General features: G+C 42.2%; 1 protein-coding gene across 1 annotated transcript; it reads right to left on the bottom strand.

Moving 5' to 3' along the window:
• Positions 1 to 14639: 14639 nt before the first annotated feature.
• LOC130883565 (protein argonaute-4) lies at positions 14640 to 60511 on the bottom strand. The gene is made up of 18 exons (XM_057784138.1): positions 60263 to 60511; positions 50079 to 50244; positions 47229 to 47349; positions 43861 to 44042; positions 43557 to 43693; positions 43330 to 43464; positions 41990 to 42077; positions 38752 to 38899; positions 38046 to 38165; positions 37800 to 37928; positions 37453 to 37586; positions 36040 to 36224; positions 34638 to 34797; positions 30457 to 30772; positions 30224 to 30358; positions 20795 to 20896; positions 20382 to 20581; positions 14640 to 18445 (listed from the first exon to the last, which is right to left on the bottom strand). Exons 1-18 carry the CDS (start codon positions 60279 to 60281, stop codon positions 18337 to 18339), a joined length of 2586 nt encoding a protein of 861 aa, XP_057640121.1. The 5' UTR covers positions 60282 to 60511; the 3' UTR covers positions 14640 to 18336.
• Between the last annotated feature and the right edge of the window lie 10789 nt (positions 60512 to 71300).

Raw genomic sequence — 71300 nt, 5'->3', positions numbered from 1 at the left:
GCTCCCCCCTCTGCTTTTGATACTGAGGACTGAATCCAAAAGGCTTCCCACTTGCAAGTACCCTATATTACTATCCTATAACAAGCCAGCTCTCAACCCAAAGTCCACTTGAATGTTATACACACAGAGACACATAATGCCGCAGGTGAGTTCTGCTAGATGCTGGGGAAGATAAGAGATCCCCATACATATATATCTGCTATAAACGGTCAGTCAGAAAACAGTATAGCAGTTCCTAAGTCAGCATGATTACCTTACCAAAATCAGTGAGGACTGCACAGGAAAGAAACGTCACAAGCCGGTCTCGCTCATTCACTAAGGCTACAAAAATAACAGGAACCATGTCTGGCACTGGATTTTGATTTTGATTTTAAGTCAGGGTCCCCTAGTTAGCCCAGGTTGGCCTCAAACCTGCAGTCCTCCTGCCTCAGCCTCCCACAGCAGGATGACAGGTGTATACCACTACTCCTGTAATGAAAACAAAGCTCATAGCTGAAAGTAACAGCACTCAGCAGGCAGAGGCAGGAGGATCACAGCAAGTTCAGCAAGCCTGGCTCATGTAGCAAGTTCTAGGCCAGTCAGGTCTATAAAACAAGACTCTGATGAAAAATTTAAAAAAATTTTGTTTGTTTTTTGAGTCAGGGTTTCTCTGAGTAATTTTTGTTTGTTTGTTTTTTTGAATCAGGTTTTCTCTGAGTAGCGCTGGCTGTCCTAGAACTCTCTCACTCTGTAGACCAGGCTGGCCTAGAAGTCACAGGGATCTGCCTGCCTCTGACTCCTGAGTGCTGGAATTAAAGGCGTATACTACCATGCTTGCTTTTTCTCTCTCTCTTTTTATTTTGAAACATACATTTTTAAAAAAGTCTAAACAAATAAAACCTTATTAAATTTGATCTATTCCAAAAATAAAAGGTTGATCTATTATTAGGTAATCTATAAAAGTTGGACTAAATGGTAATTTGATCTACTCATATAGAAGGATAATCATTTAATAAAATTCAATGCCTACTCACAAACAAAATTTAAAAAATCTTTTTAGCAAACTAGACAAGTAGGAGTTTCTTAAACTGTATATTTGTCAAAGCCCTATAGCAAAGACTTCAAATTAATATCATAGATAATAAAAATGAAACAAATACAAATGAAATAAGATTAATATTGTATTGTGGAATTTGTCCAAGCATGTACAAAATTTGACTGACTGGTATAATGAACTCTCAAATGTTCATTTGTAGATAGAAGAGTAATAAAATAAAAATTCCTTTTTTCTTTTGTTTTGAGACAAGGCTGTTCTTGAACTTATTATAGCCTAGGCTGGCCTTTAGCAATCCTCCTGTTTTGGTTACTTGAGTGCTGAGATGTGAGCCACCATACCCAGATTTAAACTTCTTTTTTCATTTGGTGTGGTGTGTGTGTATGTACTCACGTCACAGAGTATTATGAAGGCCAAATAACAATCTTTGGAATCTTTCCTTCCACCATGTGAGCACTGGGGATCAGACTCAGGTCAACAGCCTTGGGAGCAAAACCTTAACCATAAGCCATTTTGCTGGCCCTAAACTTTCTTATTAATAATAAACATTAGAGCAGGGCAATGGTGGTGCACACCTTTAATCCCAGCACTTGGGAGGAAGAGGCAGGCAGATCTCTGAGTTTGAGACCATCCTGGTCTACAGAGTGAGTTCCAGGATAGCCAGGGCTACACAGGGAAACCCTATCTTGGAAAAAAAAAAAGAAAAGAAAAGTTTGAGACTTACCTGGGTTGCAAAATGGGACTGTCTCAAAAGACCAAAACTAACCAGACAAAGCATGGTGCACACCTTTAATCCCCGCACTAAGGAGGCAGAGGCAGGGGCAATCTCTCTAAACTGCAGGTCAGCCTGTGCTACATAATAAGACCATGTCTCGAATGAATGAACAAACAAACAAGCAAACCGGGCTGGGGCTGTAGCTTGGCTGATAAAGCTGTGCCTAGAATAACAAACCCAGTTAGTCACAGCACTGCAACCCAGCACTCGCGAAGTGAAGCTAGGAGGATCAGAGTTCAGGTCATATTCAAATACACACACACACACACACACACACACACACACACACACACACACACACACACACAGAGTTTGTGGCCAGTCTGGGATACAAAAGACCCTGATGCAAAACAAAAACCAACGAAACAAATGAACAAACAATAACATTAATGATAATTTACAATGGCAATATAGTTAAGAAGGCATAAGTATATGCAAAACTTAATTTGTTTTAAATGTCATGAGGGTCTGAGGACATATTGCTCACTTCATATACTATTTGCCCAACAAGCATGAAAACCTAATTATGACACCCATCAGTTTCTTAACCAGCAATCCCAGCGCTCAGGATGCAGAGGCAGAAGATCAGAGTTTCAAATCCATCATGAGCTATGTGAGACTCTATTTCCAAAGACAAAACTAAAAAACGGATATGAGCTAGTTCCAGCAGCTCAGTCCCATAGTTTTAAGTACTTGAGAAACTGAGGCAAGGGGATCAGAAGTTCAAGACTGGAGACATAGAATGATTTCAAGACTAGCCTGGGAGGGGGGGCAATTTAGTAAAACCTTGACTCAAAATTAAAAAAAAAACAAAAAAACTTCAGAAGGAAGGAAGATTGGAAATGAGTACTTGAGTGAGGGCATAGTCTCTACTGTTCATTAATTTCCCCATATTTTGAGGGTGAATACCATGGAAGCAGAAGAAGGGTTGTTTGGGAAGAGGAGGGCCAGCAGGAGTGTCTTTAAATAGGTCAAGTTTGCTGTGATAAACACAGGACCATATGCAACTTGGGAAGGAAAGGGCTTATTTCCTCTTAGAACTCTCTGGTCACACTCCATTCCAGAGGGAAGTCAGAGAGGGAACCCAGAGGCAGGAACCTGGTGGCAGAACTGAAGCAGAAGTCATGGAGGAACATTGCTTCTGGCTTGTTCCCTTCTCTTTTGTCCTTTTTACTTTCCTTCCTTCCTTCCTCCTTCCCTCCCTCCCTTCTTTCCTTCCTTCTTTTCTTTCTTCCTTGTTTTGTTTTATGACACTGTCCTGGAACTCCCTCTGTAGACCAGGCTGCCCTCGAACTCATAGAAATCTGCGTGCCTCTGCCTCCCAAGTGCTGGGATTAAAGACGTGTGTCAGCACCACCCAAACTAAATGGTCTGCCTTCTTACACCAGTCAGAACCACCTGCCCAGGGATGACACATTCTCACCCGTGAAATGGGCCTCTCCACAGCAATCATTAGTCAAGACAATATTGTATCAACTTGCTTACAAGCCAATCTTTCAGAGGCATTTTCTCAGTTAAAATCTCCTCTTCCCAGATATGTCTAGGTCTGTGTCAGTTTGACAAAAACCAACCAGCACCAGGCACCAAAAAGGACATGGGGTGAACATTACGAAAGAATGTAATATGCACGAATGACAATCTCATTATGGGGCCTGAGAGTTGAGTACACGGTTAAGAGCACTTATTGTTCTTGCAGAAGACCTAGCTCCATTCATAACACCCACATGGCAGCTCAGAAGCATCTTTCAGTCCAGTTCCAGGGAATCCAATACCCTCTTCTGATCTCCGCGGATGCCAAGAAAACTTGGTAGCTACACAGACACACATACAGACAAAACACTCATACACGTAAAATAAATAATTGAAAACCTCATTATGAAATGCATTATTCTACACAATTAATATATGCTAATAAAATGTCTTTAAACAGCAGGAGGGATAAATTTGACAAAAAGTTTGCAATAACTCTATAAGAAATAATTATAAAAATTTTATTGAGAAACATTAAGGTACTAAATAAATGTTGAGAAAGATTCTTCTCCTAGGTAGGACATCTCGTTACTGTATTCTGGAACTTGTTTAGAGAGTCAGTGAAATAATCATTAAAGCCCCATTGTGTTTCTGTATACACAATGTGACAAGCTTTTTATTTCTTATCTCTTTTGAGATGGAGCAGTTGTGATAACAGGCGTCTGTCACTGCCTCTGGCTGACAGTCTGAAGAGATGGTTCAGTAGCTAAGAACACTGCTGCTCTTCCAGGAGACCCAGGTTCACAGCTGCCTATAACTCCATTTCCAGGGAACCCATCTTCTAACTTCCACAGGTACATACACACAAATAGAAGTACAATTGAATCCTTTTTCAAATGTTTTGAAATGAGCCATCTATTGTTGTAATATTTTGTTTGTAATCTAAACAAATGAAAATTACCTGAAGGTCAGAGTGCAGAGCTAAACTACTAGTTAGCCATAGAGGCCGGGAACCGGTGGTACACTTCAGACAAATCTCTGTGAGTTCAAGGCCACCCTGGGCTACACTAGATTGATTCAGTCTCAAAGAGAAATAGTCAGGCAGTGATGGCTCACACCTGTAATTCCAGTACTTGGGAGTCACACACCTTTAATTCTAGCACTAGGGAGGTGGGGACAGGAGTGATATGGCTGGGCAGAGAGAAGAATATAAGACAGGAGGAGACAGGAGCCCGAAGATAGTCTGAACATGCATTCTGAGGTTTTATAGAGACAACCATCAGTCTGAGGATTCATGGAGACAGGCTCGCCCGTTCGGTCTGAGCATTGGTAGAGGTAAGAACTCTCTAGTGGCTGGCTGCTCTGCTTCTCTGATCTTTCAGCATTAACCCCTATATCTGACTCTGAGTTGTTATTAAAACAATTAGAATTCATTCTACAAGCTATAGTGGCTGATGACTGTGATTCCAGCAACTCAGAAAACTAAAACCACATAGTTATAAATTTAAGGACAGCATGAACTACTTAAGTGAGTTCCGGACCAGTCTGAGCTGCAGACCACGGTGGGACTCAGTCAGAAAACAAAACAAACCAACCCCCAAATAATGCATATAGATGAACTGAAAATAGTAGATACATAAGAAGAATAAGGCAGAGAAATTGGTCTACTAGGGATCAAGTCTTATTATGTAACTGTGGTATTAAGACAGTGAGAGCTTACATAAGATAGCTAGCACAATAAAATGCATGCGTCAATTATCTTGTTCATATGAAATGCATTCCATCCACAAATTCCTGAAACTGTTCATAGAATTGAATTTCACACATATCATACTTTCCTCCAACACATATACTGGTAAAAAAAAATGTATAGTCACAGTAAGAGTTGAACAAAAAAAGCTAATAACATAGAACAATCCTAACAGTCTGGTGTTATAAGTTACATAAATGTGTTCTCTCTTATTTATCCATCATTATCCTATCATACTTTAACTTTTCACATAAAGAAGCCCTTTATGGCTCCCCTATGGTAGATCTGAATTGCCAGCATCATGACCTCTCTGTATACACTGGCCACTGCTAAGTAAAATAAATACAAGCATTCCAACACCACAATAGTCAATCTAATAACAGAAAGTCATCAGGTGATTAGCTGGTAGGTAACTGATGTGGGTTTCTCCTCTGTATGCTGCGAATATGTTTCACTGGGCTGTGGCGGGGCAGAATATAGCAAGGTGGGAAATCCAAGTGGAGATGGGAAGGAAAGAAGGCTGAGTCAGGCAGATTCCAGGAAGCTGCCCAAGAAGCAAGAGGTAACAAACCACGAGTCTCATGGTAAAATGTAAAATAATAGAAATGAGTTAATTTAATATATAAGAGTTAGTTAATAAGAAGCCTGAGCTAATAGGCCAAAGAGTATGTAATTTAATAAACCTCAGAGTGTTTATTTCATAAGTGGCTTTGGGAACACATGGGCAGAGAAAACCCAGTCCAGGGCCAATAGGACATGTATAGTATACATACCTGGGCAGACAGGGCTAGACAAAGATGTCCACGACCCAGGAAGAACAGAGAAATTTCCTTGTGAATGGTGTACAACCTTCCTTCCTTCCTTCCTTCCTTCCTTCCTTCCTTCCTTCCTTCCTTCCTTCCTTCCTCCCTCCCTCCCTCCCTCCCTCCCTCCCTCCCTCCCTCCCTCCCTCCCTCCCTTCCTCCCTCCTTCCCTCCCACCCTTTTATGTTGTCTGCCATGTTTGTCTACCTGTCTGGATAGGAAGGCACATTTTTTTTCTGTTTTGGATCACCAGGCGCCTACACATAAGGACTGACTCCTCCAGGAGGCAGAACCAAGACTTGGCTCCTGAATGCTGTCCTTTGTCCAGAGACACCATGTGAGCATACGGTCGTGGCCTAAAAGGCCATGGAAGTCCCCCACTAAGCATAAAACATGAAAGTCCGACACAATTTTCCACTCCTGTTGACTGCCTGACTGCTGTTCACCTGCTATCTCCCTCTACAAAACGGGTAGCCTCTTCATCACCTCCACCCCTCCCATTCTGATCTCTCTATGGCATCCCATGAGGAGGAGGTAGACACTTCAAGCCCCGTGAAGCATGCTAAGGAGAGCACGGCCACAGTTGAGACTGCGCATGCTTCTTCCCCATCAGTTCCAGCCCTGGATTCCCACCCCCATAGCTGAACTCTCCCTTAATGGGTGGGTGACTAATGAATTGGGCCCGAATTCCCCTTACTTTGAACAGGCTCTCACTTAATGGGCAATGAAACTAAAGACTTGCTTTGATTGGTATGGTCTGCTCAAATCTGGCTGGATCAGGCTGCCTTTCTTGGTTAGAAATTGGCTTATGATGATCAGGCAGAAACTCAAGCATGAACAAACCTCTTTTTTTTTTTTTTTTTTTTTTTTTTTGGTTTTTTGAGACAGGGTTTCTCTGTGGTTTTGGAGCCTGTCCTGGAACTAGCTCTTGTAGACCAGGCTGGTCTCGAACTCACAGAGATCCGCCTGTCTCTGCCTCCCGAGTGCTGGGATTAAAGGCGTGCGCCACCACCGCCCGGCATGAACAAACCTCTTAATTAATGTTTCCAGTGACCCTTGACATGCTCACTGGACGAGGTAACTCTGTCCATCCCATCCATGAGGCACAGATTGGCCATCAAGCCTACCACCAACAGGTTTCTGACCTGGCCTTAAAGGGTCTTAAGGCAAGTATCCTGCGGGAACTTTCAGCGTACTTCTGTAATCTTATTCAATAGCCAGGGGATCTTTTTACTGATTTTCTCACATGTGCTAATGAGGCAGTGGGGCAGAGAGTAGACGCAGACCCCAGCCTTGAACTCATAGAGAGTGGCCTGTCTCTGTCTCCTAAATGCTGGGATTAAAGGCTTGTATCATCACTGACTGACTAGGCCAGCTCAGCTATTAAGAGCACTTCTTGATCTTGTAGAGGACCTGGGTTTAATTACTAGTGATGTGGACGCTGTGAATATGTTTTATTACCATTGGTTAATAAAGAAGCTATTTCGGTCAATGGCTTTAAGAGAGTAAAGCCAGATGGGAAATCTGAACAGAGATAAAGAGAAGTGGGTAGGCTGGGTTTAAGAGACTTCCTACAGGGCAGGGCACCCTGACTTCTCTTAGGACTGGAGAGGGAGGGGGAAGGGGGAGTGGGGGGAGGAGGGAAATAGGAGGAGGGGAGGAGATGGGCTTCTAGACCCACAAAACTGGGAGCTAAGCACAGCTTCTTGGTAGCCTCATTTCTTTTCAGATAGGCTCTGTTTACTGGCAACGAGGAGAGGCACGGCTCCTTTAAGAGGCTTCCTGACTCAGCATTAGTAAGCAAAAACTGCACAGCTTCTTTAAGAAGTGGCAGCTTCCTGATTCATGCTGGCAGCACAAACTTCGACTCTTTTGGGAGGTCCTGCACTTAAATGGGGTTTGTGAGCAGCGCGTTACAAATTGCTAGACCCACTGCGTCCCTGGAGCTGGGCAGTGAGCATGGCTCACAGAAACACTGAATATACCTCCGCCATGTTGGGTGGGTGGAGACAATAGGTAGGGCTGTGGGGTTGGCCACAGTCATGCTCACTTAGCATTTTTTTAAAAAAAGGCGTTCTTGGTTAGAAAATGATTACAAGCCGGGCGATGGTGGCACACGCCTTTAATCCCAGCACTTGGGAGGCAGAGGCAGGTGGATCTCTGTGAGTTTGAGACCAGCCTGGTCTACAGAGCTAGTTCCAGGACAGGCTCCAAAGCCACAGAGAAACTCTGTCTTGAAAAACCAAAAAAAAAAAAAAAAGAAAGAAAAAAAAGAAAATGATCACAGATATGCGATAAAGACAGGTCCAGACCCACTCTCCGTCCTTACCCTCAGCTCGGTGATGCTGTGTGAAAGTCAGTGTTCCTAACAGCAAATTCTTTTCAGGTTTAATGGCCAACTCAGCAGTCATGTATACTTGTATTTAATATGTACTATCTGTTTTAATTAATTCATTTAAATTTAATTAAAAAACGGACTAGGAAAACGACTCAGTGTTCACTGAATAGGCATGAGGACTCGAATTTGATCCCCAGGACCCACAAGGATGCTGTTTTCTTCTTAGTCACAGCTGATTCTCAATCTTGGCTAGACAACATCAATTGTCCCGATAAACACAACCTGGGGAGGGACCAGATCACAATCTCCCCTGAGAGAGGACAAGGCCAAGAAGTCAAGAGTGCAGGGCAGAACCTGAAGCAGGAGCTGGCAGAGACCATGGTGCTGCTTAGTGACTTGCCCTCACAGCTCGCTCAGTTTTGTTTTTTAAACAACCAGGACCACCTACCCAGAGGTGGCGCTGCCAGCAGTGGGCTGCCCCCCCCCATCAATCATTAATCAAGAACACAGCCTACAAGTAAGTTCAATGGGAAGGAGGCAATTTCTCAATTGAAGTTCTTTCTTTCTTCCAAGATGACTCCAGTTCATGTCTAATCAGCACAGCAACATTATTTACAATAACTATAAAATAGAAACACGTTACTAAAATCTTGTTAGCATGGTTTCATATATGGTATAGCGTACTGTAGTAAAAATGAGCACAGTTCATTATGTGCAAAAACATAGGCAAGCCTCATAAATAACACTGAGGGAAGGAAGGAATCAAAACCAATAGGCTCCATTTATATATACTTCAAAAGAAGCAAAATTCCTATGAGTGCTACCAAGTCAAGACAGCTTGACTACTGGGGGCTGGAGAGATGGCTCAGCAGTTAAGAGTGCTTACTGCTCTTCCAGAGAAATCAGGTTCAGTTCCAAGCACCCACATGGTGGATCACAATCACCCGTAACTCTAGGAGGATCTGATGCCCTCTTCCGACCTCAGAGAGGCACCTGTATGCACATAGCGCACACCAACTCAAGCAGGCTCACGCACGTACAAACTCTCTCATCCATTATTAATAAAGATAGTGGCTCTTTTGTTTACAGCTTAGGCTGGCCTTAAACTCTGCATGTGCACCATGACATGTGCAAGTACGAGTTTATATGGATGCATGCTCACATATAAACGAATATATTTAACAATGTTTCAAGATCTAGTAGTGAGTGTGGTTTGGTCATACAGCACTGGCCTATCGTGTAAAGTCAGCCATGGGTTCAAACGCCAGGACCATGAGAATTAAACACAAAATCTGAAAGATGTCCATTGGGATTTGCAGCAAGGAAGTCAGGATTAATTGTGATGGCTGGAGGGAGCAGATCACGACTGAAGAGATCTGAGGAGTCTCTAGGACAGATCTACTAGAAGATCAGACATAATGAATTCTGGTATTGGATGAAGTTGGAGTAGTTTGTATCTGCAGAATGGGAGAGGTTTGAGGACATGTGTACACTGGAGAAGAACTGAAGAGAGAACAACAATTGAAAATACTAGACAGAAATAAAGTGTGTGGTAGAGGGAGATCGTGAAGGAAGTAGAGAGAAAGATCCCACATGTAAGCAGAAAAACTGAGAACAAAACAGAAGAGACTCTACTTAGAGCATTTTCTAACTTAAACATATTTTACATCTGTGTGTGTGAGTCAGAGGACGATTTGCAAGTTGTAAGAATTGGTCCTCTCCTTTCACTATTTGGGTTCCTGGGCTGGAACTCATTACCTAGACCAGGCTGGTCTTAAACTTGTAGTGATCTTTCTTGTAGTGCTTCCTGAGTCCTGTGGTTTTAGGTGTGCAGGACCGTAGCTGACAAGGAGTCCTCTTTTTTTCAGTTTCTAGAAAGACTGATTCTCTGTCTCTCTCCTTTACCCTTCGTCTGCCTTTAAACATCTGCATTCCTCAGGACTCCACGCTTTTCCCATCTGCCTGACCCTCCTGTTACCACACTTAATGCTTCTAATCACCACTGACACACTGATGTGTCCAATCTCTTTCTTCAGTCCAAACACAATGGCCCTCCAGTTCGATTTGTCTGAAACTGAATTTACCATCTTCCTCCTTCCCATAAGCCTGCTGATTTCCTCTGTTCATCCTCTTAGTGGCACCATTGTTTACCCACCTACCCAGCTGAGAGGCTGGGATCCCTAACGGGTCTACCTCCCTCCCCTCACTCTCCATATCTGCTCAGCTACCAAGGTCTTTTCTATTTTCGTTCTCATGTCTATTCCCTCTGACTGCACCTCACTGCTCAAGTTCAAGTCTCGTCCATGTTTGCTCGCAAAAATTACAAAACCTTTGAGCTTCTCTTAGCAGAATTTCAGCTTCCAGCTGTCACAGTATTCTTGCCAGCAAAACTAGCACAAAGCCCAATCTGTGCCTGTAAGACGATTTCTAAACTTAAAATGCCATTCAGGTCCTGTCATGTGAATAATCGGTGCCTCACCCTTAACTAGCCTTACCACCTCTATTTCCTCCCCCCTCCAGTCCTTAAAAATCTAAGAATAATGGGCTGAGGTTAGAGCTAGGTGGTACAGTGGTTGCCTAGCATGAGGGAGGTCCTGAGTTCAACCGTCTGCATTGCGGTAAAAAGGTGATAGGGGGCGAAGTAGAGGTGGAGGGGTGGTTGACCTGGTTAGAGTCTACACTGCTCTTGCAGAGGACCTGACTTCCATTCCCAGAACCTACAGTAAGCATCTCACAACCCAACCTGTAACTCCAGCTCCAAGGGATTTTGGAGCCTCTTCTGGCTTCCAGAATTTTGTGGTAAGAATACTTAAAGGTTGGCTTTCTTAGTGATTTTCAAGAAATAAACCAACATTCACCAAGCTGTTCAATAGAGCTCCTGTGCTAATTCTACCCATCCGAAACTCTGTATCCTGTGGTGCTCACCTAACTTGCTCCTAGTAACCACATTCCACGCTACTTCTTTTTTCAAAACATTTATTTATTCATATACATTATTATGTATATGAGTGTTCTGTCTTCATGCACACCAGAAGAAAGATCTGATCCCATTACAGATGGTTGTGAGCCACCATATGGTTGCTGGGAACTAAACTCAGAACCTCAGGAAGAGCAGTCTAGTGCTCTTAACCACTGAGCCACCACTCTGGCCCATCCCTTCTACTTCTAATAGACCAACTATTTTACTTTCTGCACATAGGTGAGATTATGCAGGGCTTGCTGTTCTATGCCTGGCTTCTTTAACATATCAACCATCACATTCATCCACGTTACCAACAAGACAGGATTTTAGCCATTTAAAAAAATATTAAAATTTTTATGTGTATGGGTATTTTTGTCTGCATGTATGTCAGTGTACCAAGTGTATGTCTAGTTCCCACAGAGGACAGAAGAGAGCAAAGGATCCCTTAGAACTGGAGTTACAAATAACTGTGAGCTGCCTTAAGGGTGCTGGGAATTGAATCTGGATTTTTCTGAAAGAGCAGTCAATGCTCTTAATCACTGAGCCCTCAGCCATTTTTTTTTTCATGGCTGAGTAGTTCTCCGTCACCTTGTTTACCTGAAGGGTCTTGCTGTGATAGCTTAGGCTGGACTAGAACTTGTTGTACAGACCAGGTTGGGCTTTAAAATGACAGTGATCCTCCTGCCTCATAAAACTGTTCTTTATGGGCCGGGCGGTGGTGGCGCACGCCTTTAATCCCAGCACTCGGGAGGCAGAGGTAGGCGGATCTCTGTTAGTTCGAGACCAGCCTGGTCTACAAGAGCTAGTTCCAGGACAGGCTCCAAAACCACAGAGAAACCCTGTCTCGAAAAGCCAAAAAAAAAAAAAAAAAAAAAAAAATGTTCTTTATAAGACAGCTAACTCATCGGTTCCCACACAACAAAGGGATTCTGCCTCCCAGAAGAGGAATAAGAAACCGTTATAGCTCCTCTAACCTGCTATGAGGGAGCAGTGTGCCTAGAGTCTCCTCACCTCCTTCCTTAGCTTGCTTGTGCTTTATGATCTGTTCCAGCCGCTAAAACTGTGAAGCCTTTCTTGACTCCCATGGCAAATTCTTTCTGTTTGGAGCAGCATCTGTCATTTTATGCTCAAGAGTCGGTGAAATGAAGTTAAAGAAAGCATGCACTTAGATTATAGCTTTGCCACTCAGTAATTGTGTATTTAACCTCTCAGCTGATTGGCTGGTTTTATTTTTGCCATGCTAGTGACTGAACCCATGGCCATATGCATACATTGCATAAAGGAACTACACCCCCCAAGCTTTTTTTCTTGAAAAATGAGATTCCACTCTCAACCTCCAAGAGCTGTTGCTAATATTAAAGATTTCCCTGTTAAGTGCCTGGCGAGTAGACATTCATATGTTAGCTACGTTGCCTCTTCCTCCACCACATGCCCTGTTAGAATGAACTCTTTTAATCAATTAATCAATTATGCACGCATCTGTGTGTATGCATGTTCACAAATGTATGGGTGCACATGTGTGTAGGCATGTGCACTCATATGTTATGTGGAGGCCTGAGGCTAACATTGGGATTATCCATTACTCTCTGCTTTATTGAGGCAGGGTTTCAAAATGGCCACCAATGTGGATAGTATAGCTAACCAGCTTGCTCCTGGGACTTTGTCTTCATCTTCTTCTTTTTCTAAAAAATAATTTTTATTTTATATGCATTGTTGTTTTGCTTATATGTAAGTCTGTGTGAGGGTATCAGATCTTGGAATTACACTCAGTAGCTAACTGCCATTGTGGGTGCTAGGAGTTGAACCCGGATCCTCTGAACCACTGAGCCATCTCTCCAGCTCCTGTCTTCATCTTCCAATTGCTGAATTACAGGCAAGCTTCCATGTCCACCTGGCTTTCATGTGGGCTCTGGGGATCTGAACTCTGGTCCTCAGACTTGTGTAGTGGGCACTTTACTCACTGAGCCCTCTTCAAATTCAGAATGAACTGTTTGAGGAAGCTGTTAACTCTTCCATGTCCTGAGTATCGAGGTGGAGATTGTAGGCACTTCATTTGTGATGCATTCTGATAGCTGGCACAGGACAAACTGTGCTGGCGGAAAACCAGAAGCCACCTTCACAGGAATTGGTTGTATGCAGGACTTTCTCTTCTGATGAAAGTCCCCAAGAATAAAGTTCAGATTGGGCAAATTCTGCATTATTATCGTAACTCAGCAAAAGGTTTATTTTTAAGTTTTAGAGGTCATGAGCTGGGCATGTTAGCTCACGTTAGTAATCCTGGAGTTCTTAGACGGCAGGAGTAAGAGTTTAAGACCAGTCTGGCCCACACAGGGAGACTTTGCCCCCAAACCAAACAAGACAAGAGACTGGAAACCCTGTTTTGTGTGAATTTGGGAAGCTTTAGAGAACTTAAGTCATAAATATAAGCATCTGGCCATACTGTCTTCTTTTTTTTTTTAAAGGATTCTTTTTTTATATATATATTTGTTTATTTATTATGCATACAATATTCTGTCTGTGTGTATGTCTGCAGGCCAGAGGAGGGCACCAGACCTCATTACAGATGGTTGTGAGCCACCATGTGGTTGCCGGGAATTGAACTCAGGACCTTTGGAAGAGCAGGCAATACTCTTAACCACTGAGCCATCTCTCCAGCCCCCCCCCCATACTGTCTTCTTGGATCCTTTGTTTTTGTTTGCTTGTCTCTGAGACACAGTATAATGGTTTGACTGAAAAATGTCCCCAACAGGTTCAAGCATATGGATGCCTGGCTCCCAGTTGGTGGTGTTATTTAGGGAGGCTATGCAAGGGCAGGCTTGCTGGATGAAATTCATCCCTGGAAGCAGGTTTTGAGAGTTTACAGCCTTGCCTCATTTCCAGATCACTTTCTTCTTCAAGCTTGTGGTTGAAGACATGACTTCTCAGCTTCTTGCTGAGGTTGCCTGCTGCCACATTTGCATGCCATTGTGGACTCTCCCTCTAGAACCACAAGCAAAGGAAAAACCACTTCTTCCGTAGGCCATTTTTGGTCATGTTCTATCCATCAAGAGAAAAGTAGCTGATACACAGGGTCCCACTCTAAAGCCCAGGATGGACTCAGAATCGTAATAATGTTCCTGCCTCAGCCTCCCAACTTCTGGAGTTACTGGAGCGAGCCGCCACGCCTCACCAGTTCCCTTAATCAGAGCTGCTCTTCCCGCTGAGAACAGTACCCAGAACCCTGATGGATCTTGTTAAAGTTCCCATATATGACGTGCTGCTGGGAGCCCTTCAAAAACTCCCAAAGGGCATTTCCTAAACATAGGGAGACCCAGAATTAAACACAGTTGTTTCACTTCTCTTCTTTGTCCAATTTCTCAAATAGATGAAATTGTTTTTTAAAAGTAGCCATGTATGATGCCATTACAATATATTCCATATTTATTACACAATTGACAAGAAAAACAACTTTTAGCACAAGAATGCCAATTTATCTCTCCCACCCACCCCTCTACCCATCTTTTTGGACACATGAACACAAAATATCCCTGCAGGCCAAAAAAAAAATTTTAAACAACCATCACCTTATTTCACACAGGGATACAAACCCTTCCTTAATAGCTTAGAAAGTACCTCATATTGCTAGAGACAGACATCCAGTCCAAATTAGTAAAATACATTTTAAAACATTACAAGTCTAACCATAGAGAAACAAAAACCACACCATTAGTCAGATGAACAAACAAACATTTTCAGCCAGGAGACACAGAAAAAATATGAATCTGTCAATAGCAAGGGAAAAGAAAACGGTTGTCCAATAAAGATCTTTCCTTTAATTTTACAAGAAAAAATTCTTGGAGTTGAAGCAATATTAATACAATGCCCTTAACCTCCACTTTCTTAAAATGAAAGCTGAGCTGCCACCTTGCTAATGAGCAAGAGAATCGTATAATCTATCCACAGAGGGCTACTAGGGTAGACAGGTGAGCCTTGCTAAAACAGTGGGTTATCTTTTCCCAGGGGAAGGAATAGGCAGCTGAGTCAGGTGGGTGAGGGCATAGGATATAGATCGGGCACCAGATGCTAAAACACAGGCCATACAGAACATGCCTGCTTGTAAGTCATCACCTTTGGAAGCAGCATATAGAATTTACAGTAGGAGTGAATATGGTTTGCCTGCCCAGAACGCTAGCTGCATTAAGCCAGCTGGTTCACTTCATAAACGGCTCAGGACTCAACAACTAACAACAACAAAACATAATTATTTCAACATTTGGGTCTTCCCCACTCTTAATGTCCTGTGCTCCCTAGCCCCAAACTGTTATTCTTCAGCATTGCCACACTGCAATCTTTCACACTACATGACAGTGCCTAAACAGGCTGCGTTTAAGAAAACCAGGCAGCCTAAAACTATTTCTAGAGAATGCACGCCTCCCATTGATTGACACATGCATAACGATTTAGTCAGTTTCGAGGGGAGAACTATTTGAATTGTCAACCCTAATTAAATTAAAACTATGCATTCAGATTTGCTTGCGACAGTATTACTGCAGTTCTGATTCTGCAGGGATCACCTCTTAACTATTCACCCCTCGGCAAGCTTTTCCCCAACAATCCTAATTCTTCCATATTTCTTTCCATTTGTCCAAAACAACAGCATCACATCCTTAATGGTACTGTTTTCCTACAAAAACTGGCCTCCTGGCCTTTCTTCCAGCACCACACTAATAGGCCACAGCATACTAGGACAGATTGAGGTGTTTCAGGTATTTTGTTCAAGGTCAAGCATGGAATCCAACTGCAGGCAAATGGGTCAGGGCTTCTGGGCACCCAGCTTGCCTCCTGTTCCATCATGCAGGAAGATGGCAAGACTTTCTTCTGTGCATTGTTAACCAGTGAGCCTGCGGCACTCAAGTAAGTGCAGGTGTGGTGCCTGCTGGCCGGCCAGCCAGCTAGCCAGCCATCAAGAGTTCTTCATGCCTCAGGCTCCAGGTGAGTCCTCATTCTCCTAAAAAGCTCCCATTCTTTTTTTCCTCCTCTTGGATCCAGAGCGGCTGTGTTGAAGAGTATTTTCTGTGCTCTCCCTGAATGAGTGTGAATAAAAGGGGCAGCCAGGCACTGATCAACATGTCCAGATTTGTATTATCCAAGTGAGGTATTCGCAAAAAAAAAAAAAGTATCAGCCGTCTCTTCACTCCTGCCTTCGTTGTGCTTCAGCCACAGGACTTGCTTTTTCCCACTGTCTGCAGAGATTAAGGATGTCTGCATTCATCCTCACGAGCTAAAGTACTCGATGGACATTAAAAAACTCTCAGAGACCAGTTCAGCTAACGCTGGTGGCACTGCTGAGCAACAGCACACGGAAATGTAAACATTAATGTATTTACAAGCTTGTTGAAAAGACTGAAGGAGAACAGTGCTTTGTATTGCTGGGATTTTGAGAAGGCTAGTTTAACAGATTTGGATCTTGAATCAACTAATGAGTTCAAGCAAACACCCTTCACCATCTGATCCAGTGTTTCCCACCAATGGTTTCTAGATAGAGACAACAAAATTGTTTTCAGTATATTGTGTTTGTCTCTTCCCAGCTCCTTCCTCAGCTCAAGGAGTGTGGCTCTAAGAGAACATCTTACCTTTCACCCCTTGCCCTTTGGGGACAGAGTAAAATGTGGGCTGGGAACCCTGGGTGGAACTACCTAGACTATGTAACGCTTGTCCTTTACAAAGTATTATCTACATTAAATACAGAATCCATTTTCCCTAGTTTCTAATTGATGCTTGCTTTGTACCAACTCCCTTTTCTGGACAAGCAAAGGAGTCCTGTCTTCCTGTGAGGGAATCCAGACTCTACAGAAAAAGGGAGAAAATCAACTTCTTCCACATAGTTTTAGCTGAAAAAGAGGAAGGCAAAGCCACCAAGCACATTTCAGGCTGAGAGAAGAGCAAACAGAACTGTACTGTAAGCAGCTGTGTGCACAGCCTTAATTCCCAGGGAAAACGAGCTTTTTACATGCTGGTACTTTTTTTTTTTAAGTCCATCATCACTCAATGTGCCTTATACATTGGCAAAGCCTGGCTAATCAGGAAGCATCCTGGTTCGAGCTTATTTTGAAAGAAAAAAAGGTGACAGGTCACAGACTATGACTATAAAATAGGTTTAAAAACCAAACAATTATTTTAAAGGGCATGGAAATATATGTTTTTATCGACTGACTGGTTTTAGAATATCCAGGTTATGATATATTAAGAAATAGTTGATAAAATCATACCAAAATTTCATCTATAAAACTACCTTGTTGGGGGAGAAAGGGGAGGGGCCTTAAAAATGCTTATTGCCAAAGTTAACTTTCTATGAGAGAAGTTTAAAAATCATTTAGATCTAACAAACCACATAGCAGCATAAAATGGGCACTTTAAAAAACCTGGAAACATACTAAAAGCTAATTTTTTTCCAAATAGTGAGAACTTTTTACTTTTGACCATGGCAGTGCTATCTGTCCCTGTGACACACATCACACTTGATTATGTCACACATTCACAAAACCCAGACACGTAAGAGAACTGCCTGTTTGAATCTGCAGCCAAATATAGTGCAATTGCCAGGCAGCCTGCACTCCACAGCACAGGCCCGAAGAGATCAGTAAGATAAAGCAGTGAAAATAATAAAATTCTGTAAAACTTTAAAAAATTAATGCTCCTTAAAGGCATTTACAGTGGCGAAGTCAGAAATCTCCATTAAAAAGTCTATGGGCCCACCCAATTAAAAAGTTGCATGGAAATGAAACAGGTCGTTTGGTTTTTCTCTCCCACTTATGCATACACCCCACTCAATGAACAAGGAAAAAGGAAATACTCCTCTTATAAGACTAGATGCGGTGAATACCACAGCTAGCAAAATATCCCACAGAAACCCTCCTTTGAAAATAAGTCCTTTAGAAAGTCAAGGCTGATCAGCCTTTGCACGCTGAGGTAAAATTTTTGTCCAGTGCATCAGAAAGCATAATCTGTGAGTTTCTATTTCTTTTTTTCTTTTTCTTTAAAAAATGGCTCAATTTTGTTGATGCATCAGACAGGGCTGCAAAGTACAGATTCAGTGCAACTAACTGTTCCGAGCTGCTGGTAGGGGACCACCTAAAATCAACGTGGCATTGTCTAGAGGCAGTAGGCATCTGAAACATTTGAGGATGCATGGGATGCCAAATCGGTTGAGTTCTTTTCCAAGACTCTCAGGCAAAATACATAGTGTGCTGGGTATCGTGGTGGATCTGCACAGCCTTAGCCAAAGCCTGAGGGTCCCGGCCATTGCTCTGTCCTGACATGTGACTGCCTTCCGCACTATAATGAGAACAAAACAAAAAACCAGGAGTTAAGACAGCATTCAACTTCAGTGTTTCAGGTAGCACACATAGTACTGGGTTCAAGAACATCTTGAGCTCAGGCTGGGCTATTCAAACGATTTATGTTTTCTTAGACATGCTTGTTCAAATAGTACGACTTATTTAATGGATGGTTGCAATAATTAAATAAAACGATGTTCACAAAACTCAAGTGTTTAATAGCACCTACATAAGGACTGCTACTGTCCCTTCTGTCTACTTAGTTCCTACTCATCCTTCAGACCTCACTTACAAGTCATTTCCCTCCTAGAGTCTTCCCTGACTCCCAAGTTCAGGTCAGGGTCACCTAGAATATTTTTATAGACAGTTGTGGTTTCCTTTTATAGTACTAGACACAACCAATATGAAATCGTCAATTTCATCTTCGGGGTATTATGTAACATAGGAGTTTGGCAAACCATCCCTTTCTCAGTGCTGAGGATTCAATCTAGGGCTTCATGTATACTAAGCACAACACTCACCACTGAGTCACACCTCGGCCTCTGACCTCTCTTTAAATGATGATTATTATCTAATCACCTTTGATTTCATCCTTTCCTCCCCTGCCTGCACTATTCTATCACAGGAACAGCTTTTTACATTTAACAAGGACAATCTTATTCTAACACAGTTTTCTGCCCTGTGCCTGCTGTTCCCTTCCAATATGCTCCAGTCAAAGAAAACTTATTCTTGTACAAAATGCCACTTGTTCTCTTTCCTTTATGTTCACTGTCCTTTCTGCCTGGAAAATCCTTTCCTTTGTACAGTTAAGCCCTCACCCAGCTCTAAAATCCCTACCAGCCTTTCCTCTGATCTCCCACTGAAGCTATCTATACTGTTAGACCAGTTGTCAGTTTTCTATTCACCTGTAGATCTTCGTATTGAAACATAAAATACCTGCAGGCAAGAAACAAGGCTTACTAATCTTGATATTTTCTAGTACCTAGCACAGTACTGGCACACAGTACCAAATAAATGTTTTAAATAAATGTATGCATATTGGTGAATGCAAAGTACAAAGACACAGCTGGGTGTTTTCTGTAATAGTGTATTTTCAATTCCTTATAGAATAGACTTGCAATGGAATGTCTACTATTTAGCAACTGGATGGGGAAGAGCCCAGAAACTGCTATACTTCACAGACTGTCGTTTGGGAAAGAAAATTAATGCAAAGAGCTCCTTTAGCCATTTATTGGTAGCTCAGTAACAGGCCAAATGTCTGCGTCCTTTGAGATCTCTATCTGGGAATGAGGATACTCAACCCTTCTGTTTTCCCATAAGCCCTGGCATACTCTGGTCATTTCTGGATTGTACTGGAAGCAAAATGAACTATGTGGGACTCCCTCATGCATGAATTGGAGTCCATAGGCTGTGACTACTCTGACTGGAACCAGGGTGTTATGCTGGCCACCTTTGGAGGCTGCCTGGGACCTCAGCAGAACTGAAATGCAGTTAGTTCTATGTGAAAACCACAGGCAGCTCCAAAGGAGACTCTGTTAGAAACACAACACAAGTTTATACAAGCCTGAGCTCTTCTTGGACCAAAAGTCACATTAAAAGCTCTCAAAGTCTTGTACAGTTTTGATTGTTCCTTGTAGGTTAAACCTTAAAAGGACATATAAATCTTTTTTTTTTTTTTTTTTTTTTTTTTTTTTTTTTGGTTTTTCGAGACAGGGTTTCTCTGTGGTTTTGGAGCCTGTCCTGGAACTAGCTCTTGTAGACCAGGCTGGTCTCGAACTCACAGAGATCCGCCTGCCTCTGCCTCCCAAGTGCTGGGATTAAAGGCATGCACCACCACCGCCCGGCGGACATATAAATCTTTAAGAGCTTTCTGCATAGCTTGTTTTTTAAAACACGCTTCCACAACAGGAAGAGAGTTTTACTGATGAACTTGCCTGTCATGATCTTTATCCACCAAATGATACCTTGCCCGAAATGCTACCAGCCGCGCATAATATGCAGGGGCAGGAATGGAGACTGAGCGCGTGCACCTCACGTAGGTGTGACAGAGCTGGTACGTCAGCAGCTGAAGTTCATCTGCAGTGAAGCAGTTGTCATCCCACAAGACCTGGTAATGTGAAGGACGGCTGGTTCCCTGAAGGGAGAGTGTTAGGACTTGGCTAGTTAGGAGAAAAGAGGAACTGAGATCTAATTATTAAGCTCAACAATATCTCTGCCTCACACACCTACAAGTAGATCTCTGGAGCAGAGCAGTTAACACAGCCAAGCATAGTGTCTAATGACAAGTCTCCTCAAGCTGGCTGCTGAACTGGCAAATATCTCCCTATCACGTCAGCTTTCAAATTACCTGAATTCCTGCATGACTACAGAGGTAAAAGTCAAACTCCGATGGATGTGTGATGGTACTATCCACTGTAGTGCCTGCTGGGACATTGCCACTTTTCCCCACCTGTTAAAAAGATACGTAATTTTTAAAAATACAATTAATCATCTGAGTAACAAGCTAGTTTAAGGCCAGTTTTTTCCTTTTATGCATTAATTGGTAACAAATTAGCAAATTGCTCTTATGTGAAGTCTCAAAACTAGGTTAATTCAAGATGTTAAACCAGACATTGTGATTCATACCTGTAACCTCAGCATTTGGGAGGTTGAGGTTGGAGGACTGTTTTAAGTTCAAGGTCAGCAAGGTCAGCTTGGACTATACTGAGACCCTACCTCAAAAATAACCAAGTTGGATTCCACTGTAACTTTTCCTTAGCCCAGCCCCATCCTAAAGCACTTTCTCAAGCACGAGTTCACAGTCTCTTTTGGGGAATCCAAATAATGACTTTATCTATGTTTTGTTGTTGTTGTTGTTTTGGTTTGGGTTTTTTTTTTTTTCGAGACAGGGTTTCTCTGTAGCTTTGGAGCCTGTCCATGAACTAGCTCTTGTAGACCAGGCTGGCCTCGAACTCCCGAGTGCTGGGATTAAAGGAGACGCCACCACCGCTGGCTCTATCTATAGTTTTATACAGCAATATTGCCACATATTTATAGATGACACTCTGTAGGCAGAGAAAGGAGAACAGCATTTAAGGAATGGGAATGTAGCTGAGTTGTTAAGTACTTGCTTAGCATGAACATGAGTTCATTGACCCTGGGTTCAAGTCCAAGCACTGCAACAACGAAAAAATCTGAGGTAGATAAACTTCCCCGGAAGAAAGGACTTTCATTCCTCATTTGAGAGAAAAGTAATGGCCCTGCCACACACAGCTTTCAGTAAAAGACAAGATGAAAATCTTTGAACTGGTTCACTAGGTTCAGCAAAACTCATACTCTCATGAAGTCAGTCACAGAAGCTCCCCCAAAGGATTTCCGGAAGCCCGCATGGGATGGAGACTGAGAAGACAGCTCAGATCCAGGCCAGTCCTCACAGCCACACACTGTGAACGGAACTGAACATCTTTGTGCTTCAATCTAGCCATCTATGGCATCTGGTGATGACCCTTTCTAGATATAAAAGTCTAAGTTCTTCCACAACAAAACACTGAAATCAAGCTTGTTGAAAGGCGGGGGGAGGGGGGAGGACGGGGGGGACTCCACAAATGCACTGAACAGAAAAAGAATTAAATCTTGTTATTCAGTCTGTGTCTTCTGTTGTTCAGTAGAATTTAATATGAGAAAGTTTAATTAGCACAGAGACATTCATTCCCACAGGGTATATTTGACTCCTTTCTAACAACCATCCCTTCCAGCTACGGATCACGTAACAATGAATATAAAAACTTGGAGTACGGAGAATTCTTCTTTCAAATTCATATTAAGCTTAGTTATCTACCCAAACCAGAGAAAGTATAACTGAGTCACAGTACCTCCTACTTATCTCAAGTTATGGTTTCAGTTACTTGTGGTCAACCAAGATCCAAAATATTATCATAGCGCAATGAGACATGGAGGTATTCTGAGAGTGACAATGTTCACATAACTTTTTGTTATCTCTGTGTTTTTGAGACAAGATCTGTTATGTACTTAGTTTGTAGGCCAGGCTAGTCTCCAGCTCACAGTCCTGCCATCTCAGTCTTCTAAGTGCTGAGATTACAGGTTTGAGACACCACGTCTGGTTCACATAACTTTTATTATTATTAATCTCTTACTATTCCTTATTTATAGTTTAAACAGTGTCGCAGACATGTATATTTAGGATAGAATGGTCTAGCATCTTTTCTGAAAGTATGTCATTTAGGAGTATTAGTTTATAAGGTGTGCGTGTTTCCTGTCAAATTTGAGGAATACTGCATTAAATCAGTTTATAAGGTTTTTTTAAAGAGGGAGAAATATAGGTCAATGGTATAGCACTTGCCTCCTATGTGTGAGACTGTGGGTTCAAAGTCTAGCAACATACACACTTTTCTAATATGTAATTTCTCAAAAACCACTATTTAATTAAGAATAATCTTTAAGATGACAATAGAATGGATTATTTTACCACAGACACTCTTTTTTAAAAAGTCTCTAAAGATACCGGGTGGTGGCGCACACCTTTAATTCCAGCACTTGGGAGGAGGCAGAGGCAGGCGGATCTCTGAGTGAGGCCAGCCTGGTCTACAGGGGGAGTTCCAGGACAATCAGGGCTACACAAAGAAACTGTCTTGAAAAACCAAACCAAACAAACAACAACAACAAAAACCAAAAACCAACTCTAGAGTTCTACAGATGAAAGCCTAAAGCTACGTGTATGAGGCTGGGGAAATGGAAACCAGACACTGAACTCGGTAAGTATTGCTTGAGCACCCAAGTTAGGCTTCACAGCAAATGTTGAGTCTAAGAGCCAGAGGCAGAAAGAATAAACTGCCTTCCACAACCCAAGTATTTTAGTGCAATGTGATGCAGGTCGCTGAAGGCATTAGGAAGGCTGGCTGGGATGGAGTAATTATACTGTCTTAAAAGGTAAGTAGGCGTTGAAAAGGCAAAACCTGGTATGGTGGCACACGCCAGTACTTTCAGCACTCAGGAGGTTTAGGCCGGAAGGGTGCAAGTTTGAGGCCATCTTAAGTACAAAGCAAAACTTTGTTTCTAAATGAATAAATATGATGGGATAAAGACTGAAAACACTGTAAGCACCCCTAAGCCCAGAAACATACGAGTAAACTGTAGCAATCCATATTATCACATCCGAACTCAGCAATAAAAAAGAAATGTTACTAATACACATAGCAACAAGGGTGATACTTTAATACATTATTCTAAATAAGAGAAGCCAAAATCAAAAGCTACATGTTTCCATTAATACATGTTTCTAGGAAAGGAAAAATTATAAGCTGGAAATACCTATCAGTGTTGCCAAAAGTTAGAGGAAAAGGTTGAGTATAAAAGGTTTTTCTGGGGGGCTGGAGAGATGGCTCAGTGGTTAAGAGCACTGACTGCTCTTCCTGAGGACCCGGGTTCAATTCCCAGCACCCACATGGCAGCTCACAATAAAGTTAAATAAATGATAAAAAATTAAAAAAAAGGGGGGGGTTTCTGGTGACACAGACCTCTAAGTCTGGCCACTCAGGAGATGGAAGCAGGAGAATCTCCAATTTAAGGCTTGCCCAGGCTACAGAGTGACTTCAAGATCAACCTAGGCAAATTAGTGAGACCCTGCTGTGGTGATATTTAGTTTGTGTTTTAACAAATAAAGCTTGCCTGAAGATCAGAGTGCAGAGCTAAGGTACTAGAGGCCAGGCAGTGGTGGTGCACACCTTTAATCCCAGGACTCGGGAAACAGAGGCAGAAGAATCTTTGTTAGCTCAAAGCCACCCTGGGCTACGTGAGATTGAATCTGTCTAAAGAGAAACAGCTCACACAAAGGTGACCCCAGCACTTTGGGTCCCATGCCTTTAATTCTAGCACTAGGGAAGTGGAAACAGGAGTGTTGTGGCTGGGCGGAGAGAATATAAGGAAGGAGGAGACAGGAACTCAGATGCAGTCAGATTTGGTGGAGACAGATGCAGTCTGAGGATGAAGTCTGAGAACGGGATCGCCCCTTTGGACTGTGCACTGGTAGAGGTAAAAGGTTTCTAGTGGCTGACCCCACTGCCTCTCTGATCCTTCAGCCTTCACCCCTAATATCTGGCTTCAAGTTTTATTTATTGAGACCAATTATAATTGTACTATACTATGCTTCAAAATAAAAGGTAAAACGGGGATAGGGGATATGGCTGAGTGACAGAGCATTTGCTTATATGTGTGAGACCCTAGGTTCAATGTTCAACAACATTTAAAAGAAGATTTGGTATAAACAGAATTATATGCATTTGTTTCAACCATAAAGTACAACTACATTCTAAAAAGGTTGAATTTTACTGTATCTGTAGTATACCTTAACATAAACAGCAAAAAGGAGTGGGCTGAATGTGCTCATTCCAGAAAGGAGAACACAGTAGGACATGGGGACGTAAGAAGACAGACATAATTATGCTGTTCAGGCTCCCCTGGGAGAGCATGAAGGAACAGAGGAAGGTGTTTTGTAAGCAATGGAAAGCACATGAAGACTTCTGAGAAGTGATGTGTTTTAGAAAGCAACCCCTGGCTGCAGGATGAAGGAGCAAAGGCAATGAAGAGACTGCTAGAGAGTCTCGCACAACAGACCAGTTCTGCCTAGGGTCATGGAAATACATGAGCTTGAGGTAAGAGAGATTTGGGGGTAGAACACAGGGAACCATTGAAGAAACTGGACATGGCAAGGACAATAAGGCAGGAGAAGAATTTAAAAATGATTCTGAAGTTTCCAGCTTGGCGAACATAAAACACAGTGGTGCCAAGTAACAGAATCTAAGGAGAACTCAGGGAGGTTCTGGATGGGGATTAAACAGTAAGTGGGAAGTTTGGACGTGTTTTGTCTGACATGCCTATGGTAGACTGTATTACTGGTGCCAAATATTTCTGTGCCCCTCCCAGGAGGAAGATTATACAGTTCCACCCAGCTATCACAGGAGTGGCCATGTGAATTGCTTTGATGATAAAATGTGGCACTTCAGGGCAAAAGCTTTAAGAGCCAGCATACAGCTTGTCTTGTGACTGGCAAGGTTCCAAGATGGATTCTGTCAGCCTGGGTTCCAAAGGGAGGACAACAGGGTTGCAGCTGCAGTAGGGCCACAGTGACTGTGTAGTATGAACAAGAAATGAATCTTTGTCAGCCACAAGGATGGGTTCTTGTTATCACCACCACACAGCCTGGTCTGTGGAGACTGGTGCACCACGCACAGAGTATTTGAGTGAACATGTCTGGTAGATAATTAAAAGTACAAATCAAGAGTCTGACAGAGCAATCTAGGGCAGAAATATGGATTTGAAGTTAATAAGCAAGTGAGCCTAGAAAAGTGGATGACGCTGAAGACAGAGTTATTAAGAACAGGAAAAGGGTCACTGAGGGGCTGGAGAGATGGCTCAGTAGTTAAAGAACACTTGCTCTTTCAGAAGACCTGGGTTTGGTTCCCAGCAACCACACTCCCCACACTCATCTGTAAATCCAGTTCTCAGAAATCTGCCCCCTCCCAAAAAAAAAGAAAAAAAAAGAAATCTGCCCCCCTCTTCTGACCTCTGTGAGCACCAGGCATGAATGTGGTGCACATACATACATACATACATACATACATACATACATACATACATACATATATACATGAACCAAAACACTCATACACATTAGATAAATAAATCTAATTTTCTAAGTAAAGATAATCTGACTTTACTCACAGAGGTGAGTAAGAAGCCTGGGAAGTCATATTATTAAGGCCAGAGAAGGCTGTGCTGTCACAAGTGTGGCTAAGAGGTCAGTGTGGGACTCTGACTTGGTAGGATATGAAGGTACAGAGGCAACACTTCAGTTCTCTCTTGAATTTCCTACTTCCTAAAAATCACAGTATGAAGTTTGAGGTGAGGGTACACTTCACAGTAAGTCAGGTGATTATTCTTCTAAAAGAAAACTTACAAAAGCAAAGATAGAAGAGCACGTGTACGAGAGAGAGAGAGAGACAGAGAGAGACAGAGACAGAGAGAGACAGAGAGAGACAGAGTCTAATGACCTGCATCCCATCTCTGGAACCTAGATATAAGTAGTCCTCTCTCACACATACACACAAACACACACACACACGCTAAATTAACTCATTAATTAAATACAATTTAAATTTTTGAAAAGAATGAGGAAGACTAAAACTTAAAAAAAAGAGTCTTTATGAAGTAAGTGAGGCTCTAGAGAAGGCAGAGAGAACTGGAGTTAAAAAGCACAGATGGGGAGATTAGCCTGAGATTTGAGGAAGGAGACAAAAAAGCACATTAGAAAGGAGAGGATAGGTAACCGAGAAAATCCATGCCTTCCAGGTCCCATCTTCCCAGTAAACAGAAGGTAGGATTCAGAAGGCAGTTGTGATCACCACAGTACTGTCTGTGCAGAAAATAGGTCTTTGTTAGCATTAAGACACCAAGGATAGGCCGGGCGGTGGTGGCGCACGCCTTTAATCCCAGCACTCGGGAGGCAGAGGCAGGCGGATCTCTGTGAGTTCGAGACCAGCCCGGTCTACAAGAGCTAGTTCCAGGATAGGCTCCAAAACCACAGAGAAACCCTGTCTCGAAAAACCAAAAAAAAAAAAAAAAAAAAAAAGACACCAAGGATAGGGACCAACACTTATGGGAAATAAAACAATTAAAAAAAAATCACAGCATTTAAGGTTTAAAGGTTTGCTCTCATGTGTTTATAACATGGTTTATGACAAAACAAGTGATTTGTTCAGCCAGCAACTCTCATCAGCCTGAGAGTGAAGCAAAGTAAATAAATAAGCAAGTAGATATATTTTGGAGTTGGAGGCAGGCAAGAGGCATGTTCGGAGAACTGGAGATACTGGTCATAGTATAAAGTAAACTAAAGAATTGGAACCTTCAATCCTGAGTGATGGTAATGAAGAGAGCTGTAGGAAAGAAAGATAGCTCAGGGTCTGGAGAAAGCTCAGTGGTAAACTGCTTCCCACCATATGTGAGGCCCTGAGCTCCATTCCCAGCACTGGGAGTGGTGGCAGATCATCCAGTTCCTGGATTCCTCTCCACTCCCCAGTGAACTACATGGAAAGCAAGTTTGCAGTAGAGCAAAGAGGAAACCATAACAATAAAAGATGGGTGACAGGGTATTTTCTGCTTCAATTTTAGGCAAGCATTCAGATAATCTGTATTATCAAAATCTAAGAACTACTACTGAGTCAGAGTAGAACAATTAGTGAACAAAAATTTAATATAAACTGACTAGTAGATCTGGGGACTGTAGGGGAAAGAACTTGGATCTCTTGCAATTGACAAAACAAAAATAAAGATCAGGCCGGGCGGTGGTGGCACACGGCTTTAATCCCAGCACTTGGGAGGCAGAGGCAGGCGAATCTCTGTGAGTTCGAGACCAGCCTGGTCTACAAGAGCTAGTTCCAGGACAGGCTCCAAAACCACAGAGAAACCCTGTCTCGAAAAAAACAAACAAACAAAAAAACCAAAAATAAACATCTCATCCTTGGAAAAGAGATAGTTTTTGTCCCAGAAAATAATTGGAGGAGCCAGCAAGCTTACATGATTAAGCAACAGAAAAGATCTGGTCCTTGCTATGCCTGGAGAAGATGAAATAATATCATTAGAAACAGTAAAAAAGAGGTCATCCAACATAATATTCTTATAGCTTACCCACTTTAAACATAAATATCAAATCATAAATAAAATCAATGGAAAATGTCTTTATCAAGTGCTGGGAATTATACCCCAAATTAACACTCATTTATTAATTTACTCTTCACCATACTTCATGAAATAGATTCTATTTTTATTTGTTGTGTTTTGTTCTTTAGACAGCAACTCACGTGGCTTAAGCAGGCCTTGGACATGCTATTTCACTGAGGCTATGTATCAGGAACTGAACACAGGGCTTCCAGCATGCTGGCTACATCTCCGGCACTTGCTTTTTCCTTTGAGATAGGATAACTCAGACTAGCCTGCAACTCATGATCTTCCACTCCATCCTCCCAGTGCTGGAACTGCGGCTGTGTAACCACCGTGCCTAGATGCTGTCCATCAGCACATTTTTTAAAAAGATTTATTTATTCATTATGCATACTAGAGTGTTCTGTCTGTATGTATGTCTGCAGGCCAGAAGAGGGCACCAGATCTCATTACAGATGAGCCCTGAGCCATCTCTCCAGCCCCTCATCATCACCTTTTACAGGTAAGAATGGTCTTCAGTGGGCTGGAGAGTTGGCTCAGCGGTTAAGAGCATTGCCTGCTCTTCAAAAAGTCCTGAGTTCAATTCCCAGCAACCACATGGTGGCTCACAACCATCTGTAATGAGGTCTGGTGCCCTCTTCTGGCCTGCAGGCATACACACAGACAGAATATTGTATACATAATAAATAAATAAATATTTAAAAAAAAAAAAGAATGGTCTTCAGTTTATGAAAGGATTACAACCAATAAGATCATTATAAATTAAAATTTTCATAAACAAAAATTCACCTACTCCATATACCCTTCTGAATATCACAGTTAAGCAGTATAGCACACTATAGACTATCGACAGTTTACTCATGTGAGGGTGGCTGCATTGCGAGACAATACTGTACTGCCTATTGCCTTCCAGGACATTACCAAATTCAAAACTTAAAGAGCAGTTACTACAGAATGCAGACTGATTTCACAGTAACATCAAACTGGCAATTCCAAATCCTGGAGCTGGAGAGATGGCTCAGTGTGTAAGAGCACACGCTTCACAATCCTGAGGACTGAAGTTTGGATCACAGCACCCATATCACAAAATAAGTGTCCCAGTAAATGCCTGTAACACTGGATCTGAAGGGTACCAGAGACAGGAAGAACACTGGGGTTCACCAGCTTCTAGCCAAGAAAATACGAGTCCCAGGTTCAGGGAAAGACCCTGCTTGCTTCACAGGAATTAGCAGAGACAAATAGAGGGGAACACTGACGCCGTCTTCTGGCCTACACACATTCACACGCTCAAACACTCACACAGACACACAAATGAATAAATACACACACACACACACACAAACATACATGAATGAAAAAATCCTAAGTCAAATTATAAGTTTTCATGTGGCTTAGAGAAGTGAAGTCTCTTATGTGTGGTTAATAAGTATGACACCATAGTCACTCCAAGTCACTATCCCAGTGATATAAAATCACCAAGGACATTCTGCTTCACATCCTGGACTATCACTCATGCTTTAGCAGTAAAAAGCAGCAAAAAACACGTGTGAAGTCCTTGGTTTGATGTTTAGTAAACACACACAGCACCCCATTTTGAAGTATTACACCGTAATGTACCTGACATGTCTCTTCTAGCCACCACGCCTCAGCACTACACAAACAACCCTGATGGTTGGTCAGTACTGACTGCCAACTGACAAGGTCTACAATCACCTAGGAGACATATCTCTGGGCGTGTCTGTAATAGAGTCTCGAAATTAGGTTAAATTTCAGTTTTGTTTTTTTTGAGACAGGGTCTCTTTGTATAGCCATGGCTGCTCTGGAACTCTCTCATCAACCAGGCTGGCCCCAAACTCATAAAGACCCACTGCCAAATCCACTACTGCCCGGCAAGACGCATTCATTCTTAAAACTCCTGTTATCCAGAACTTGTCATGTAAGTTCAACTTAATTACTAAATTACCATTAGATACAGCCAGTTTCAGAGAAATTCACTGTCTGCATCTACTCAAAACCACAGTCACTGTCACAGTCAGAGGAGGAGGCTCTCAGCACGACTTCTTACCCTTTCTGTTTTATCTGCACAGAAGAGGCGTGTGTGATGTCTCTTTTGCACCACAATGTAGGTTATTCCTGGTCGATAGTCTTCCTCCAAGCTTATACATGCCTTTCGAATTGCTATTAGCTCCGGCCAAGCTACCTAGGAGACAGAAGGGGAATTTTGTTTGACGGAGGTCTTAGTTCTCAAGCGGCAAGCTGAAGAGTGCTCAGAGGAGGGCATGGGGCTGATGGGAACACCTGTTTCATCTGTCCCTCCGACACCCCTCCACGGTAGTAGATGATGCGAGTGGGCTTGAAACGTGTGGACTTGTAGAATTGAATCAGCAGCTCCCGAGCCATGCTCGTCAGGTCCTGCACGACCTCCTGACTGTAGAGGAGCTCCTGGGCAATCTCCTGCCGAGAAGTCTGCACCCGCACTGTGGCACAGTATCGGCTAGGGTGGCCGTCCATGCTGCCCACCACGGCTGCAATAGAAGGCTTCTTCCCATCCCCAGCAGGTGGATGAGTGACATCTGCTCCCAGGAAGATGACAGGCTGCTGGAACACTGAAGGCCTGTCCAGATTTAAGAAAACAGTGCCACTCAAAACATATGGGTACAAATATTTGAGTCTAGAAAAATATATCACCAGGATAACTGCCATCTTAGAAAAGAGGACCTATGCCCATTAGGAAAGAACATGAACCTTCCAAAACCCAAATCTCTTTAAGTTGTGAAATTTAAAGAAGAGAATCAAATTCATTTTTTCTGTTTTATTTTATACATATTTATCAATTATATCCTATATTTTACTTATTTACTTTATTTGCACACACAGACCCATACAAATATAAACCCTACAAGAGTAGGAATTTTATTAAATCTTGGTCATTACTAGTACCTAGAACATTCCTTAGCTCATACTTGGCACTTGGTAAATATCTGTTGAAAACACAAATTCATTCCATGTCACTGATTCCTCTATCTGTGGAATCAAAGAAAAATATGAGTGCTTTTCTGGTAAAAGCTAGACAAAAAAAATCCAGGTATGGTGGTATCTATAAGTCAACACTCATGTCAGTGGGTGGAAGCAGGAAGACAGTTAGTTGGAAGATCATCTTCAGCTCTGCAGAGTTCAGTTCAAGGCCAGCTTAAGATACATGAAACCCAATCTCAAAAGGAAGAACATGATCCAGACATGATGGCACAAACCCGCAGTTCCTAAGACTTACCTAAGCAGGTACATTTTGGCCTAAGCAGGCCAGTCTGGTCTACATAAAAACACTTTGTCTCAAAAAATAAATAAAATTTTTAAAAGACATAAGAGAATAAAGAATATACAAGAGGGGTTGGAGGTTAAGAACACTGACTGCTCTTTCAGAGGTCCTGAGTTCAATTCCCAGCAACCCACATGGTGGCTCACAACCATCTGTAATGAGATCTGGTGCCCTCTTCTGGCCTGCAGGCATACATGGAGGCTGAACACTGTGTACACAATAAATCTTAAAAAAAGAATATACAAGATCAAATTCCAAGCTTAAGGTGTTCCAGAAGCTGAAGAGATGGCATGGTCAGGGGTCAAGATGGTAGTTGGCTCTTCCAGAGCATCTGAGTTAGTTCCCTGCATCCACACTGGGCAGCTTACAGCACCTATAACTGAAGCTCCAAGGGGATCTGATATCTCTAGCCTCTGTGAACACTTGTACTGGTGCCTTCATGTGCACGTGATAACACCTCCTGCACACATGTGTACATAATTTAAAAAATATATAAGAGGCAGGTAGATCGCTGTTGAATTTGAGGCCAGCCTGGTTTACAGAGCTAGTCTCAGGAGGGCAAGGGCTGCTACACAGAGAAACCCTGTCTCAAAAAAACAAAACAAAACAAAATAAACCAACCAACAACAATGACTCATAACAGAGACAGATAGATAAAACAATTGAACTAGCTCCTTACAAAAGATGCCTCCAAATTAAATCGAAACCCAAACATCTTTAGCATCACTAATCAGGGGAAAGCAAATTGAAATAATAGTAAGATAATATTTCTTATAATAAAAATGGCTAAAATTAAAAGTACTGCCAAGTAAGTGATAAACATATGGAATGACTAAACCTCTCAGTAGAAATATCAATTGTTACAGACAGGTTGTAAAAATACCTGACTGTATCAATTATGGCTAAATTTGTGTATTCTCCACAACTCTATTTTCTATATCAAGAAATTCCACACAGCATCTCACACAAGAGAAACAAATGCTTACCTCCATAATACATAATATTGTAGAACTATACAATGAATATATACTGTCCACCAAAGAGTAGACAGAACTATATGATTTTATCTACATAAGAAAATAATCCATAGCAATGAAAAATAATTAAATGCAACAACATAAGTGAATTGTATAACTACAATGTTAAGAAAAGGGAGATAAGACAGGCAGAGTGGTGCTCCCCTTTAATCCAGCACTCAGGAGGCAGAGGTAGGTGAATCTCTGAAGCGCGAATTCTAATTGTTCTTAATAAATAAAACCCGGAGTCAGATATTGGGGAGTGAAAACTGAAGGATCAGAGAAGCAGTGGGGTCAGCCACTAGAGAGACCTTTTATCTCTACCAATACTCAGAGCGAAGGGGTAATCCTGTCTTCAGACTGCACTGCTCCTCAGACTGCTTCAGACTGCATCTCTCTCCACCAAACCTCAGACTACACTGAGCTTCTGTCTCCTCCCACCTTATATTCCTCTCGCTGCCCAACCATATCACTACTGTCTCTATCTCCCTAGTGCTGGGATTAAAGGCGTGCGCCACCACCGCCGGGCTCCTAATTTATTTTCTATCATAACTTGCATTACCATCCAAAGCTATCTTTCCATATCTCTAAGCCTTATACACTTTACACACCTTCATTGAGTTTCTTTTCTGTATCTGATAAATAAGGAAAACTATAACTATCTAGTCTCCCTCAGAGACCCAAGAAGGAAATAATATTAACTGAGTAAGCAAGAAGTGTGAGCAAGTGACTTCCAAAAAATGTGAGAAATGACAAAAACAGCTGGCTGCCGGACAGTCACCCAAAGCATATCCTACAGACTTTTCTATGAAGCAGGATTCTTGAAGGACTGTCCCACCTTGTCTTGACAAGGTTTTGTAGTCACTGTCTTTTGTGTTCTGCTTGTCCAATTTGGACAGCATACCATCAGTAATTGAAAAAAGAGCACTTCTTTGCCCAGTGGCTTTTGCCACAAAGAAAGTAAACTCCATGTGGAGTTTCTTTGATGCCCATCATCTTTGAAGTAGATTGGTGCTGCCAGGAGCAGATCTTTATGAGTTTGAGGCCAGCCTGGTGTACAGAATGAGTTCCAGGACAGACAGAGTAGGAAGGAAGAAAGGAAGGAAGGAAGGAAGGAAGGAAGGAAGGAAGGAAGGAAGGAAGGAAGGAAGGAAGGAAGACAAAATAGAGCACACTGCACCAGTGATTCCATTTATAGGAAGATAAAACCAACAGATCAACAGATAAAACCAATCTATACCAACAGGTCAGAAGAGCAGTTTCTTTTGGAGTTATATGTTTGTAGGTAACTCAGGATTTCACATAACAGGCATTATGCCAATAAGCTACAGCCTTGGCTCTGGGAGTTACCTATTTGGAGTGGGGAGAGAAAGCCTGGTAGAATCTGGAAATGTTCTAAGTCTCTCTGGTGGTGCTACCTGGGATTACACACACTATATAAGAAAGTCATTGAGTTGCATATTTGACATGTCTAGTTTATTGGTTTCTATTCACTGGTGGGAATGTAACCCAGGGTCCTGCATACACTAGGCAAGTGCTCTACCACTCAGCTACATCTCAGACCTTAGTTTTGTTTTGTTTTTGAGACAGGGTCTCACTGTATAGCTTTGGTTGGCCTGGAGCTCACTATGGAGATCAGGTGGCCTGACACTCATAGCCATTGGCCTGCTTCAGACTCCTGAGTGCTGGGATTAAAATATGAACTACCACACCCAGCTAAATCCTTGGTTTTCTTTTTCTTTTCTTTTCTTTTCTTTTTTTTTTTTTTTTTTTTTTTTGGTTTTTTGAGACAGGGTTTCTCTGTGGTTTTGGAGCCTGTCCTGGAACTAGCTCTTGTAGACCAGGCTGGTCTCAAACTCACAGAGATCCGCGCCTGCCTCTGCCTCCCGAGTGCTGGGATTAAAGGCATGCGCTACCACCGCCCGGCTTGGTTTTCTTTTTCTATCTTTCCTTTTTTTTTTTTTTTTTCTTTTTTTGAGACAAGGTCTTGCTATATGTGGCCTAGCTTGGAATTCACAACTCTCCTGCCTTATTTTACCCACAAGTACTGGTGTGTACCACCATATCTGGCTGAAAGCTGTGCCCGTTATCATAAACCATGTAATTTAGGTTTTAATCAAAGTATGAAAAACAAATCATGACCTTACCTTTGATGAGGTACAAGTACATTGTTAATTCCTCCAAGCTTTGCATTTATCTTCAGGCAAAGGTTGGAAAGGGTTTGGGGCGAGGTCTTGACAACATTTTTGACTTGGACACATTGTGTGGCCATACCTAAAAGGGTATCTCCAACTCGTTTCACCTCCGCTATAAAATAAGTCAATAAATTAGTTCCCTTTAAAATGCTTAATCACCTAATATGAGTAAAGGAAAAAGTTTTAAACATTAACTTTCACCAACCACTGAGTGCCAGCACTTTTATCTGCTACACCCACTGAGCAGCCTCCTCTTTCCTGACTTGCTGCAGTTCTGGAAGCCAGCCCACTTCCTTTACTCTTCAGGCGCTGCCTGCCACCCCCTGCTCGGTCCCTTGGGGTTTCTCCTCCTCAGAACCAGCCTCGTAAAGGAGTTAATCTCCTGGCTCCTCCCTCCTCAGAGCACACACCAGCCTTTTGAATTTTACTTTCTCTTTTTCAAAACATAAGCAATAAATAGGAGGTTACAAAAGAAGAAGATAGAGGGTTTGACAAAAGCTTAAGGGCTGGTCTGCAGTCTTTACTTGGGGGTAACCAAGAGAAGAACCTGAATCCCTCTTCTAACAGCAGGTATAAATTAAGTACATCCTATTCTAGAAGCAGCAGCCCCCCCATGTCTATTCTCCCCACTCTGATGTTTTGTTTTTCACTAGAATATTCTACTTCTTCAAGTTCCCTGCGCTATGGAAGGCCTGCACAGCATTTCCGGCTCCTATGTCTAGTCACTTGTCACAACAGGCTGGGTGAGGCCTCATGGCTGGCTGTATGCAGATGTAGAGAGAAAAGCATGGTGGCAGCAACCTTGTAAACAGTGTCTGCTCTACCAAGTTGGGTCTTGGAGTGAGGATGATGTGGCTATATGGAGCAGAGGCCACTGTCTATTGTGAATAGACACAAAAGAAGAACAGGTAATAAATCTTGGCCTGGATAGAGTACTTCCCTACCATGTACGAAGCCCTGGGTTCAATCCCCAGCACCATATAAATCATGTGTAGAGGTTCATTCCAGAATCCGAGTATTGGGAGGTGGAGGTAGAATTCAAAGTTCAAGGTCATTCTCTACCACAGAATGAGTTCAAGACCAGCCTGACTGACATAAGATCTTGTCTTAACAAGAAAGAGAGAAAGGGCAGGAATGTGGGGGCAAAGGGGAGGAAAATAGAAAGTGCTGTCGTGCCATTTCCCCCCAAGCAAAGCACTCTAGAACTGAGATGTCTGTCCCCTCTACACACTCTGGTAGTCTCTGCGGCTTAGACCACAGAGAATGGAGAGTTGGGACTGAGGCATCACCTAGCTTATCCTATCAAACCTAGGACTTGAAATCATCCCTCATTCAACATTAAAAAGGTTCATACCATATACTGGTGTCTTTCCAGGCAAGATAACCACTATTAGCTGCAGGCCCACATATGTCATTTTCAGGTGTTTAAACATGGGCTCCACACTGTCTGCGCCTTGTGCATACTTGCAGAAACATGGCTGACCCTGGATGGGCATCCCTGCATCCTTGGAGATTTTACGAAGCTGGTCGGTGAAACTCCTGTTAAGACAGAACCAGTGGCACAGTGCTTTCATTTTCACACGTAAGCAAACAAACAAAAGCTCTTTCAGCAGTTGCCAAAAATAGACTGGCAGTTGTGCCATCCCAATTGTAACGGAACAATTTGCATTAGTAAACTACCAAATCATCAATCTGAATTTTTATTACTATTTTTTGTGGTATGGGAAATTAAACCCAGGGCCTTAAATCTGCTAAGCAAGCATTCTATCATTAAGCTTTATCTCCAAACTCCATTTTGAATTTCTAAAAAAATTTGGTTCAACTGAGATTCAGGGACTTGAATAGCATTTATATTCAAAAGATTTTTTAAAAATCAAGTAGGTGATTCAAAATTGAAAAAAAAAGAGGGTCATAGTTTTAGGTAACATAATTTGATAAGGCTAGTAAAGGAAGAGGAGGTGAACTTGTATTCAGCTGGGAACACATGAATATGCCATCTTCGAGTCCATAAGGTTAGAATTAGAAACAAATTTGTAACAGGTTTGGTTCAAGAAATCAACATTATTTTTTTTTCATTTTAAAGTTTTAAAATTTGAACTTAAGACGTTAATTCAATCTGTGCATAAATCAGGGTCTTGTGATTTAGCCCTAGCTGGCCTGAAATTTGCTGTGTAGATCAGGTTGGCCCTAAACTGACAGAGTTCCAACCTGCCTCTGCCTCCCAGTGCTGGGATTAAAGGTGTGTGCCACCACACCTAGCCTCAACATAACTGATTTTGTGTATTTGCCAACATCTTGTAGGATTCCTTTTTTCTTTCCACCCCAGTTCTGCTTTCTTGATTTTTCTTTCCCCTTCTCTTGGACTTCCTTACACAGAAGCTGTATCTCCAAGAGGTGACATGATGCTCTTAGACAGCTTTCCTACAGCAAATAAGCTCACTACTAAGTTATAATTGCCAGAAACAGACTAATTTTAATTTTTACCTAAAAGATGTACACCAATGGAAACTCCTAAGAACTGAAGAATTTCCCTAAATAGCATTGCTTCAGCCTCATTACTCACAAATTCCTATTCTAAGTATGTGGAAGCTGAATAGGATTCTCAAAGAACCCTCAGATTTACAATAGAGCACAGGGTCTCTTCTGCAGAGTCAGATGGCATTATTATGGGCATCAAGGGTCAGTGTCAGTGTGCCCAGCACATTCACATAAAGATGGTATTTTGTATCTAGAAGGAGCATTACTGAGCTGAAAATGGGATACTCACTTTAGTAAATCTTCCCTACATTGTTTCTGAGGCGCAAAACAAGCCACTGCCCAAACTTTAATTTCAATGCCAGCATAAAACTGCTTTCCTCGCATGTCCCAGACACCCTGGTTGGGTGTGGCTACTGTTTTATTCTTTAAAAAAAACAAAAAAGAAACAAAAGAAAAGAGAAAAGATATTACAATCTAAGACCATTTTTGTGGTGAAGAGGGAACAAACAAAACTTTATTTGGTACAGTCAGAAGACAGAAGGTAATAATGAGCACAACTGCGGGTAAATTCAAAGGTGCGGCTTTTTTTTTTTTTTTTTTTTTTTAATAAATTGGAGTGGTGTGGAAGCAGCTTACCCGGCCTCCATACTGCAGCATTGGAGCTGGAAGCACCCTGCCTGTGAGCTCCGTCATCTCATTGTGGACAACAATCCCAAATTCCTTCAGGTATGGGTCAGGTCCACCCACCATGCTATTGCTCTTCACCTAAGGAATGTGAAAGCCTGCATATAAAACCAAACAGGAACTCTGTTCCCTTGGGATTGTTTATTCTTTTGCTTTTTATCTCACAGCAGGCTAATCTGAAGGCCATGTCTTACTGACCAGTCTACTGATTTCTTCCTGTCTGTCAGGAGCAGATCTCGCTGTGGCTTTGATCATTGTGGATGTCTGATTGTCTGTGAGCTTCTTTATACATCTCTGTCCTGCCACTATATTACAGACCTGCAGGGAGACAAAGAGAAGCTAGGTTTTGTTGAAATGGGCTTCTATACATGAAGTCTTTATCCATTCCAGGGGAAAGGGGGAGTTATATTAGAAAGTTCTATGCACAAAATACTTTAAAAAGATTAAATTCTACGACTAGTTTAGAAGACTGTGTGTTTGTTTTCAAGACATGATTTCTCTATGTAGCTCTGGTTGTCCTGGACCTCACTTTGTAGACCAAGCTGGCCCCATACTTACAGAGATCCACCTGCCTCTGCCTCCCCAGTGGTGGAATTAAAGAAATGAACACTTCTTTTTAAAATAAAAATTAATTCGCTGGGCGGTGGTGGCGCACGCTTTTAATCCCAGCACTCGGGAGGTAGAGGCAGGCGGATCTCTGTGAGTTCGTGGCCAGCCTGGTCTACAAGAGCTAGTTCCAGGACAGGAACCAAAAGCTACGGAGAAATCCTGTCTCGAAAATTAAAAAAGAAAGAAAGAAAGAAAGAAAGAAAGGAAGGAAGGAAGGAAGGAAGGAAGGAAGGAAGGAAGGAAGAAAGAAAGATTAATTCAAGATATTGGCAAAAGGAAATTCCAGTTGACTTACCTCAAGTGGCAGGTATGTATGCTTTTGCTCTTGTCCCACTTGAAGGCAGGGAAGATGGGGGTACTTCAGCTGCAGACTATACTTCTGCTTAAAATACTGAGCTACTGTGCATTCCATAGCTTGACCATTTTCTAGCTGCAAAGGAAAACTAGAGAAAAGAAAGTTTATTCAGAGCTTTCACTTTTTGTTTTTTAACAAGTAAAAACTACTAACATTTTCTATGTTGATTAGTCACTTAAGAAACAAAGGTCAGGCTGGGCAGGCAGGCAGATCTCTGTGCATTCAAGGCCAGCCTGGGCTACAGACTGAGCTCCAGGACTGGCTCCATAGCCACTGGGAAACCTTGTCTCAGGAAGAAAGAGAAAGAGAAAAGAAGAAAGAAAGAAGCAAAGGTCAAGGGCGGAGGATGTGGCTCAGTGGGTAGAAAGTTTATCTAGCAAGAACAAAGCCCTGGGCCGGGCGGTGGTGACGCACGCCTTTAATCACAGCACTCGGGAGGCAGAGACAGGCGGATCTCTGTGAGTTTGACACCAGCCTGGTCTACAAGAGCTAGTTCCAGGACAGGCTCCAAAACCACAGAGAAACCCTGTCTCAAAAAACCAAAAAAAAAAAAAAAAAAAGAACAAAGCCCTGTGTCCGATATCCAGCACTACATGAACCACATAAATAGGCATGGTGATGCATGCTTATAATTCTAACATTTGAGAAATGGAGGCAGGACAATCAGGAGAAAGAGAGAGATGTACACACATGCATATAAGTAAATAAATTGTGAAAAAATGAACAAGGGTCAGGGCTAGGGATACAGCACAGACACTAGGTATATGTGCAGAATGCATAAAGCCTTTCTTTCAATCTCCAGCACCACCACCACCAGAAAAAAGTCTTATTACTTTCAGTTAAGTCATTTTAGTATTGTACTAGAACAATTCCAAAAAATATTAATACAAAATTTAATATTTTTTTCACAAAAGATCAGGCACAGTGAGTCACACCTGAAACCCTAGTACTCAAGAGGGTTGAGGCAGGAGAACCACTTCAAGTCTGAGGCCAGACTGGATGTAATTATGATCACCATGTACATGACTGGTGCCTCAGAGGTCAGTAGAGGGCCACTGATCCCTTGGAACTGAAATTAGGGACAGCTGTGAGCTACCATGTGGGTGCTTGGAACTGTACCTATATCTTCTGCAAGAATAACAAGTTCTAACCACTGAGTTCTCTCTACAGCCCATCTTGCCGGCTAGAGAGACACGTAAATTTAAATAAGCACTTGGGGTCATCTACAAACTGTTATTTGGTTAAGACAATGTTTTTTTTTTTTTTTTCTGAATAAGCAGAGTATAGTTATTAGGGCCACATTTTAAGATTTCCCAAGTTTTCTGATTCCTAAGACAGGGCAAATTATGTGATTTGGAGGTGACAAGACTAAATACACAGATTGGGGAGATGGATTAGGAGGTTAAACTCTCACTTTGCAAGCCAAATATCCTGAGTTCAACCCTGGGATCGTACAGTAGAAAGACAGAATCAACTCTTAAAAATTTTCCTCTAACCTCCACACATATATTGCAGCACACTGATGTGTGAAGCACACACTCACACACACAGGGGAGGGGAGAACACCATGGACACAAAGTTATAACAGCAAAAAAAGAACTCCTAAGTAACCAAAATAATGTAAGATTTAACAATATTGCAGCTGAGAGATGGTTCAGGGGTTAAGAGCACTGACTGTTCTTCCAGAGGTCCTGAGTTCAATTCCCAAAAACCACATGGTGGCTCACAACCATCTGTAATAAGATCTGGTGCCCACTTCTAGCCTTCAGGGATACATGCAGGCAGATGCTGTATACATAATTAATAAATAAACCTAAAAAAAATTTAACAATATTTACTTAGCAAGAGCCAATATCTTTTTCATGTCAGACACAAATTTAGTGATCCTGATTAGAACAATGAATCTATCATATAGTAATTTTATAGGCATTTCTAAATCCATTCTCACTTAGGCACAGCACTCAATAGACTACAGATTGTTTGGTTAGAAAAGTAAGATTGAGTAAGTGGAAAGGAACACGCTGCTGGAGTCAGGACACACAGAAGTAGCTGGGAGTAACAACGCACTATAAAGGAAAGGAAAGACAACTACACAAATCTGCAAAGAAGTATCTGTCTTCCCACAGCAGCCTGTATGATAGCTAGACCCTAGCAGAGTTAATAAGTACTGAGGATTATAATAATGACAACTGCATTCTTTTCAAAATTCTTAGTTTTGTTTGTATATACATGTATGTAGTATATGTATACACGCGTGTGTGCGTGTGTACATGTGTGCGTACACGGATGCCAGGAGTCAACATCAGGTATCTTCTATCACTATCAACTGACTTTTGTGAGACAAAGTCTCTCACTGAACCTCAAGTGCACCTTCTGGCTAGGCTGGCTGACAGCAAGTTCTGGAGATCTCCCTGTCACTCTCCACTGGCACTAAGATGCCAGATGTTCACCTCCAGGCCATGCTTTTATGTCAGCAACGGGGAGCCAAAGTCAGGTGCTCACACCTAAACAGCAGGCACTGTATGAATTAACATCTTCTTGTATTCTTAAATACAAGTTGATCTATGTTTAATATACTTAGTTCAAAAGGTAAGATGAACAACTATTCAACAAATATCTAAAATATTTTTTTAGAGCTTTTGTGGTAAGTGAAGATTCTTGTGATCCAAAAACCACACTACTGTGTATGGACGGTCTTTGCCAGTGACACTCAGTAACTTCCTCAGGTATCAAATTGCTACCATATTCCATTGTTAACTTGGGTTTCTTTTGTTGTTTTCTTTCATTTTGTGATTTATCAGGTTTTGAGAACTAAAGGGTCTCTTGGTGTAGCTTTTTTTTTTTTTTTTTTTTTTTTTTTTGGTTTTTCGAGACAAGGTTTCTCTGTGGTTTTGGAGCCTGTCCTGGAACTAGCTCTTGTAGACCAGGCTGGTCTCGAACTCACAGAGATCCGCCTGCCTCTGCCTCCCGAGTGCTGGGATTAAAGGCGTGCGCCACCACCACCCGGCTTGGTGTAGCTTAAGTTGGCCTCAAACTCAATCCTCCTGTCTCAGTCTCCTAAGTACTGAGATTACAGATATAAACCATCCTTCGTGACTACTGTACCGTTTCAGATGTGATTGACAGTGATTGATATACGTTTGATGTGATTGACATACGTTTGATGTGATTGACATACGTTTGATGACTGGCTGGCCGTCTTGTCACATTGCAAACTCGGTATTTTCGTTTCATCTGTCCACAGTGAGTCACCTCAACTTTGAGACCTAAAGAGTATTTTTTTTCTTTTTTTAATTACTTTATAAATATACCAATCAAAATTTCCACTTCCTCCCCTCTTCCCACTTCCCTCCTGCTCCCCCACTCACCTTCTCCCTCCCCCTCCAGTCCTAAGAGAAGGCAGGGTACCTGCCCTGTGGGAAGTCCAAGGCCTTCCCCACTCCATCCAGGCCTAGGAAGGTGTGCATTCAAATAGACTAGGATCCCAAAAAGCCAGAACATGCAGTAGAGACAAATCCCAGTGCCATTATCATTGGCTTCTCAGTCTGCCCCAATTGTCAGCCACATTCAGAGGGTCCAGTTTGATCCCATGCTCAGTCCCAGTTTTTAAAAAAAGATAAGAGTACCAGTTTTTTTTGTTTGTTTGTTTTTTGTTTTTTGAGACAGGGTTTCTCTGTGGTTTTGGTTCCTGTCCTGGAACTAGCTCTTGTAGACCAGGCTGGTCTCGAACTCACAGAGATCTGCCTGCCTGTGCCTCCCGAGTGCTGGTATTAAAGGCGTGCGCCACCACCGCCCAGCAAGAGTACCAGTTTTAATTAACATCATAGTAACAAAACCAAATTCAAATGTTGTCTTCAAGGAGTGGCCAGGCATGGTGGGACACATCTTTAATCTCAGCACTCATGAGGCAAAGGCAGGCAGATGTCTGTGAGACAGAGGCCAACTTGGTCTATATAGTGAGTTCTGGGACAGCCAGAACTACAAAGTAAGATTCTGTTTCAAAAATGCAAACAAAAAGTCAAGGAGTGCATTACTTTGGAAAGAATTCTCATACTCTCCTTACCTACTACAGAGAACAAAGGTTTCTCCACATACACACAAGAAGTCAATAACTTAACACAGGACAAAAGCTACAAGAATGTGGAGACAGATTCATCATATAAAGGCAAAAAGATTCATGATACTCAACCCATTTTTGTTTTTGAGACAGATAGCTCTACATAGTTCAGATGAGTCTTGAAGTTGTGATCTTTCTGCCACAGCCTCCTAACTGTTGAGATCACATGTACGCAATGCCAAGCCTAGTTACATAACTGAATTTATTAGTTCATTCAACAAATTTTTATAAGCATCAACATGTTCTGGTGTTTATTTTCAAGTCTTAGTGTATACTGAGACTCTGTGGTCCCACTGCTAAGATTATTTGGCTAGCAAGGGAAGCCAGGTCTATCTGGCTCAAGCCCAGACACCTGCACTGTGTTGCACTCACTCCAAGATGACATTAACAGGAATACCTACCTCTAATTTCTTTGGTAAACTTGACACGCTGAGAGTCTGTTAGAGGTTTTGTCTGTTCATTGATGTTCTGAATGTCTAAAACCTCACACATGAACTCAATGATAGGCTGAGCCCGGTAAAAAGCAGTTGCAGATACTACAAACAGAGAAAGGATGCTTAGTATCAAGGCAAAGAAAAGGGTTCAAACCAATCAAAAGGAAACCAAAATTAACAGAGTTTCAACTCACCATCAATGTTGAGCATCATATTCCACATGGCAGGTCTCACAGACTGGTGAAAACCGAACCAGACCTCTCTGCCACCTCCCAGAGGGTGGTAATAACCTTCAGGGGGTGAGAAAAAAGAACGGCCCACTGGAGTGTACCTGAAGACAGAGAAGGGTTTGAATACTTCCTACAAAGCATTTTGAGGTCAGTTTGTGAATTGAAATCAAGTTTGAACTGTGACTTATATCGAAAATTTTGCATGGCTAAATACAATCTGTCAAAAAGACTGACATTTGTGGGAAGGGATCCAAAATAGGGTACTAACCTCATAGAGGGAAGATGCCTTGTAATAACGTCAAGTGCTTGTACTGAGTCATCTGGGACTTCATTCAGGTGCCCAGCTAAAGCTTCTAAAAGCAACTGAAGGCTCACAACTGACACCCATTGCACAGACACTTTGAAAGTTTGGTCTTTACCCTCACCTGGAAGGGTAACCTCCATGTCAACCTAGGGAAAAATACATACAGACAAACAGGTTTATAAAGGTTGTAGAAAAGACCCCAGGAATATTCCGTTTGGCATATGCATAATGGATACTTAATACTTTTTATAATTTTAGACCATTGGAAACAAAGTAACTGTTCATAAATAAAGGAATAATTTAATAGAAAATATTATACAATGATAGTAGGTCAATGCTGTTACCACCAGCATTAATGACCTAGTTTTATTCTGGGGCCCCATATGGGTAAAAGGAGAGAACCAACCCTACAAGTTGTCCTCTAGCCACCACATGCACGCCACAGCTGGAATCAGTTTACCGTACATGCATGCATATACACACGCAAATAAATAAATACATGAAAATTTAAAATAAATAAGGGAGATACTACAGTACGGGTAAACCTTGAAAACATTATTCTAAGTGAAATAAACCTGAGATGAAAGGACAAATATTGATGATTCTACTTACATGAGGTACTCAGAACAGTCATGCTTACAGAAACAAAAGGTAGAGGAGTGGTTACCAGAGCAATTGGCAGTGAGGACTATGAAACTACTGTGTAGTGGGTAGAAGGTTTGTTTTAGATAACAAAAGGATTCTAGAATAGATGGTGGTGACAGATGCACGACAATGTGAATGCTCTTAAAAGTGGAGTAGTTATGCATGCCTATAATCCCAGAACTCAGGAGGCTGATGCAGGAGGACCACGAACTCAAGCCAGGCTGAGAAATAGCTCAAAAACATTTGTCTTGAATTAGAAAAAAAGAGTAAGGTGTATATAACTGTATATAAGTGGAAACAATACCTCGACATACTGTTTAATGAAAAAAATCACAGCATGATATACAAAAAATAAGCATGTACATAAACATATATGTAAAAAGGTAACACATAAAGTATCTACGGTGACACAACAACGTGGGGCTAACAAGGAAAATGGAATTAGAAGGTACAAACATGCAGGAAAGCCAAGAAGCCTCAGTTCTTGTGAACTGTTTAATAAATGTAGAAGGTACATGTGTACACATATTACTATAAATTTAATTTAAATCAATAAAAAAATGTGGTTCTAAGAGTTAAGTTCAGAGTCTCATGTATGCGAGGCAAGTGCCACACTACTGAGCTACCTTTTAGAGTTTTAGTTTATGTGTATGGGTGTTTTCCTGTGTACATGTGTACATGTATGTAGCACACGCATGCCTGGTGCCCAAAGAACTAGGAAGAAGGTTCTGGGTTTCCTGAAACTAGAATTACAGATGATTATGAGCCACCACATAGGTGCTTGGAATTGAACCTGGTTCTCACAAGAGCAACAAGTGTTCTTAACTACCAAGCCATCTCTCCAACCCTACCTTTTTAAATTTAAAAATACTTTTAAATGTCAATTTTTAGAGTATTTATTTCCTTGTCTATTTATTAATATAAATCATGGAAGCCAGAAAAGAAAGAAAGACTTTCTGGAGCTGAATTACAGGCATCTGTGCTGCCTGATGTTAGTCCTGGAAACCAACCTTAGTTCTTAGAAATAGCAGCAAATGCTCTTAACTGCTTAATAAAAATGTTTTGTTATATCTATTTATTTACTCATTCATTTATGTGTATATGCATGTATGTTTAGGGGTTAGTATGTGGTATGGCACATGTGTGGAGGTCAGAGGACAACCTGTGGAAGTCAGTTCTCTCCTTCCACCCTATGGTCCCAGGAATCAAATCCAAGTTGTCCGGCTTGGATTATACCCAGCAAGCCATTTCAGTACCCCTAATTTTAAAATATTAGGGGTTTACAATACCCTATAACTCTACCTCCAGGAAATCTGATGCCTTCTTCTGACCTTGTGGCCACCACATGTGCATAAACTCACTCACAATCTTTTGCATAAATGTAATAAAAATATTTTATATATATACATGCTTTTTTTGAAACAGAGTTTTTCTGTGTAACAACCCTGGTTTTCCTGAAACTCATTTTGTAGACTGGCCTCGAACTCACAGAGATCCACCTGCCTCTACCTCCCAAGTGCTGGGATTAAAGGCATGTGCCACCACTGCCCGACAAAACATATAATTAAAGAAAAAATACTTTCTTTTCCTCTTTGTTTTTGGTTTGCTTGTTTTTAATTAAGGGTCTCACTATGTATCCTAACTGACCTGGAACTTTCTAGGTAGACCACACTGACTTGGAACTCATGGATCTATGCCTGCCTTTGTCTCCTGAGTGCTGGGATTAAAGATGTGTACTACCATACTTGGCACTGTTTTTACTATTAAAATAGATGTTTAAGAAAATGCTGTGGGCCGGGCGGTGGTGGCGCACACCTTTAATCCCAGCACTCGGGAGGCAGAGGCAGGCGGATCTCTGTGAGTTCGAGACCAGCCTGGTCTACAAGAGCTAGTTCCAGGACAGGCTCCAAAACCACAGAGAAACCCTGTCTCGAAAAACCAAAAAAAAAAAAAAAAAGAAATGCTGTGGCCGGGCATGGTGGCACATGTCCTTAATCCCAGCATTCAGGTGGCAGAAGTAGGCAGATTTCTGTGAGTTTGAGACCAGCTATAGAGTGATTTCCAGGACGACCAAAGATACATAAAGAAACCCTGTCTCCAAAAATAAAAAAAGAAAGAAGAAAGGAAGGAAGGAAGGAAAATAAGAGAGAGAGAGAGAGAGAGAGAGAGAGAGAGAGAGAGAGAAAAGGGAAGTATTGTGGTATCATTTTCATAAATGAAGTAATAAAAGTCCCACTGTTGTATTTAGGTAGAGTGTGAAAACGCAGACTGTTTGTAGAGATGACAGAACCAGTGTGCCCAGTGCTCCTCTCATCTCTCATTTTCAGCTGGCTAAGAGGCAATCGTTGTGGGAAGTGCAATCAATCAGCATCGCAATGAAAGACAACTCTGAGAACTGAAGTGAAGGAGGCTGTGAGCGTAGTTCAGCAGGTGCGCAGCCCTGAGTTCAAGCACCACAGCAAGAAAAGGGAGATCAGGAGAGGAGGAAGTTGGCAAATGGCTCAGTGAGAAAAGGTGCTTGCCAACAAGCCTTACATGAAGGATGAAGACAACCAACTCACATGCACTGTGGCTTGTGTATGCCTCCCCACGATCAATAACCAAACAAATAAAAGAACCAGAAAGGAGAGTATTGGGTCATCTGGAGTAGGTACTAAAATCCAGAGTTCCTTGCTGTTAACACTTACCCTATCACGTCCAATTGGCAGTGGATGTGCTGTGTACATGTTTCTTTTGCCATCATAGCCAGGCTGCCGATCCCCAAATATCTGCATCTTGAAGTGTCGTACCATAGTGTCTACCACCTCCCTTAACAGTAATGGAGACAGTGGCAGTTAGCTTTGAGAAGTGATCAACAGAAAGCAATGTCAACTTGTCATCATGCTTTCATCCAAACTCTGTGTGGGGCCACTAGAAAAAAGTCGAAGCCACAAAGCCTCAAGCAATGAAAAAATTAACTTATCTGCAGTCCCAACACTGGGAAGGTGAAAGCAGGAGATTCAGGAGTTCAAATGGCTAAATATTGTGTTTGATACCAGCATAGACTACATGAGACCCAGTCTCAAAAAATAAAATAAAAAAAAAAAAGATGGAGCAATGAGATGGCTCAGCAGATAAAGGTGCTTGCTTCCAGTCTCAGGACCCACATAATAGAAAAAATACACAAATAAATTAACTAGCACTTTATAAGAATAATAAGTTTCAGGCATCTAAGTTTTGCAAGGATGTTTAACCATTAAATGATGTTTCTTATAAAATCAGAATTCTTATCAAGAAATGGTTTTTGAGGGCTGAAGACATAGCTCAGTGGTTAAGAACACTGGTTACTCTTCCAGAGGACTCAGGTTCAATTCCCAGCCCCACATGGCAGCTCACACCTGTCTGTATCTCCAGTTTCAGGGGATCCAACAACTTCATATAGACATACATGTAGGCAAAACATGGATGTACATGAAATAAAAATAAGTTCTTTTTTAAAAAAGAAATGGTTGTCGAAAAAAGAAAAGAACTCAGAAATGTGTGCATCAATATATCTAAGATGCATGGTATTCAAGCGAGTAGGATCAATCCCCTTTTCTAATGTTATTGATTTAATACTCTGTATACTACTTTGTTTTATTCCAAAAAGTTTCTGGGTAGTATAGACAAAGAATGCTATAAAATATTCTCACTCCAAAATTATTGCTGGTCTAGTTTCTGTTAGACAGAAATATTTTCTGTCAGTCAGTGCCTGGCTCTACTTACTCTATGCAGTTCCTAAAACAAATGCAACGGCAAGGAAATATATAAGACAAAGACATATTTGAGTACGCAGTGTTGTGGATGCTAAAGTCAGTGAAAGTTGGGTGCTTTGTGTTGTCACCTTTAAAAAGGTGTGTGTGTGCCGGGCGGTGGTGGCGCACGCCTTTAATCCCAGCACTTGGGAGACAGAGGCAGGCGGATCTCTGTGAGTTCGAGACCAGCCTGGTCTACAGAGCTAGTTCCAGGACAGGCTCCAAAGCCACAGAGAAACCCTGTCTCGAAAAACCAAAAAAAAAAAAAAGGTGTGTGTGTGTGTGTGTGTGTGTGTGTAAAATACCTAAGGAGGCCAGAAGAGGGTGCTGGATTGTCTGGAACTGGAACTACAGATGTGGCTGCTGGGAACCAAATTCCTGTCCTGTCAAGGCATTCTTGACTATCTCTCTAGCCCCTATCTTACCAAACTTAATGAGCTGTATCCTAACCCAACAATGCTCACGACTCTCAAATGCCTATCTCCAATACACATCTCTCCTGAATCCAATTTCACATATTCTATACATCTAATAAACATCATAACCATAAACTTAGCATGTCTAGCAAATTCTGGGGCCAAAGAGGTGACTAAGCAGTGAAGAGTAGTTAAGGTTTGGTTCCCAGTACACATGTCAGGAAGCTCATAACTGCCTGTTCCTCTAGCATCATAGGAATCTGACACCTTTTTCTGATCTTCATGGATAAACACACACACACATACACACATTTAAAACACATGTCCTCACTTAGAAGGTTAAGGCTGGAAGATCTGAATTCAAGGACACTGTAAATCAATGCTAGTCTGGGCTATATATTAAGACCCCATCTCAAAAGAACAAACAAATACTGAGTGTGGGGTACATGCCTGCAATTACAGTACTTGGGAGGTAGAGACAAAAGTATCAGGAATTCAGAGCCAGCCTGGGCTATAAGAGACCCTATCTCAAAACAAACAAACAAACAAACAAACAAGTCAATACAGAATATAATGTTTGTTGAGCAGATTAAAAGTAGCTATTATTAGCAGGTCTATTATGATTGATCTCAGTTATACCCTACCTTACACAACACTGAACTGTACCAGAAAGCCAAATTATTGGAGTATAAAAAAGAAAGGATAAACCAAAACCAAAACACCCACCTAAGGATCACCAAATAGCTTACTTGGCAGGAGAAGCACTGTTAGCAAAGCAAGAATCTTAGTATAGGAGGCACTGAGAGATGACCACATGGAAGCAGGAGACAGGGAAGTGAGTGTATGTGCGCTTTTGATACAGGGTGACTTCATGTTGATAACGTGACCACAAAACACATGTCACCTCATCAGAACCCCACTTGGATAATGCTAGAAGTAAGCAGGGCTTCTCCTGGAGCTTCTTCTTCTCCTTCTCCTCCTCCTCCTTCTTCTTTTTTAATGATACTCTAAGACAATTCTTACATCATTACGCTTTCATGTAAGAAGTGATAAAATCTGGATCTCCAGATAGTTCTACTTCCCATATACTACTAACTAATGTCTTCATCTCTAGTTATAAACTTCTGTGAACTTGGATTGATGATGACCAACGACATATTCACTTTATCAAATAACATGTATTTATTGATAGAGCAATAATATATACAGCTGAGTTGCCACAAAACCCAAAGAAGATCCCACATACACTTATTACTAGGGTAAAATAATGCCTACTTCTGAGAGACTGATAAACTTTGTGAATTATATGTACTTAGATATACAGACATCTACTCTTTCTAATCGTTACCTGTTGACTCTACGAGGCCGTTTTTCTGGTTTAATATCCACATCATAGTGATACACATCTATTTTAGGGATCTGAACCTGAAAATGATTGGCTAACAGTCGAATTGGCTTCCCAACAGTTCCAAGGCCAGGACGCCGAGGTGGCTGGAAAAGGCTGGCTGGAGGTCCTAAAGAGAGTGAAAGATATATATTGCATTATTTGGCAATGAAGAGAATATTCTCTTCATCAAATGACAGTTACAATTATTGAGATCTTATTAATTACTGAACATGTTCTGATACAAAAATCTGAGATCTCACCGGGCGGTGGTGGCGCACGCCTTTAATCCCACCACTTGGGAGGCAGAGGCAGGCAGATCCCTGTGAGTTTGAGACCAGCCTGGTCTACAAGAGCTAGTTCCAGGACAGGCTCCGAAACCACAGAGAAACCCTGTCTCAAAAAAAAGCAAAAAAAAAAAAAATCTGAGATCTCTGGTGATGGAGAGATGGGTCAGAGGTTAAGAGCACTGGCTGCTTTTCCAGAGGACTTGGGTTCAGTTCCCAGCACACACATGGCAGCTCACAACAGTTTGTAACCCCAGTTCCAGAGAATTTGATGTCCTCTTCAGGTCTTCATGGACACCAGGCACACTTGTGGTACAAACCTGCTGGAAAAATACTCACACACAGGGGGCTGGAGAGATGGCTCAATGGTTAAGAGCACTGACTGCTCTTCCAGAAGTTGTGAGTTCAGTTCCCAGCAACCACATGATGGCTCACAACCATCTGTAATGAGATCTGGTGCCCTCTTCTGGTGTGTGGGTATACATGGAAGCAGAATATTGTATACATAATAAATAAATAAGTCTTTAAAAAAAATACTCACACACATTTTTTTTTAAATCAAGGTGTTAAATATACTAAACTTATCTAGATTTCTAGGTACTTAGAAATAGCCATGTTGGCCAGGCAGTGGTGGCTCACAGCTTTAATCCCAGCACTCAGGAGGCAGAGGGGGCCCTCAGGCAGATCTCTGTGAGCTCGAGGCCAGCCTAGTCTACAGAGCAAGTTCTAGGACAGGCTCCAAAAGCTACAGAGAAACCCTGTATCAGAAAGAAAGAGAGAGAGAGAGAGAGAGACAGACAGACAGACAGACAGACAGACAGAGAGAGGACCATGTTATTTTTAATATGAGGGACATCAAAGTTAGACAGACAGTTATAATTAATTGATCTCATACAGAGGTTTACAAAATTATATACATTTAAAAATAACATGTAGCCAGGCATGGTCACATGGTGGTACACACCTGTAATCCTAGCACCCAAGATGCTAAAGGAGGAAAATTAAGAGCTTAAAGGCAGAACCCTTTCTCAAAAAAATTAACAATAGGGGCTGGAGAGATGGCTCAGAGGTTAAGAGCATTGCCTGCTCTACCAAAGGTCCTGAGTTCAATTCCCAGCAACCACATGGTGGCTCACAACCATCTGTAATGGGGTCTGGTGCCCTCTTCTGGCCTTCAGGCATAGACACAGACAGAATATTGCATACATAATAAATAAATAAATATTTTAAAAAAAAATTAACAATAGTCCTGGTGATATGGCTCAGTAAATAAAAACTCTGCTGCCAAGCCTGACAACCTCGTTTTGATGTCCAGGACCCATGTAGTCAAAAGAAGGAACCGACTCTACTGGCAAGATGTGTTACACACACACACACACACACACACACACACACACACACACACTGAATGCATTAACATAATTAGGGGACTAGAGAGATAGTTTAGCCGTTTAGAGCACTGACTGCTCTTTTACAGGACTTGAATTTGATTCCTAGAATTCACATGGCGGTGCACAACCATCTGTAACTCTAGCTCAAGGTGGTCTGATGCCCTCTTCTGACTTCTGTGGGCACCAGGCATGTACATGGAGCACAGACATACATAGAGGCAAGACACTTATACAAATGAATTAATAAAATTTTAAAAAATAATATTAATAAAAAATAAAGCCAGGATCTGGGTGAGATGGTGCAACCTTTAATTATGACACTTAGAAGAGAGAAGCAGAAGGATTTTTGTGAGTTCAAGGACAGCCTGGTCTACATAGTAAGCTCTAGGACAGAACTACACAGTGAGACTGTCTCAAGAAATAAATAAATAAATAAATAAATAAATAAAACAAAAAGCATTATGTAGCTCAGTGGTAGAGCACTTACCTAATCCTGGGTTTAAACAAAACAAAATAAAAAAAGCTAGAGATGTAACACAGTGATGGTATTGGTTAGTTTGTACAAGGCTCAGGTTCAATCCCTACTACCACATAAATAAACTAAAAGAAATAATCTCTAAACCCCAGGGCCATCAAGAGCCCTTGTAGTTGTAGAACAGTCATTACTATCTACAAACAGCCCTGCACTGTTATATGCCATACAAACAGCAGAAGATTAAACTGCAGTTTATCAAGTCACTTTTTTAAAGTATCAAACCAAAACAATACCAACTATGATATAATTTTTAATCTATAATCTGCTATTCTTAGAACTGTGACAATTTAGCCAGGTGTGGGATACATACCTGTAATTCTAACACTCAAGACTGTCATCAAGGCTAGCCTGAGCTACAGAGTACCAGACATGCCTGGGCTCCAGAGTGGCCTCTCAAAAAAAAAAAAAAAAAAAAGAATAAATAAATCATTAAAAATGTCTACAAGAGCTAGTTCCAGGACAGCTAGGGCTATTACACAGAGAAACCCTGTCTCAAAAAACCAAAATAAAAAAAAAATGTTAAAACAAACAAACAAGAACTTGATTGAAAACCAGAAGGTAGTGGCAGATGCCTTTAATCCCAAAATTCAGGAGACAGAGGCAGGAGAATCTCTGAGTTCAAGGTCAGCCTGGTCTATAGAGCAAGTTGTGTGAACATCTAGGGCTACACCTGTCTCAAAAAACCAAAGAACCCAATTCATTTACTATGTACCTAATCTACATTATGTATTCAATATCAGGACCCCAGTCCTCAAAATCAGTGGTCTAAAATAGTGACTCTTGACCTGAACATTAGGCAGGTAAAAAGAGACATTGTAGTCTGCACAACCAGGAGTGCTACCAACACCCATGAACAGGACTCATCCAGGTCAAAATACTAATAGTACTCAGTCAGAAGCTCTCCAATCACAACTCACAAGATTACATGCCTTATGGGCTGGCTTTCTGAAGCCCATTTCATATGGTGGGCCGCATTGTCCAGCCTTGATGTGGGGCAGGAAGGCTTGGTCCTGCCTCAACTGAATGTGCCAGGCTTTGCTGACTCCCCATGGGGAGGCCTTACCATTTCTGAGGTATGGATGGGTGGGAAGAGGAGGGCAAAGGGGGAGGAGGGGAGGGAGGGGAAACTGTGGTTGGTATGTAAAAGGAATTAAATTCTTTAAAAAAAAAAACTACATGCTTATGTTCTCAGTATTCAGGAGGAAAAAGCAGGAGCATTGCAAATTGGAGGCCTGTATATGCCACACAGAAGAGTCCATTTAAAAATTTTTTAATATATACATATAAATATTTATATATCAATATATATACATGCACACACCCACGTGTGTGTGCACATGTGCATGTGTTACACGTTACATGCCCATGTGTGCATGCATGAAGGCCAGAGGTCAACATCAGGTATTCTCATCTATCAATCTCCACCTTACTTTTTAAAGATATATTTATTTTATTTTTTATGTGTATAAGTATTTTGCCTGTATATCTGTATGATTTACCACATGACTGCCTGGTGCCTATGGACATCAGAGATGGGCATCAGATCCTCTGGAACTGGAGTTACAGATGGTTGTGAGTCACCATGTGGGTGCTGAAAAACCAAGCTGGGTCCTCTACAATAGCAACAAGTTTTTTTAACCAGAGAACCATCTCTCCAGCTCTCTCCACCTTACTTTCTGAGACAAGACCACTCACTGAACCTAAAGCTCACTGGTTCACCCTGACTGGACAGCCAAAAGGAGTTCCAAAGTTCTGCTTGTTTCATCACTGCCCCTTCAACTTCTGCCGAGTGCTTTTTACGTGGGTGCTGGGAATCCAAACTCAGGCCCTTGTGCTTGCACCGCCCACTAAGCCATCTCCCCAGCCCTACAGAATATATCACCATATTTAATTCTCTTAAAAGTTATGGAGTGAATAAACAAAATAACTCATCACTTATTCAACTCATTTTACCACCTTCCCCTTCCTCTCTGCCTGTCTTCCTTCTCCCTTTTGACTCCTATTCCCCATTTCAAAACAGAACATCTATTAACCTTCATCGGGAAAGGATTTTGTAGACACAGGCTGCAGATACTTATCTAACCAATCTCCCTCTGACGAGAATATCAAGTGGACATTGGCCTAAAAAATAAGTATCTTTTCCATTATGAATAGGCACTGAACAAAGTAGGTTGTGGTTACAATGGAAAGTTACAAGTTCTCTTACTGAAGTAACATTTCACTGAAAACAAACACAATTCACTAAAAAGGAAAAGCTTTGAAATATTTGCCTGCTCTGTTCCAACATCACTTAAGGACACCACAGCAAATATCTTCATGAAATTTGTATTGATAAATCACTATACACTAATATAATAGATAAAGTACTGAACATTTCTTCACATTATTCAATTTTTGCTCATTTTCTTCCTAAGTTCAAAACTTCTAAATGTAACTCAGATGCAACTTCCTGAGAAAGATCCATCGCCTGTATACACAAGACCCTGTGCACTGGGTAGGACTTAGCTCAAGTATAAGAAATCACTTGTGGACCAGCAAGAAGGCACAGCAGGTAAAGGCACCCGAACTTGAGTTTGATCCCTATAACCACATGGTGAAAAGAGTAACAGATTGATTCATGCATGCATGCATGCGCACGCACACACAATTTTAAAAAGGAGTAAGTTGTTAAATTATTTCATCTTCTATAGTAGACTCATAAATTCTTGTAAAAACTAGAGTTCCATTTTATGGTTCCCGTGATACCTAACTCTTCACCCAGCAAGTTGTATAGATTTGATAAATATGGATAAATAATTAATTCCGGGTAAAACAAAACAGAAACTTCAGCCCTAATATGCAAAATGTGGCAATTGTTTTTCAAAAAAGAAAAAGCACATAGCATATATAAAAACACAAAAAAAAATACTATTGTGATGCACAAAGATTTATTCTGAGTGTGATAAGGCAATTACCAATCAACCCAATTAAATCATATAGATAAGTCAGCCTGGCAAAAGATACACTTAAGCAATCATCATAACATACAATTAGAAGCAATCTGTTTTTATAAGAGGAATTTGGTAGCTGAAACTTTGATCAAATGAGTGGCCTATGAATCTGGATCAAGGTCTCCCATTTCTTCCCCAGATTTCACAGATTATTTCATTATCTATACTAAGGGATAGGCAGAGGTTCTGAAATAACAGAGATTCAACAGAAGGTTGAGAGTATGGTTCATTGGTACAGGATGCCCCTACAGGTAGTACAAGATGATCCCCTGGCCTGATCCTTAGCATCAAAAAAATTAGAGTAAAATGTTTTATGTCTCCTTTTCTTTCTTTTTCTTTTTTCTTTTTTTTTTTTTTTAGGTTTATTTTATTTTATATGTGTGAGTGTGTTTCCGCACAGGGCATCAGGTCCTCTTGGAACTAGAGTTAGAGATGATTGCTAGCTCCCATGTGGGTACGGGGATTGAACGCAGGTCCTCTAAAGGAATGTTCTTCACCACTGAGCCATTTCTTTCCAGCCCCATGTCGCTGGGTTTGGGTTGTTTTGTGTTTTGTTTTGTTGGGGTTTCTTTCTTTTTGTTTTGTTTTGTTTTTTGACAAGAGAAAGGTTATGTGAGCTACTCTAAAAATTTAATTCCAAAAACCACTTTCTTTGAGTTAGGAAAACTAGTAAAACAATAAAGCATAGTGCCTAAGCCTCAGGAACTAAAATACCTGGGGGTTCAGGTTTGGTTCTGGTCTTACCACTTCCTAATTGTATGGCATTGGGCCTACCTCTTAACTTTCTATCTCAGCTTCCTCTTCTATAAAACAGGGGTATGTGGTAATATGTACATCTATCTCGCAATACTGTAGTGAGGATTCCTGGAGATGATGTCTATAAAAGGCTTAACATAGATAGCGCTTTGTAACAGCTATGCATCCAATAAGTGTTAACTATTTTTTTAATATTTATTTATTTATTTATTATGTATACAATATTCTGTCTGTGTGTATGCCTGCAGGCCAGAAGAGGGCACCAGACTTCATTATAGATGGTTGTGAGCCACCATGTGGTTACTGGGAATTGAACTCAGGACCTTTGGAAGAGCAGGCAATGCTCTTAACCTCTGAGCCATCTCTCCAGCCCAAGTGTTAACTATTATAATGACAGCTGCATAAAGGTTATATAATGCCCACAGATATTCTGGTTTTATATTGGTGGCAACCCTACAACATTTTGACAGTCAAAACAATTACATTTTTCTGAAAACAAAACATATTGAGTCAAATGATCCTCAAAGAAAGAGGGTGGCGCACGCCTTTAATCCCAGCACTTGGGAGGCAGAGGCAGGCGAATCTCTGTGAGTTCAAGGCCAACCTGGTCTACAAGAGCTAGTTCCAGGACAGGAACCAAAAGCTGTGGAGAAACCCTGTCTCGAAAATCCAAAAAAAAAAAAAAAAAAAGAAAAAGAAAGAAAAGAAAGAGTGTGTTAGAGTAGGGAAGAGACACCCCACACTCTGGTCCTCACCTCCCCATGGAGCTTTGAGTCTTGATGTAGTCATTGACACTCTTTGATCCTCATCTTTTCATCTATAAAATGAGGACAGATACCTGCCTTGTCTACTTCCCAAAGGACCAAGTGAACTAATAGGCTTTGTTTGGTTGGTTGGGTGGTCTTACTCAGTAGCCTAGGCTTTGGGCTCATAACAATCCCTCTGCTTCAGCCTTCCAAGTGCTAGGTTTACAGTTAAAAGTCATCTGGTCTGGCTCAAATGAACTCATTAAAGTATTTTTTAAAATTATTTTTAGGTGTGTGGATGCTTTTCCTGTATGTATGTCTGCTGTGGGATAATGTTTTGTATACTATAAAGATCTGTCACTCATATAGGTTTAATAAAACATTGATTGGCCAGTAGCCAGGCAAGAAATGGGGTGACCAGACGAGGAGAATTCTGGGAGAGGAAAGGCAGAGACACAGTCACAAGCCAGACACAGAGGAAGCAAGATAAGAATGCCTTACTGAGAAAAAGTATCAAGTCACTTGGCTAAACATAGATAAGAATTATGGGTTGACTTAAATTGTAATAGCTAACTAATAATAATCCTGAGCTAATAGGCCAAACAATTTATAATTAATATAGGCCTCTGTGTGTTTATTTGGGACTGAACAGTCACAGGAGTGGCTGGGACAGAAACTTCCATCAACATATATCTGTGCACCATATACATGCACTGCCCACGGAGGCTGGAAGGCAGCCTCAGGTCTCCTAGAACTAGAGTTTCAGTTTCAAGCCACTATATGGGTGCTGGGAACTGAACCCAGGTCCTCTAGAAGAGCAGCCAGTACTCTTAACCACTCAGTCATTTCCCCAGCCCATATAAAAGTATTTACAAATTATAAAGCACTACAAAGGGCTGCAAGACAGCAGCTCAGTGATAGGGCAGTGTCTATCATTCATGGGGCCTGGGCTCCATCCCAAGCACTACAAAAACCACAAAAAAAGCAAAACAACTTAAAAACAACAACAACAAAAAAAAACCATGCAAAAGTTAAGGTTATCATCGCTATAACCAAAATGAATGATAAAAGTCATCAACTTTTCTAAGTTACTGACAGAAGATGAACCCGGGTAGTGACAGAGAAGTAAGCAGGACTAAGAGGCCACCAGGGATTGTTCAGGTGCAGAAGATCCAACACAGCTGGGCGGTGGTGGCACATGCCTTTAATCCCAACACTCAGGAGGCAGAGGCAGGAGGATCTCTGTGAGTTCAGGGACAGCTGGTCTACAGAGTGAGTTCCAGGACAGCCAGAGCTGTCACACAGAGAAACCCTATCTTGAAACCCCACCCCTCAAAAGATTCAACACACTAGACCTAGGCATGCTCTAATGGAAGTAAAAGTGCTTCTCCCGTTCTACAACAGCCTGGAAGCAACATCCCACAAGACCCATCCACTCCCTTTGTTCTGATTCCATGTTCAACAAGCAACTGTTATTACTTGTTACTAACTAGGTTTCCAAGGTAGTCAGATACCAAAACAAGAGTCTATATATCAGACAGGAACATATTACTTAGCAGAGAAGATCTATGTAAAATCTTCACTTAATCATCGGTGTCTTTTAAATAAGATTAATGAATATTCGTTCTCTACAAATTGAGCAGTTCTAAGAAAACTGCTAGTCCTCAGACGGGGAAAAACTAAAATCAAACCAGAGGGTGGGTAGCTGGTGTCCTGGGCAGTCCCTTACTTCACCATGTTGATTCTTTTCATGACACCGAGCTTGTGCACATAGTTACATAGTCTCTGCAGCAGTAAATAACTGCAACAGTTGCTTCGATTGTAAGTTACTCATGGGAGGGAAGAGAAGAAACATTTGTTGGACATCTGTTCTAGTCCTGACACACATCTCATTTCATTCTCACGTCAGTCACATCTTAGCCTTGTTTTAAAGAAGAGAAAATTGAAGTGCAATGGAATTAAGTTGTGGGAAAACGGAGGCAGGGGCTGGGGGCAATACAAGTATGAAATTACTATATTAGATTTGAGTGGAACTTTGGTAGTCCTAGTCATAAGCCTGCTTTTATCGAGGGAACACATCTGAAGTAGCTTAGCATACTATGTTGGGGCTTATCAAATATATAACTATAACTAACCAATGCGGCATTTTCATTTGGACAGAGTCTATGTAGGCCAAGCTGCCTTCCAACTCTTGCCATTCTTTCCCTCAGCCTCGCAAATGCTGAGATGGTAAGAATGCAACAATACAGCAGGCTCGGATCTGTTTATAGCCAGGGTCTCAAGTAGCCCAGGCTGACCTCAAACTCACTCAAACAAACCGAGGCTGTCCTTGAACTCCCGATCTTCCTCCTCCACCTCCCAACCGTTAGGATTATAAGCATATGCCACCGTGCCCAGCTAAGCCAATTTATTTTTAAAAGGTCTATGAAATTTGAATATGCCGGCCTTGAATTCCGTTTCAACTTCAAGCAGCAAATGAAGATAGGGTTTAATTACTCAGTTACATAAACATGTTCCAAGTAAACAAACCTGCAGTTTCCAAATTAAAAAAAATAAATAAATCTAATTTTCTATGTACTTAAAAAGCATACAACTAAGTCCACTATATAGACAAGGGTTGAATATGAAAATTAATTCCTCACTGTCCCTAAACCTTGTCCTACTTAGCCAAGTCATTAGCAACCTGTTGGGGCTTGTGACAGGAGCACCAGGCTCCAACCGCAGAATATTCCTGAGAGTCTGGAAAGTTTCCTAGGATTGGGGCAGAAAGAGCGATAACCAGAGGCCACCCATACCCTCAAGGAATCGCAGCTTCAAAAACACTTTCTCGCTGGATCCTCACAACCACTCCTAAGTCAGTTCAATGGTGTTGGAGAGTCCTGGCTGACAATTCCCCTGTCATCAGGGTCTAGTCCACAGCATTCCTGGACTGACAAACTGACAGACACCAAACTTCAGGGCCGCGGAAAAAGAATGGACATTTCCCGCTTTGACTGTCAGGGACGGGGTGAAGGGGTCTCTCTTCGTCATCTGAGAGGGAAAAAGGGGATTCGGCCCCACGCCAAGAACACCCTAGGTCGAAGGTAGGAGACTTCCCAGGTTTGGGCCAGGCCTCCGCCTGCACCAGACACACGGTCCCTTTTGAGGCCCCAGCTGGCTTCACGGCGACCGCGGACAGCTCTGAGGTCGGGTCCGGTCCGCCCTCCCTCGGCGGACTCGGGTCAGCTCCTGAGCTCCCTCCCTCAAACCTTCTCCAGAGGTCTTCAGCTGGGGCGCGGTACCCGCCCCCCGGGGACGAGGGCATAGGGTCCCTTCCTTCCCGGGGCCTGGCAACCCGCATCCGGGTCCCCGCGAGCGGCGGCGGGGCAGCGACAGTCCCATCCGCCGCTCCGTCCGCCCTCCCGAGCCCCGGATCCCGGCCCCGGCCTCAGCGCGCTCCTCACCGGGTCCCAGCGCCTCCATGGCGGCGACGGGGGCCGCCTCGCTCCGGTCCCCGGCGCCTCCCGCTCCGGGCCCCGCCGCCGCCGCCGCCGTGTAACGCTTGCTCTCCGGAATATTGGCGCTGAGGCGGCGCCGCGAAGACGCGGGCGCTGGGCAGGGGGCGGCGGCGGCGCCCGGCCCGGGGAACCGGGACCCGGCTCTCTCAAGGCTCTTCCGGCCTCAGCGACAACAAAAACAATCCCCGCCGCCGCCGCCAGCTTGAGCGGGAGCGGGTGGCGGCGCGCGCCCGCCAGCCGGGGGAGGGGGGGCGCCGGGCGCGCGCACCCGGGGTCCCGGCCGGCGAAGGGGCGTGCGCGGCCCCGCAGCGCGAGGGGTCCTTCGAGCCGGCCGGGGGCAGGGGGCGGGGTGCGGCTGGGACGGGCGCGCGCCCTGAGGGCCGAGCCCAGAGGACGCATCGAGCGCGCGCCCGCCGGCCGCTCCTCCTCTCAGAGCTGCTGGTTTCTGGTCCTTGCTGTCCCACAGGCAACTGTCCTCCTCTGCGTCCTGAGACTCGCCTCCTCGGGCACCTCTCTCCCTGCCACAGATGGCCTCTTCCCTCTCACCCCTGGATACCTCAGGCACAGCCGCCCTTCATTCATTCCTTCACCCAACACAGCACACACCGCCAGTCACCTTCCTTCCCTGTGCAGGGAAAGGGGTGAGGTTCTGGGTCCCAAGATTGGTCATCATGTCACCAAGCCTTTGCAGCGACTCACTCCAAGGCAGCATGTATCCCAGCAGGTCCAAAATCCTTAAGGGTTCCAGTCAGGGCTTCCAGTTAACAGCGGACCATGGGGAGTCTATTCAACTGAATGGGGCAGCGCAGCCCACTAGTTTGAAAGACACCACACCCACGTTCTAGTTTGCTAGGGCCGCCATTGAGTACCACAGACTGTAACTTAATATAATGGAAATGCATTTTCTCTCGGCTTTGAAGACTGAAATCCTAATATGATCAAGGCACGGATACTCGAAGGGTCTGAGATTTTTCTCCTTTGGTTGTAGATGTTTGTCTTCCTGTGTGATCAAGAAAAAATCCTATTTTTAGATTATTTTTGTTCTATGTTTTGCCTGCATATATGTATTTGTGCCTTCGGAGGCCAGAAGACCACATCATATCCCACGGAACCGGAGTCAGAGATAGTGTGAGCTCCGTAGGGGCCAGGTATCGAACCTGGGTTCTCTGCAAGAGCAACAAGTACCCTTAACCACTAAGCCATCTCTACAGCCCCTAACTGCCTTTTATGAGGAAGAATGCTCAGTGGGTAAAGGCATTTTACTTTATACCCTGACAACCTGAGTTTGATCCCCAAGGCCAATAGGGTGGAAGGAGATAACTGAGTTTTGAAAGTTTTCCTCTGACCTCCACATGAGTGCCATGGATACACCACGTATAAATACATGCCTGCATACATACATACACAAATGCTTTAAATCATTTTAAATAAATAAATGCTTCAAATTGTTTTAAGAAACAAAACCAGATCTTGTATGGTAGAGCCCTTGGGGGATGGAGGCAGGAGGATGGAGAAGAGTTCAAGGCCAGCCTATGCTTTAAGAGGTACTGTCGCAGGCTGGAGAGATGGCTCAGCAGTTAAGAGCACTAGCTGTTCAATTTCCAGCAGCCACCTAAGATGGTTCACATGCATGCAGGCATATGTGCAGATAGAGCTCTCATAAACATAAATAAATAAATCTTTAAAAAGAGAAAGAGGCATTGTCTCAAAAAAAAAAACAGGGACAGAAAAAAGTGTTTATGAAATAAATGTAGGCAAGGGAGATAGCTCAGTCAGTTTCTAAGCATGACCTGAGTTCAATCCAGTTAGCCGACCTCCCTTCCCCATCCCATGGCACTTCCTCATACAATTTAAGCAAGGTTGGTGGAGTTAGGGATGAAGCTTAGTCAGTAGAGGCCTTGTCAATCATGCAGGAGTCCTGGGTCCAATCCTCTACACTGCATAAACTGGACATGGTAGCATATGTCTGAAATCTTAGCACTTAGGTAGAGGCAGGAGAATTAGAAGTTCAAAGTCATCCTTACCCACACACTGAATAAAAGGCTAGCCTGAACTACATTAGACCCTGTCTCAAAACAAAACTATTTAAACATTGTTGGCCTGGTTTGAAGCAGACTCTCCCAGCCCTACCTCCTAACAAAATCTCTCCTCATTGTTTAGGCACCCTGACTGTTGGGCGGGGGTCGTGCAAAGATGGGGGACAGATCACCAAAGTCTATTAGACTATCCAGACGCAAACTTTATTCCAGAAAAAATACAAAATTACAAAAATAAGTCTCCATGGGGCTCAAAAAGCTATCAGCTAGCTGAGACCACAGAACTTGTAAGGATGTGGCAAAGGATGGTTTCCAGACTCTTCCTTTTTATAGCAAGAAGCAGCAAGCATTAGGCAATAATAAGGGAATTTTTACAATGCTCAGGTAAAACTCAGATACAAATTGCCCTTCTTTGCAATTTCCATTAACAGAGTTTTTTTTTTTTTTAAACTAGTGTTTGTATTTAGCCCATTGTATTCTTCTGGCACTTTCTGATGGTGTTTACCAAAGCTCTACACTCCCCTGATACTGCCAGTTTTGTATAGCAGGGAAGGGTAAGGGAAAAAGAACAACCAAAAAGTCAGGTACATCCCATCATTTTAAAGCTAACTCAGCTCCCATCAATTGCTGGTCATGAGTGGCGGGGGCGGGGGGGGTATCTAAAAGCTGTCCCTCAGTTTGCAGAGGGCCGCTTCAGCCTTGCAGACAGAGCTATGGGTTGTAAAGCAAAGTAACTCACTGATAATAGTTTGTCCTTAAGCTGTTGAGAAAGCTGCTAACAGCCTGCTCTCATTCTCCTAAGCTTCCAACTTTATATTTCTTTATTTTTACATTCCTATTTCTGGAATCTACATTTCTTTTTTTTTTTTTTTTTTTTTTTTTTTTGGTTTTTCGAGACAAGGTTTCTCTGTGGTTTTGGAGCCTGTCCTGGAACTAGCTCTTGTAGACCAGGCTGGTCTCGAACTCACAGAGATCCGCCTGCCTCTGCCTCCCGAGTGCTGGGATTAAAGGCGTGCACCACCACCGCCCGGCTGGAATCTACATTTCTATCTTCTTATTCGTGAACCCTTCACTGACTATCACTTGTTCTCTCCATTTGAAAAGAGTGTTCTTTTTAGCTTAGAAACCAGAACATGAAATGTGCTGTTCCGGTCAGGACTGCAGCGCTGCATCCGCTCAGATATCTCAGCCTTGTCTTCGATGGCAACTCCATGGTCTCCATTCTGTTCTCAAACTTGCTCCCTCTGAGGCACGCTTTAGCCTCTTCCTAGTGACCCTTCCTAATGCAGTTCTGTAGTCAATAAATACCCTGTGTCTCAGTTCAGGAAGCCGACCCTCTGCTTCCTGTTGTGGTTGAGAAGCTGTGCCTCAATACCACTTCCCCTTCAGATCTCTCTGCCAGTAGCTGCTCACCCCCCCCTTGCCATACCTCACACAATTCCAGGAAAGAGGTGGGTAGAGAATTTACCTCTGCTGCCAATACTTGAATTATTATTTTTTGCTATTAAGTCCTCTTGTCCCCTGGCCATCACTCTAGGGCCTCTTCAGTGATGCAATCAACTCATCTCAATCTAGGCCTAGAGATCTTGTCTTTTTCTACTTCCCATGTAAATTAGATCCATGTATGTTTTCTCATGTAAATTAGATCCATGATACGGGGTTGGTGAAGATCTTTTCCCATTCTGTAGGCTGCGTTTTGTCTCGTTGACCATGTCTTTTGCTTTACAAAAGCTTCTCAGTTTCAGGAGGTCCCATTTATTAATTGTTTCTCTCAGTGTCTGTGCTACTGGGGTTGTATTTAGGAAGTGGTTTCCTGTGCCAGTGCACTCAAGTGTACTTCCCACTTTCTCTTCTGTGAGGTTCAGTGTGGTTGGTTTTGTGTTAAGGTCTTTGATCCATTGAGACTTGAGTTTTGTGCATGGTGATAGATATGATCTATTTTCATTCTTCTACATATTGATACCCAGTTATGCCAGCACCATTTGTTGAATAGGCTTTCTTTTTCTCATTTTATATTTTTTTGTTTCTTTGTCAAAAATCAGGTGTTCGTAGGTGTGTGGACTGATATCTGGGTCTTCGATTCAGTTCCATTGGTCTTTCTGTCTTTTTTTATGCCAATACCAGGCTGTTTTCAGTAGTGTAGCTCTGTAGTACAGCTTGAAGTCAGGGATTGTGATGCCTCCAGAAGTTCCTTTATTGTACAGGATTGTTTTGGCTGTCTTGGGTTTATTGTTTTTCCATATGGAGTTGAATATTGTTTTTTTAAGATCTGTGAAGAATATTGCTGGGATTTTGATGTAATTGCTTTTGATAAAATTGTCATTTTTACTATGTTAATTCTACCTACCCAAGAATATGGGAGAGCTTTCCATTTTCCAGTGTCTTCTTCAATTTCTTTCTTCAAAGACTTAAAGTTCTTGTCATACAGGTCTTCTATTTGTTTGGTTAGAGTTACTACAAGATATTTTATGTTATTTGTTGCTATTGTGAAGGGCTATGTTTCTCTGATTTCTTTCTCAGCCTATTTATCATCTGTGTAAAGGAGGTCTACTGATTTTTTTGAGTTAATCTTGTATCCTGCTATATTACTGAAGGTGTTTATGAGTTGCAGAAGTTCCTTGGTAGAATTTTTGGGGTAACTTATGTAAACTCTCATATCATCAGCAAATAGTGAGAGTTTAGCTTCTTCTTTTCCAAACTGTATCCCCTTGATCTCCTTTTGTTGTCTTATTGCTCTAGCTAGAACCTCAAGTACTATATTGAATAGATATGGAGAGAGTGGACAATCTTGTCTTGTTCCTGATTTCAGTGGGGTCGCTTTTGAGTTCCTCTCCACTTAGTTTGATGTTGGCTGTTGGCTTGCTGTATATTGCCTTTATTACATTGAGGTATGTTCCTTGTATTCCTGCTCTCTCCAAGACCTTTATCATGAAGGGATGCTATATTTTGTCAAAGGCTTTTTCAGCATCTAATGAGATAATTCTGTGGGTTTTTTTTTCCCAATTTGTTTATATGGTGGATTACATTGACAGATTTTCATATGTTGAACCATCCCTGCACTTCTGGGATGAAGCCTACTTGGTCATAGTGGATGATTTTTCTGATGTGTTCTTGGATTTGGTTTGCCAGTATTTTATTGAGTATTTTTGCACCAATGTTCATGAGTGAGATTGGTCTGTAATTCTCTTTCTTAGTAATGTCTTTGTGTAGTTTGGGTATCAGGGTAATTGTAGCCTCATAAAAAGAGTTTGGCAATGTTCCTTCTGCTTCTATTGTGTGGAACAATGTGTAGAGTATTGGTATTAGTTCTTCTTTTAAAATCTTGTAGAATTCTACACTGAAACCATCTGGCCCTGGTTGTTGGTTTTTTGTTTTTGTTTTTTTTTTTGGTTGGGGGATTTTTGATGACTGTTTCTATTTTTTTAGCAGTTATAGGTCTATTTAATTTGCTTATCTGGTCTTGACTTAATTTTGCTAAGTATATGTATCCAAAAATTTGTCCATTTTCTTTAAGTTTTCCAATTTTGTGCAGTACAGGTTTTTAAAATATGACCTAATGGTGCTATGGCTCGGGCATGCTCCCTCATAGGTCGCTGATGAGCCCCGTCCCACAGAGGTCTCTGGCTAGGGCCTGCTCTCTCAGGGTCGGCTCCCTTATACCTGCTCCTGTGGAAGTCCCATTGCCTCGGGGGCGGAGCTTCTGGAATGGCCCAATGAGTGAACAAGTGAGTATGTGAATGGTGGAAGCTAGAAATGGTAGAGTGAGTGTTGGGGTCAGAATCTAAATGAGACTCTCTGGGCAAAGTGTCAGCTTCTCTGAGTGCAGATTTGTTTTCATCAGATGAGTCTGGGTTCCAATTCCCATTCTATAACTAATGAACTCTAAGTACCTTGGGCACGTCCCCTCACCTGCTCAAAGAGGAAGCTGATTCCTCTAAGTCCAGTATGTGCTCTTGTGTTTCTGGAATCTAGTGAATCTGTGCCCAATAATGGCTACCTCTTGCTCCTCGCCCTTCTCCAGCCAAAATACATAATGCAGTCTCTCTGTTGAACTGCTGAGATCGTCCCTTGAGAGACACTGCGTTCATGATCTCAGCACAGTGTAAAAGAGAATAGAGCCCTTAGGGACTAAACATGTTTACACATTCTGCACCTGAGTCACTCAAAGAGAGGTACTTGGTTGAAAGCATCACCTCAAGCCCGGACAGCGGTGGTGCACGCCTCTATTATAGAACTCCAGAATGTTCTCATCACCCCCAAAGAAGGCTTACAGTTACTCACTCTCCATTCCTCCATACAGCCCCTGAAAACTATAAATCAACTTTTGTCTCTGTGGATTTTCACATTTTCTGGACATTCCATATAAACAAAATATGTGACTTTTTGTATCTGATTTCTTTAGCTCATCATATTTTTTGTTTTGTTTTTTGAGACTGGATTTCTCTGTGTAATAGCCCTGGATGTCCTGGGACCAGCTCTGAAAATCAGGCTGGCCTCAAGCTCACAGAAATCCACCTGCTTCTGCCTCCCAAGTGCTAAGATTAAAGACATGCACCACTAGTGCTGCCGGGCACTTATCATATTTTCAAAATTCATCTATGTTGTAGTATGTATCAGTACATCACTGGTTTTTATAGCTCATATTCCTCTGTATGAATATACCACATTTAGGGGGCTGGAGAGATGGCTCAGTGGTTAAGAGCACTGCCTCCTCTTCCAAAGGTCCTGAGTTCAATTCCCAGCAACCACATGGTGGCTCACAACCATCTGTAATGAGATCTGGTGCTATTCTGGCCTGCAGGCGGAACACTGAGAATACTGTATACATAATAATAATAATAATAAAAACTAAATCACTTTAAAAAAAAAGAATATACCACATTTAAAACAAAATGTGTTTACAGCAGTTGGAGAGATGGTTCAGTAATTAAGAGCATTTGTTGCTCTTCCAGAGAACCAGAGTTCAGTTCCAGCTTCCATGTGTCAGCTGTCAGCTGGTTCACAACCATCTATAACTTTAGCTCCAGGGCATAAAACGCCCTCTTCTGGCCTCTGCAGGCATCCACTGGCATTTGACATACACTTACACAGACACAGGAACATAGACATAAAAAAAAAAATGTGGGGTTTATTTAACCACATTTATTTATCCTGGGGTGGTTTGGGTGTACACACATGCCATAGCACACATATGCAGGTCAAAGGACAACTTGAGGGAGTTGGTTCTCTCCTCCTACTACATAGGTTCCGGGGATCCAACTTAGGTCCTCAGCCACGGGGGCGGGGGGGGGGGAGGCTTAGCCCACTGAGCAATCTTGCCAGTCTTTTGCCACCACATTTTATTTATCTATTAGTTGGTTAACACGTGAGTTGTACATGTTTTGACTTAACACCATCGTGAACATGCATACACAACTTTTTGTGTGACCATAAATTTCCATTTTTTTTGGATGTACAGCTAGAGATGAACTTATTCCTGGCTTATATGATCAGGCTATATTGAATTTGTCGACAAACTGTCTTCCTTGGTAGCCACCACATTCCTACTAGCGATTTATGAAGGCTCTAATTTCTTCACATTTTTTCATTTCTTTTTTCTTATGCTTTGTATGTGTGCGTGTGCATGTGTGTGTGTGCAGGTGTGTGTGTGTGTGTGTGTGTGCAGGTGTATGTGTGTGTGAAGTCAGAGAATAACCTCGGGACTCATCCCTTGGGTACCACTCATCATTATTTTGAGACAGGGTCTTTCCTTGGTTCAAAACTTGCCAAGTAAGCTAGATTGGATATCTGGGGAGCCCCAGGGATCAGCTGTCAGTGCTTTTGTCTCTTATTCCCTGACCTTTGTCTCTCTGAAGCAAATGAATCTCCTTTGTACTGAGAACTTACTTGGTCTTGTGCTGATACCAGTCCCTTCAGGGTGCCTTATTGACACACTTGGCCATCTGATGATTCAGGGTGGGTGATGATTGTAATCATCCCAGTGGTTACAGAAATAAAACTGAGTGCAAACTCAAAGGCGGAAGTTTCAGTTGCAAAGACAAAGGTTTGAGGACAGGGTGTCAGCACTGATTTTGAGAAATCCAGACCACCTGATAACAGAGAAAAGAGTGGGAGCTTACTGAATCCTGCAGGAGCTTGATGGTGATGGGGAGGCATTAAGTTCTTTTTATACATGCTTACTTTATGTGTGTGTGTTTATGTGCATATGTGCACACATCTACATGTATGCATTCACATGCAAGTAACACAGTACATGCATGCATGGGGTCAGAGAACAACTTGTGGAAGTTGGCTTCCGCCAGGTGTGTTCTGTATCAAACCCAGGCCATCAGTCTCAGTAGCACATGCTTTTACCCACTTAGCCACCTCACAGGCCTCAAGAGTTGCATCTTTATCTTATTTTATTTTTAAAAACATTTTATGTGTATAGATGTTTTTCCGTATATATATATCTGTGCAACATGTGCATGCTTGGTGTCCAAGAAGGCCAGAGGAACTGGAGCTGTTTCTTTGATCCCCTGGAACTGGAGTTACAGGTTCCGGGAATCGAACTCAGGTCCTTTGGAGGAGCAGCAGGTGTTCTTGACTGCTGAGCCATCTCACTAGCCTAGAGGATAGGTTTTGTTGTTGTTGTTGTTGTTGGTGGTGGTTTTTTGTTGTTGTTGTTGTTGGTTTTTTTTTTTTTTTTTGTCTTTTAAGAAATCTCTTCCTCATGGTTTAGTTATGTAGGCAAGGCTAGCTCCAACTCCTTAAATAACTGATGCTGGCCTTAAACGCGATTGTCCTGGCTCTTTGTGAGCTGGGGTTACAAATGTGTACTACCACATCTAGCAGAGGGCGGAACATTGATTAAAGTCAGCTAGAATATGTGTGCACAGAGGCATGGTTTATTTTCTGGTGGCCTTTACAAATGCGGCGGTCTCTTTGGGCTTTTTCATTAGAAGACTTCCTGTAGCACGAATTCTAGTTGGTCTTAATTAATCCAAACCCAGAGTCAGATATAGGGGTTAAAGCTGAAGATCAGAGAAGCAGAGCAACCAACCACTAGAGACCTCTACCAATGATCAGACCAAAGGGGCGATCCTCAGACTGCCTGGACTGCACTGTGTCTCTCCATCAAACCTCAGACTCCACATTCCAATGAGTTCCTGTCCTTTCCCCTTTATATTCCTCTCTCTGCCCAGCCATACTGCTCCTGTCTCCATCTCCCTAGTGCTGGGATTAAAGGTGTGTGAATCCCAAGAATGGGATTAAAGGTGTGAGTCACCACCACCTGGCTCCATCTTGTGTAGTCCAGGGTAGCCTTGAACTCACAGAGCTCCGTCTGCCTCTGTCTCCCAAATCCTGGGATTAAAGGTGTGTGCCATCACTCCCTGGCCTCTATTGGCTTAGCTCTGCTTTAGGCAAGCTTTATTTGTTAAAGCACACAGAAAATACCATTACAACTTCCCATTGTGGACTTCGTGGGCTTTCTCTTGGTTTAGTTAATTTTCCTGGGGAAGATTTTCAATCTCCAAACTGGGAAATATGATGCTCTTTGATGTTGAAAAGGAGAAAGAGTTCTCAGCATCCTCACTTAATAGACACACTTAATCTTTAGAGTATGGCTCATCATAAGGTTGCAAGGAACAATAAAGCTGTGGACTGAAATGCAGAATGAGTGAAGAGAATGAGAGACAAAGTCAGAGAAGAGATGGACAGGCTGACAATAAGGGTGTCAAAGACGATTTAAAGAGTTGAATGTTTACTCTTAACTATTGGGGACATTTAAACAGAAACAAAAGCCTCATTAGCTATTTTAAAGGATCAAAATAGGGGCTTGGAGTGGGGCTCAGTTGGTAGAGTGTTTGCCTAGCATACTCAAAGATCTGGGCTTGATCTCCAGCACTGTAAAAACCGGGTGTGCTGGAATACACGTCAGCAATCGCAACACGCAAGAGGTAGAGGTAGGAAGATCAGATATTCAAGGTCAGCCAGGCAGTGGTGGCCCATACCTTTGGAGGCAGAGTCAGATGGATTTCCAAGTTTGAGGTCAGCCTGGTGTATCAAGTGAGTTCCAGGACAGCTAGGGCTACAAAAAAAAAAAAACAAAAAAAAAACCTGTCTCTTTAATTACATAGCTGAGAATTAGATTGAGCTACATGAGACCCTGTCTCAAAAATAAATTAAAAATTAAAAATACAGTATGGAGGGTATTGGAAGGATAGCTCAGCAGTTATGAGAGTTTATTGTGCTGCTGGGCAGTGGTGGTGCACGACTTTAATCCCAGCATTCAGGAGGCCGAGGCAGGCAGATCTCTTTGAGTTCGAGGCCAGCCTGATCTAGAGAGCTAGTTCCAGGACAGGCTCCAAAGCTACAGACAAACCCTGTCTCAAAAAACTAGAGAGTGAAAGTTTATTGCTTGTAACTCCATTGTTGGATCTGATGCCCTCTGACCTCCAAGGGCTCATATGCGTGTGGTATACATAAACTCATGCAGTCGCACATATACATAAATAAATAAGATTTAAGAATAGACTATGGGCCGGGCGGTGGTGGCGCACGCCTTTAATCCCAGCACTTGGGAGGCAGAGGCAGGCGGATCTCTGTGAGTTCGAGACCAGCCTGGTCTACAAGAGCTAGTTCCAGGACAGGCTCCAAAACCACAGAGAAACCCTGTCTCAAAAAAACCAAAAAAAAAAAAAAAAAAAAAAAAAAAAGAATAGACTATGGAAATGGGCAGGAATGTAATGGGTTGACTAGTGTTCCTTACAGAAGATAGCTAAGCTCCTAGCCCCTAGTAGCACCAAACAAAATTTTACTTGGAAATTGGATCTTTGTAGATACAACTAATTATTATGACATAGCATCTATAGGATGGATCCTAATCCAGTATGACTGGCATTCGCTGGCTGTGGTGGCATACACTTTTTTTTTTTTTTTTTTCCGAGACAGGGTTTCTCTGTGGC

This window comes from Chionomys nivalis, chromosome 11, assembly GCF_950005125.1.
Source record: "Chionomys nivalis chromosome 11, mChiNiv1.1, whole genome shotgun sequence".
NCBI lineage: Eukaryota > Metazoa > Chordata > Mammalia > Rodentia > Cricetidae > Chionomys > Chionomys nivalis.
This window is presented reverse-complemented; position numbering and strand designations above follow the sequence as displayed.

Bases quoted from the DNA above. Each gene is read 5' to 3' on its own strand.
- LOC130883565 (XM_057784138.1), bottom strand. The intron at 43,465-43,556 runs GTGAGTTGAAAC...CTCTGTTTGTAG, and splicing joins TATGATGCTCAACATTGATG to TATCTGCAACTGCTTTTTAC. The intron at 37,929-38,045 runs GTCAGTAAGACA...CACATTCCTTAG, and splicing joins AGGAAGAAATCAGTAGACTG to GTGAAGAGCAATAGCATGGT.